Source organism: Monodelphis domestica, chromosome 1, assembly GCF_027887165.1.
Source record: "Monodelphis domestica isolate mMonDom1 chromosome 1, mMonDom1.pri, whole genome shotgun sequence".
In the NCBI taxonomy this organism is placed as follows: Eukaryota; Metazoa; Chordata; class Mammalia; order Didelphimorphia; family Didelphidae; genus Monodelphis; species Monodelphis domestica.
Window position 1 is genome coordinate 738,588,498 of NC_077227.1, and position 71,340 is coordinate 738,659,837.

The 71,340-nt window shown below is 40.3% G+C and overlaps 3 protein-coding genes across 3 annotated transcripts in view; 2 read left to right on the plus strand and 1 right to left on the minus strand.

Annotated features, from left to right (window-relative positions):
* Positions 1 to 15,743: 15,743 nt before the first annotated feature.
* LOC103099136 (C-type lectin domain family 4 member K-like) lies at positions 15,744 to 26,334 on the plus strand. The gene is made up of 6 exons (XM_007477859.3): positions 15,744 to 15,917; positions 16,395 to 16,481; positions 18,023 to 18,091; positions 18,496 to 18,647; positions 22,699 to 22,814; positions 24,203 to 26,334. Exons 1-6 carry the CDS (start codon positions 15,854 to 15,856, stop codon positions 24,357 to 24,359), a joined length of 645 nt encoding a protein of 214 aa, XP_007477921.2. The 5' UTR covers positions 15,744 to 15,853; the 3' UTR covers positions 24,360 to 26,334.
* A 4,417-nt stretch (positions 26,335 to 30,751) lies between these two features.
* On the plus strand, positions 30,752 to 47,414 carry LOC103098957 (C-type lectin domain family 4 member K-like). Its single transcript, XM_007477858.3, has 6 exons — positions 30,752 to 31,124; positions 37,556 to 37,642; positions 39,577 to 39,651; positions 40,013 to 40,164; positions 44,938 to 45,053; positions 46,176 to 47,414. The coding sequence occupies exons 1-6, from the start codon at positions 30,977 to 30,979 to the stop codon at positions 46,330 to 46,332; spliced, it is 735 nt and encodes a 244-aa protein (XP_007477920.3). The 5' UTR covers positions 30,752 to 30,976; the 3' UTR covers positions 46,333 to 47,414.
* A 16,197-nt stretch (positions 47,415 to 63,611) lies between these two features.
* The window catches only part of LOC103098783 (C-type lectin domain family 4 member K-like), a 22,974-nt gene continuing 15,245 nt past the window's right edge, over positions 63,612 to 71,340 (minus strand). The window contains exons 3-6 of the mRNA XM_007477857.3: positions 70,986 to 71,054; positions 70,471 to 70,622; positions 66,526 to 66,641; positions 63,612 to 66,096 (exon numbers count right to left, since the gene is read on the minus strand). Of these exons, the coding sequence (XP_007477919.3) occupies positions 65,919 to 66,096; positions 66,526 to 66,641; positions 70,471 to 70,622; positions 70,986 to 71,054 (515 nt within the window). The 3' untranslated portion in view covers positions 63,612 to 65,918. The remainder of the gene's footprint in view (positions 66,097 to 66,525; positions 66,642 to 70,470; positions 70,623 to 70,985; positions 71,055 to 71,340) is intronic.

The following is a 71,340-nucleotide window of genomic DNA, read 5'->3' on the forward strand; positions in this document are numbered from 1 at the left end:
TGCATCTCTTCCATTAGAATAATACTCATATTAGCTAGCATTTATATGGTGCTTTAAAGTTGCAAAACACTTTACAAACACTTCATTTTATTCTCTTAACAACCATTGGAGGAGGTGATGTTATCTCCATTTTACAGATAAGGAAACTAAGGTAGACATGTTAAATAACTTTCCCAGGATCACAGAGTTAAGAAGTGTCTGAGCTGGATTTGAACTTAGGTCTTCCTGACTCTAGGTCCGAGGCTTTACCCAGTGTGCCAGCTAGCTGAGCTCTTTGAAGATAGCTGTTTTGGACTTTCTTTATAATCCCAGCCCTTACTCAATGCCTGCTACGCAGAAAACACTTCATATGTGTTTGTTGACTAACTCAATGATACGGAGAACTGAATAAGATTCTCCAGATGTGGTCTGGACCAAGGCCAGATGTGAAGGGTTTCTAATATCCTTATTTATATTACAGCTGAATGGGACCCCCAAATCATCTAGCCACAGAACTATAGGATACTCTAAAGGAGGGACCTTAGAGTTCTCCATCTATTACCTTCTCTCTGCCCCTCTGTTTTACAGAAAAAGAAACTCAGGTCCAAGGAAAGTCAGTGACTTGTCCAGAGTCACATAATCTGCAAGTGGTAGACAAGGTTCAAAACCCAGTCTTTCTACTTTGAACTCAGAGCTCTTTCCATTCCATTCTGAGGTTTTCCTGGCTGCTGATTCTGTAGGTACCTGTCTCATTTATTCAGGTAGAATGTGAATTCTTTAAAAGTACAATCCAGTCGCAGCTTTCCCCTTTCTTGAGCGTCCGGTTCTTTAGACTATGAACTCTGGACAGGAGGTTTGCCTTTGCCTTTTTGTAAAAATCCTCACTACTTAGAGGCAAGAGACTTGAAAATGATAAGCCTTAACCCATTTTCCCTTATGAGACAGTTTTGCATCACAATGGATGGAGCATTGGACCTGGAGATGGAGAAGACCCAAGTCTGAATCCAGGCTAAGACTGTTACTAGCTGTGTGACTCTGGCATGTCCCATCCTCAATTTCCTCATTTATAAAGTGGGAATAATCATAGCAGCCACCCCCAATTGTGAAGATCAGCTGAGGTAACATAGAGGGCTTTGCAAACCTTAACATACTACATAAATGCTAATTGTTATTAGCACAGTGCCTGGCATGTATTAGGAACTTAAGACTATTTATTGACTGACTGGTATAGGACACAAGGTATATGGAAGGGGAAGAAGAAAGCATGAGGATCGTGATGGATAAAATCTCTTTTAACAGTAACTTGCCAAACCTAAGCCCCTTTCTGCCCCTCCCAGCCTCAACCAAAATTCAGGCAGTTCCATACATATGCTCAAATATGTCAACCTTGAGGAAATGTGGTATAGTGGATAGAACACTGAACTTGTCAAGTGACTGACTGAACAGTTAGCATGACTTGCTTTATGAGCCAGCTTGGAATGCATGACCTTCACTGTCTCTTACAACTCTAAATCCAGGTTCCTTATTTTCCAGATTCTTGTCTTCTTCTCTAGGCATGCCAGAAAAAAAGGACTTACCTTTTTCAACCAGGGGCAGTTCATTTCTCTGGATCACATTTTCATAGATTCCATCTATGTCCATACTGCTGTCTCTCCAGGAACAGCCTGGCTTGTGGGAACCCCTCCTATCTCTAGGTTCTAGTTGGACAGCAGCACCCTTTTCATCAGCAGAGCAATGGGAAGAGAAGTGAAAGTTTGCTTCATGACTCTTTCCTCGTTGTTTTCTTAAGAACCTTTGTGAGGCAAAAGCTAACACCCACCAAAAGAGTGTTTTTCTCTCTATCCCTCTTCTCTTCTTAAATCAATGGGCATCCTTCCTCTTTGTGTTTATGGTAACAAAGGTTCTGTGATATGAAGAAGAAGAAGAAGAAGAAGAATGATAAGAGAAGAAATGATAGATAATATGATGTCTATGATAAGAGAAGAAAGTAGGCAAGAGAGAAAGCATTTATTATTGAGTTCTTATTATGTCCCAGGCAGGCAGCTAGGTGGCTTAGTGGGTAGAATACCTGACCTGGAGTTCTAATCTAGTGTTAGAAATTTACTAGCTGTATGGCCTTGGGCAAGTCACTTAACCATTTTTGCCTCTGTTTCATCTGTAAAATGAGCTAGAGAAGGAAATGGCAAATCCACTCCAGTATTATTGCCAAGAAAACTCCAAATGGGTCACAAAGAATGGGACACAACTGAACAACAAAATGTACCAGGCATTTTGCTAAGTACTTTACAAATATTATCTCATTTGACTGTCACAATAACGTATGAGGTAAGTGCTGTTATATCCTCATTTAGAGGAAACTGGAGCAGATAGAAGTTAAGCAATTTGCTCAGGATCACAGAACTAGTAAGTGTCTGATACTGGATTTGAAATCAGGTCCTCTTGATGCTTCATCCACTGGACCACCTGGAAACCTCAGGATTTTGGTGGAATGTGCATGTTGTCCTGGTACTGGTGATTTTGTTGAATCCAAGTGTAGAACTTTATATTTACCTCTTTGCCACAAGCCAGGTCCAGCCCCACTCATGGCTTCAGGGGTTCTCAGCAGGTGAAGGAACGGTTAGGCAAAAATAAAAAAAATGGAAGATAGCTGTGCATGTGTATCAGCCAGGGGCAGGCTTGCATCTGGTGGCTGCTCTGCCATGCCCAAGTTCGGTCTTCATTTTTATACTCATTTTCTTGGCACACAGATACATCTTTCAATACACATATTTGAGTAAAGATAATTGGAAAAGTGATACATTAACTTTCAACAAATCACTTGATTAACATTCTGAGATCATCTATATTCTTGTATTGTGATATTCTTGTATTGTGATTACAGATTCCGACAGAATGAATGAAGGATAAGATAAATGATTTTGTCACAGGTGGCTTAATTTTCTCATTAACCTGTGATGATCTTGAGTTTACAAACACTTAAGGAAATTTACTTATTACTTTTAATAGAAAGAAATAATCAATCAGGAATTCTTAAAGACAATTTAATAATCATAATATTGAGCTTGAGAGATCAGAGGAGTATTGAGAACACAATACAGATTAATTATCAGGCTGATCATTGTTCAGGGTTATCAGGGAGTTTCTACCAAGTGGAGTTTCTGGTTAGTAAAATCGAGTCACTGAGGCATGATGAAGCTTGGTGTACTTGTACATTTTGTATGGGCCTTTAGGATAGATTTATATGCTGGCTTTAGGAGAATAAGTTTCTGTGCAGGGGAGTAGGGGAAATTCTGGGCTAAGTAAAAGTTATCCCATGATAGTCTTTTGGGTTTGGGGTGATGTTTTGGGGAAATAGAGTGCAAGTATATTGCTCTTATATTATTCTTTCTGAGGCTAGAGAGAGAACAAGAATCATATCAATTCCATTAGTAAGGGGTGTTGATGGGAGAAGTCATACAGAGGAAACTGAGTGGGCAATTCCATCTCGCCAAAGGACCACTGTGTGGTGTCGTGCCCTGATGACTCCCAGCACTTCTTGAGATGATTTTAGTCCCCAAATCTTGCAACATAGTTGAGGAGAAAGATCTTTGGATTTTGTGTCAATGTCTGTGGTAAAATCCCAATTATCTGTTTTTTTTCTTTATATAATTATATATGTACATGATTGATTGCACTAATTCACTATAAAATTATTGAAAGTAGACATTATCTCATTCTTTGTGTTTGTATTCTGTTAAGAGTAAAATTAGGGGTTACTGACTGAATATATTATACTAGTGGTCACCAGGGATTAATTCAATCTGAACAAAATACTCAAGTCAGTTTGGGATTTTTATGGTGGTTAAATTACAATAGAGGGAAGAAATTAAGAAGAAGAGAGAAAAGGGTATAAGTTTTTTTTCTCCGCCTAGCCTAAGCCAAGGGAAGTTCCGAGAACTCAGCCATGAGGCCTCCTCAGAAGATTAAACTAGCTTGGCTTCCAGCCACAAGGTCTACTCCGAGATGAGGGGCCTCCTAAGAGGATAGTGCTTTAGGTGGTAAAGGAAAGGAGGAAATCAGCCTAACCACTCACCCAGGTCACTCAGGGAAGACAACTCACCTAACACATGCTACAGAGCTTCTCCCAGTCACCTCACTGGTAAACCGCAATCAGCAAACTGCCAAGACGCCCAGCATGCTGCCACAAGCCACACAAGCCAGAGAGAGAGCCACATCACCACGAGAGAGCCCAGAGAGATGAAGTGATGTGAAATATATAGACTGTTCTTTACATCAATTCCTATGTCTCACATGTAGCAATGGTAGCTTAAGCTTGACTTAGGACAGCCCAGGGGATCTGCCAGTTGTTTCTTATTTGTCACTTGCTAGCACATGTCTGTCATAGGCCATCCTCCTCAACACTTAATAATTCTTAAGTAGGGGTGTATACATTCCTGATTGCTAGGATTTTAAAGACTAATCAGGGTAGAGAAAACTAAAAATTCACAATCCCCCCTGATGATGATTGATCACTAAACATAATCATCCTGAACCTCTAAATTCTTCTAACTGCAGGTGCATACAAAATTTTCCCGTCTAAGAGGAAACTACAATAGTTAGAGATAAGAGGAAAATAGAAGAGAGAAAGCAAAACCAGTGTTTTGCTTGGAGCATTGACAAAAACCAATTAGGGAGTAGTCCTTTTTTGGCATAAGAGTATACATTCAAATTAAATGTTCAATCAACTTTAAGTTCAATCAACCACACCCCAAAGTTCAATTCTGAATCTTCTTGATGTAGCATAGGTTTTTCAGGCATCTTTATACAAACAGTTCATTCTCTGGAATTTGGAGTTAACAAGCTTCTTTCCTTGAAGATCTTTCTCAAACAAAAAATGTTAAATCTTGGATTTTTTATTAAAATATAATTCTCAGCAATGAACATAGTACTTGGCACACAAAAGGTCCTCAGTATATGCTTTTTGACTGCTTGACAGTGCCCTCAGTCAAAATAGGGACATTGGCATTGACTTAGAAGGACTAGGTGGTTTGGGAGACCCATAGATTGAGTTTAAGATGCTTAGGAAATATCCAAGTGGAGCTGTCCAGCAGGAAATTGGAAATGAAGCTGGACTGCAAAGAACTGAGGAATGAATGAGAAGACTTGTTACCTCCAGGCAACAAGTGAAGATAGCCTTTTTTGGCAGTCTGGCTTAGAAAGCAAGGAGAGATATAGTGGCCTTTTGAAGAGATATTAAGACCAATGGAAGGATTTTTAAGTACAAGAGAGCTTTTTAAAAGGATTTTTTAGGATATAGAGTATTTTAAGGGATCAAAGAAGGAACCATCAAAAAGAATTTGTTAGTCAGTTATGATTTGTTAAGATTACTCTACTCCAGAATGAAAAAGGAAGTGCTCAACCAAGACAATCCCAGACACTCATGATGAAAAATGTCATCCATATCCAGGGAAAGAACTGATAGTCTCAATGCAGACCAAAACATATTACATCTTTCTTTCTTTCTTTCTTTCTTTCTTTCTTTCTTTCTTTCTTTCTTCTTTCTTTCTTTCTTTCTTTCTTTCTTTCTTTCTTTCTTTCTTTCTTTCTTTCTTTCTTTCTTTCTTTCTTTCTTTCTTTCTTTCTTTCTTTCTTTCTTTCTTTCTTTCTTTCTTTCTTTCTTTCTTTCTTTCTTTCTTTCTTTCTTTCTTTCTTTCTTTCTTTCTTTCTTTCTTTCTTTCTTTCTTTCTTTCTTTCTTTCTTTCTTTCTTTCTTTCTTTCTTTCTTTCTTTCTTTCTTTCTTTCTTTCTTTCTTTCTTTCTTTCTCTCTTTCTCTCTCTCTTTCTCTCTCTCTTTCTCTCTCTCTTTCTCTCTCTCTTTCTCTCTCTCTTTCTCTCTCTCTTTCTCTCTCTCTTTTCTCTCTCTCTTTCTCTCTCTCTTTCTCTCTCTCTCTTTCTCTCTTTCTTTCTTTCTTTCTTTCTTTCTTTCTTTCTTTCTTTCTTTCTTTCTTTCTTTCTTTCTTTCTTTCTTTCTTTCTTTCTTTCTTTCTTTCTTTCTTTCTTTCTTTCTTTCTTTCTTTCTTTCTTTCTTTCTTTCTTTCTTTCTTTCTTTCTTTCTTCTTTCTTTCTTTCTTTCTGAAAGGATTTTACCAGGCAGAATGCAGAGGAGGAAAAGTATGTAAGTGACTGAGTAGTGACTTCCTGTTGGAGGATGGGGGCTTCCTATCCCAGAAGGGTGGAGGAAAGGTGGGCGTGTCAGAGCTCACTTTGGAGTTACTCTATTTAATTGGGAAAGATCTAGAAAAGGATCTGACCATACCTGCTGTGTTTTCCAGAAGGGATCTATCTAAAAATCCTGCTCTGCGGTTTTACCTCAGGGGCCAGACCATCTGGGGTGACCTTAGCTGCTTGTCATCAATCATAATGGCTTTAGAGACAACTGTTGAAATAAATCTACAAAGATAGGTAGTTTAGTCAGGTTTGGGGAACACCTAGATAGAAATAGGGAGCTGTTAAGTTAGTCGGAAGACCAGAAGGCTCTCTCTTGTGAGAGATGTAGAGGATTGTGGGAAACTAGCTAGATCCCTTAGAATTAGGGACCCCTTGTTCTGATTCTCAGTTTGTATCCCCTCTTAAAATAAAAGAGATGCTGTTTTTATATCAATTGTCTCCAAGGCATTTGTGCAATTGGCCCAGTGAAAGAAAGTGATTCTGTTTCACTCTCACTAACTGGAGGTTAGAATACCTGGCTGAGTATTAAGGGGAATCCCTAAGTGGAAAGTACTCTATCACTCTGGGTCTGAGTTTCCCCATTATATTTCTTTTTTTTATACAGTAGGGGTCTGAGGGGTCTGAAGGATCTGAGGATAAGAGGCAATGTGGAGCTTGCTAGATTAACTAAGAAAGAAGATAGGGAGTAGAGAAAGGTGTAGTCAGAACATGAGACACGGTCTTAGAAAGTCTTGAGGGGGTAGAAGTATAAGTCTTTTTTTTTTAATTTTATAGTATTTTATTTGATCATTTCCATGCATTATTCATTAAAGACAAAGATCATTTTCTTTTCCTCCCCTCCACCCCCCGTAGCCAATGCGTGATTCCACTGGGTGTCACATGTGTTATTGATTCGAACCCATTGCCATGTTGTTAATATTTGCATTAGAGTGTTCGTTTAAAGTCTTCCTCTGTCATGTCCCCTCAACCGCTGTAGTCAGGCAGTTGCTTTTCCTCGGTGTTTTACTCCCACTGTTTGTTCTTTGCTTATGAATAGTGTTTTTTCTCCTAGATCCCTGCAGATTGTTCAGGGACATTACACCACCACCAATGGAGAAATCCATTACATTCGATTGTACCACAGTGTATCAGTCTCTGTGTACAATGTTCTCCTGGTTCTGCTCCTCTCGCTCTGCATCACTTCCTGGAGGTTGTTCCAGTCTCCATGGAATCCCTCCACTTTATTATTCCTTTGAGCACAATAGTATTCCATCACCAGCATATACCACAATTTGCTCAGCCATTCCCCAGTTGATGGGCATCCCCTCGTTTTCCAGTTTTTGGCCACCACAAAGAGCACAGCTATGAATATTCTTGTACAAGTCTTTTTGTCCATTATATCTTTGGGGTACAGACCCAGCAGTGCTATGGCTGGATCAAAGGGTAGACATTCTTTTATCACCCTTTGGGCATAGTTCCAAATTGCCCTCCAGAATGGTTGGATCAGTTCACAATTCCACCAGCAATGAACTAATGTCCCTACTTTGCCACATCCCCTCCAGCATTCATTACTTTCCATAGCTAGATCCCTTGTTAGCCAATCTGCTAGGTGTGAGGTGATACATCAGAGTTGTTTTGATTTGCATCTCTCTGATTATAAGAGATTTAGAACACTTCTTCATGTGCTTGTTAATAGTTTTGATTTCTTTATCTGAAAACTGCCTATCCATGTCCCTTGCCCATTTATCAATTGGGGAATGGCTTGATTTTTTGTACAATTGATTTAGGTCTTTATAAATTTGAGTAATTAAACCTTTGTCAGAGGTTTTTTATGAAGATTTTTCCCAATTTGTTGTTTTCCTTCTGATTTTAGTTACATTGGTTTTGTTTGTACAAAAGCCTTTTAATTTGATGTAGTCGAAATTATTTATTTTACATTTTGTGATTCTTCCTATGTCTTGCTTGGTTTTAAAGTCTTTCCCTTCCCAAAGGTCTGACATGTATACTATTCTGTGTTTACCCAATTTACTTATGGTTTCCTTCTTTATGTTTAAGTCATTCACCCATTTTGAATTTATCTTGGTGTAGGGTGTGAGGTGTTGATCAATTCCTAATCTTTCCCACACTGTCTTCCAATTTTCCCAGCAGTTTTTATCGAATAGTGGATTTTTGTCCCAAAAGCTGGGATCTTTGGGTTTATCGTATACTGTCTTGCTGAGGTCGCTTGCCCCCAGTCTATTCCACTGATCCTCCTTTCTGTCTCTTAGCCAGTACCAAATTGTTTTGATGACTGCTGCTTTGTACTATAGTTTGAGGTCTGGGACTGCAAGGCCCCCCTCATTTGTGTTTTTTTTCATTATTTCCCTGGATATCCTTGATCTTTTGTTCTTCCAAATGAACTTTGTTATGGTTTTTTCTAAATCAGTGAAGAAGTATTTTGGTAGTTCAATGGGTATGGCACTAAATAGATAAATAAGTTTGGGTAGGATGGTCATTTTTATTATATTGGCTCGTCCTATCCATGAGCAGTTAATGTTTTTCCATTTGTTCAAGTCTAGTTTTAGTTGTGTGGCGAGTGTTTTGTAGTTGTGTTCATATAGTTCCTGTGTTTGTCTTGGGAGGTAGATTCCTAGGTATTTTATTTTGTCTAAGGTGATTTTGAATGGGATTTCTCTTTCTAGTTCTTGCTGCTGAGCTGTGTTGGAGATATATAGAAAAGCTGATGATTTATGTGGGTTTATTTTGTATCCTGCAACTTTGCTAAAGTTGTTGATTATTTCAATTAGCTTTTTGGTTGAATCTCTAGGATTCTTTAAGTAGACCATCATGTCATCCGCAAAGAGTGATAACTTGGTCTCCTCCTTGCCTATTTTGATGCCTTCAATTCCTTTATCTTCTCTAATTGCTACTGCTAGTGTTTCTAGTACAATGTCAAATAATAGAGGTGATAATGGGCATCCTTGTTTCACTCCTGATCTTAATGGGAATGTGTCTAGTTTATCCCCATTGCAGATGATGTTAGCTGATTGTTTTAGATATATACTGTTTATTATTTTTAGGAATGACTCTTCTATTCCTATGCTTTCTAGTGTTTTTAATAGGAATGGGTGTTGTATTTTATCAAAGGCTTTTTTTGCGTCTATTGAGATAATCATGTGATTCTTGTTGGTTTGCTTGTTGATGTGGTCAATTATGTGGATGGTTTTCCTAATATTGAACCAGCCCTGCATCCCTGGTATAAATCCTACTTGATCATGGTGGATGACCCTTCTGATCACTTGCTGGAGTCTTTTTGCTAGTATCCTATTTAAGATTTTTGCATCTATATTCATTAGGGAGATTGGTCTATAGTTTTCTTTCTCTTTTTTTGACCTGCCTGGTTTTGGAATCAGTACCATGTTTGTGTCATAAAAGGAGTTTGGGAGAACTCCCTCTTTGCTTATTCTGTCAAATAGTTTGTATAGTATTGGAATTAGCTGTTCTTTGAATATTTGATAGAATTCACTGGTGAATCCATCAGGCCCTGGGGATTTTTTCTTAGGAAGTTCTTTGATGGCCTGTTGGATTTCATTTTCTGATATGGGATTATTTAAGAATTCTATTTCTTCTTCTGTTAGTCTAGGCAGTTTGTATTTTTGTATATATTCATCCATATCACTTAAATTGGTGTATTTATTGCCATATAATTGGGCAAAGTAATTTTTAATGATTGCCTTAATTTCCTCTTCATCAGAGGTGATGTCCCCCTTTTCATCTTTGATGCTGTTAATTTGCTTTTCTTCCTTCCTTTTTTTAATTAGATTGACCAGTACTTTGTCTATTTTGTTTGTTTTTTCAAAGTACCAGCTTTTTGTCTTATTTATTAAATCAATAGTTCTATCACTCTCGATTTTATTAATTTTTCCCTTAATTTTTAGGATTTCTAGTTTGGTTTTCTGTTGGGGGTTTTTAATTTGGTCGCTTTTGAGTTTTTTTATTTGCATTTCCAATTGATTGATTTCTGCTCTCCCTAGTTTGTTAATAAATGCACTCAGGGATATGAATTTACCTCTGATTACCGCTTTGGCTGCATCCCAAAAGGTTTGAAAGGATGTTTCGCCATTGTCATTTTCCTTGATGACATTATTAATTGTTTCTATGATTTCTTCTCTAACTAAACGATTTTGGAGTATCTTTTTGTTTAGTTTCCAATTAGTTTTTGATTTAGTTTTCCATGTACCATTACTGATCGTTATTTTTTTGCCTTGTGGTCTGAAAAGGCTGCAGTTAATATTTCTGCTTTTCTGCATTTGTGTGCCATGTTTCTGTGACCTAATGTATGGTCAATCTTTGTGAATGTGCCGTATGGTGCTGAGAAGAAGGTGTATTCCTTTTTATCCCTATTTATTTTTCTCCATATGTCTATTAATTCTAATTTTTCTAAGATTTCATTCACTTCTTTTACCTCTTTCTTATTTATTTTTTGATTTAATTTATCTAAATTTGATAATGGTTGGTTCAAGTCTCCCACTAATATGGTTTTACTGTCTATTTCTTCCTTCAATTCTCCTAGTTTCTCCATTAGAAATTTGGGTGCTATATTATTTGGTGCATACATGTTGATTAGTGATATTTCCTCATTATCTAAAGTCCCTTTTAACAAAATATAATTACCTTCCCTATCCCTTTTGATCAGGTCTATTTTTGCTTTGGCTTTATCAGATATCATGATTGCCACTCCTGCCTTCTTTCTGTCAGTTGAGGCTCAGAAGGTCTTACTCCATCCTTTAATTCTGACCTTGTGGGTGTCTACCCGCCTCATGTGTGTTTCTTGGAGACAACATATGGTAGGGTTTTGGATTCTAATCCATTCTTCTATTCGTCTACTTTTTATGGGTGAGTTCATCCCATTCACGTTCAACGTTATGACTGTCACTTGTGGACTCCCTGGCATTTTGCTATCCTTCCCTAATTCTAACCTTTCTTCTTCAGCTCTACCTTTTAGTCTAGTGATTTACTTTAAATCAGTCCCCCTTGTACTTCCCTTTCTACCTCCCTCTCTTCTTATTCCCTCCCTTATTTTCCCCTGTAGTCTTTTTAAAATTTCCCCCCACCCTCTCCCTCCCTCCCTTGTATTGCTTCCCTCCCCACCAGTCTGTTTTTTACCCTTCTACTCCCCTATAGGGCACAAATCTATTCTCTTCCCCAATGGATTGGATTGTTCTTACCTCTTTGGGTCAGTTTCAAAGTACGTAAGAGTTGAGTATTTCCTATCTCCAACCTCTTTACCCTTCCAGTGTATCGATGTTCTCCCCCCTCCCGCCATGAGCTTCTTTGTGGCATATAAATTTACCCCCATTTGTTTCTTTTCCCATTTCTTTTAGTCATAACCTCTTTTCTTTCTTAGCTTTAGTCATGTATATATATATATACACACATTCACATGTATATGCATTTATGCATGCATATATCTATATACCTATTTATGTCTTGTCCTTTCATCCTATACAGTTTGTCACTGTTCCCTCTGAGTGTAGTTCTTCTAGCTGCTTAGGTGATAGCAACAGTTTTTAAGAGTCGCCAATGACCTCTTTTCTTATAGGGATACATATCATTTTAACTTATTGAGTCTCTTAAAAATTTGTTGTTGTTGTTGTTGTTTTTCCCCTCTTTTTTAATTACCTTTTGATGATTCTCTTGAGTTCTGTGGTTGGACTTCAAATTTCTGTTTAGTTCTGGTCCTTTATTTATGAATGCTTGGAACTCTTCTGTTGTGTTAAATGACCATACTTTCCCCTGTAAGAACATAGTCAGTTTTTATGGGTATTTTATTCTTGGCTGTAGGCCTAGTTCCCTTGCTTTCCAGAATATCATATTCCATGCCTTTTGGTCCTTCAGTGTGGATGCAGACAGATCCTGTGTTATCCTCACCGTGTTTCCATGGTATCTGAATGGCTTCTTCTGGGAGCTTGTAATACCTATTTTTTCATCTGATTGTTTTTGAATTTGGCTATGACATTTCTTGGTGTTGTCAGTTGGGGATTAAATACAGGGGGGTGATCTGTGGATTCTTTCAATCTCCACTTTCCCCTCTTGTTCTAGGATCTCGGGACAGTTTTCCTGGATAATTTCCTCTAGTATTATGTCCAGGCTTTTTCTTTTGTCGTGGTCTTCTGGTAGTCCAATTATTCTTTAAATTGTCTCTTCTTGAACGATTTTCTAAATTGTCTGTTTTGTGAATGAGATGCTTCACATTTTCCTCAATTTTTTCATTCTTTTTGTTTTGTTTTATAGTGTCCTGCTGCCTTGTGAGGTCACTTGATTCTAGTTGTTTTACTCTGGTTCTTAAAGATTGGATTTCATCTCTGGCTTTTTGGTCATCTTTTTCCTTCTGGTCTGATTTTCTTTGAAGATCGTCTTTCATCCTCTTTATCTTGTCTTTCATCTCCTTTGCCTCATCTTTCATCTCCTTTGCCTCATTTTCCAGCTGGATGATTTTGGCTTTCAGGACACTATTTTCTTGTTTTAGTTCAAGTGCCTCTGTTTCCAGATGACTTATCTTAATTTTTAAGTTCTTTTCCCAATTGTCTTCAGCCTCTCTTAGTTGTGTTTTGAGTTCTTCCACAGCCTGTATCCAATTCTCTGGGATTTCTGGTTTATCGTTTGCTGATCTCTCCCCCTCTGTTCCATTTGGTGAGTAGTAGCTGTCTATTGTAGTTTCTTTCTTCTGTTTCTGTTGTTTATTGAAATTCACCCCTTCTTTCCTCCCCGTATTTGTCTGTGCTTTTGTTCCTCTCATTTTTTTTGTTTTTTGGGGACTTCTATCAGTCTCCCCTCTTGGAGCTTTAACAGAGGATCTCTTGGTGTAATCTTTGTGGGAGGGTTGTTGGGGGTTTGAGCTTTCCTGTCCTCTGGAGGCTTTTGATTGGCTTAAAGTCCAGCAGTCAATGAGGATGGATGGGGAGCCTGGGCTTCCCTGTGTTCTGGAGACTTTTGATGGGATTGAGTTCAGCTTAGTTGGGCTGGGTTTACTCTGAGTTTTAAACTTCCTGGACGGCTGGAGCAGATATGGAGGATCTCCAAAGCTCTGGCCAGGCTGCCAAGTCTATGCTCCTTCTAGGCTGCCATCTTGACTTTGCCTCTTGGTTTCTGTTTTTTCAGAAGACCCTGCTCTCTAAGGGGGGAAGGGTAGTGGCTTGCCTGGGCTCTGAGGGCTCCTTATGGGATTAAGTTCACCTGATTTGGGCCGAATGAGCCCTGATGCAATAAGCCTCCTCCTCCACAGTCTGTGTTGAATGCCTGGAGACTGGCCCGGGTTGTTTTCAAGGTAAGCCCTTCACTAGCCCTGAGGTTTTTTGTTCTTTCAGAAGCTCTGAGGGCTCCTGATGGGATTAGGTTCAGGTAGTGTGGGCCAAATGATCCCCGAGCCAAAAAAGGAAGAAAAAAAAAGCAGCAACCTCCTCTTCCACAGTCTGTGTTGAATGCCCGGAAACTGGCCCGGGTTAGTTTCAAGGTAAGCTCTTCGGAGCAACCCCTTTGCCAGCCCTGAGTTTTCTGTCCGTTCAGTATCTCTGAGGGCTCCTGATGGGATTGGGTTCAGCTGGTGCCCTAAAGCTGGGACCTCCCTTGAGACTCAGATGGAAGGACCCAGCCAGGGGGCTACTGGCTTCCCCCTTCTCTCTATGTTTCCCTGCCGTCTGTGTTGGGCACCCCGGAGACTGGCTCAGGTTGCTTTCAAGGTGAGTCCTCAGAGCCCTGAGGTTCCTGCTGCTGCCGTGGGCTCAGCACTCTGGGTTGGGGGGGATGGGTCCTGGGACCTTCTTTCTGTCTACCCCTTAGATCCGAGTGATCTAGGGTTCTGGCTTTTGGGGTGCGGTACCTTTTGATCCAGGTCCAGGAGGAGGTTTTCCCAGGTCTATCCTGTTGTTCAGCTTGAATTTTGGTTGCCTAGGAGCACTCTGTTTGCGATCGGTAAGGAAGGGTTTCCGAGGTCTGAACTTTCGCTGCTTCTATGCCGCCATCTTGACCGGAAGTCCAGAAGTATAAGTCTTAATGAGGAAAGTTTTAAAATTTATTTAATTAGATGATTTAGAATATTTTTTCATGGTTACAAAACTTATGTTCTTTCCCTCCCTCTCCCCCACCCCCTTCCTGTATCTGACACACAATTCTACTGGGTTTAACTTGTGTCATTGATGAAGATCCATTTCCATATTATTAATATTTGCACTGGGGTGATCATTTAGAGTCCACTTTCCCATTCATATCCCCATCAACCCATGTCATTGAGCAGTTGTTTTTCTTCTTAGTTTCTTTTCCCACAGTTCTTCCTCTGAATGTGGATAGCTTCTTTCTCATATGTCTCTCTGAATAGTTCTGGATCATTGCATTGTCACCAATGGAGAAGTCCATTACATTTGATTGTACCACAGTGTACAATCAGTCTCTGTGTACAGTGTTTTCCTGGTTCTGCTCCTTTCACTCTGCATCAATTCCTGGAGGCTGTTCCAGTTCACATGGAATTCCTTAATGTGGAAAAATTAATTAAGGAGGGGTGAGGGAGAAAGGGGGGAGAGCAGACAGAGACAGAGAGAGGTATGGAGAGAGGAAGACAGAGACATACAGAGACATGGTGGGGAGGAAAGAAGGGAAGGAAGGAGGAAGGAAGAGAGAAAGAATGATTGGAGGTAACAATCAGATAGCACAATTGTGAGCAAAGGTGAGATCCAGGTTGTGACCTGTGACCTGTGGCTAAGGTGCATTGGAAGTGAAGTTTGTGACATCTGAGGAGATTGAGGAAATCAAAGGGAGATGCTTAAGGGAGAATAAACATGAATGTTGAATGCTGCCAGTGTGAAACCAGGAGATGAGAAGAGGAAGATGGTGAACCAGACACTCTCTTCCAGGAGAAAGGAGGAAGAATGACCTGGCAGTGAGCAGGCAACAGCCACCAGAATCTGTGATGGTAATAGAGTGAACATGAAAGAGGATAGACTTCTAAGTACTGGCGGGGAAAAGAGAGTCAGGGAGTGGTTTTTCATGATTATCATCTTTTCAGCCATCTTGAGTCCCAACCTACTTTTTTCCATTCTTCCCTCTTCTCCATCCCCTCCCCAATCAGTTGCCAAATCTTCTCAATGCTACCTCCAGAAGAGTTTTTATAAATTTTACCTTCTTCTTTCCATTCACTTGATTTTGATCTTGGGCCTACCTCTCATCATTTCTTTCCTGGACTGGTACAGTAAGTTTCTAATTGGTCCCCCTATGTCTTGGGAGGAGGCTGAAGCTCAGGGATCTCAAGTAACTTGGCCATGGTCACACAACACAGATTATAACAAAGCCCAAATCTCCAAATCTCCTGACTCGGAGAGACCAGTGCTCTTTCCACTACTCCACAGTGCCCAACAAGCTGACATCTGGTCTCTTTTCATTTTTACCATAGTATTAGGGTGGCTTCAGAGTCACAAGAGACAAGATGGACAGTCTCTAATTCAAGGAAAGAGGAAGGGGGGTCATGATGACAACCTACTCTCTGATGCAACCCACTATTGACTCACCAGGATAAATCTCAGATGGAAGAAGTTATTTGTCTGAGGCTGTCACTTCCTCTATGTTTTCTCAAATCATGTGAAGGGCTCTGTCTCTCCCAATAAGATCTCAGAGTCCAGAAGAACTCCCACTAAACAGGCTGCTCCTGAGGAGAAGAATGGATGGACAGAGGGAGAATCAATGAAAACGTGATCCCAAGAAACATGCTGCCTAAGACTAACAAGGGTAAGGCTTGGGGAGGTTTGGAGAGCTACCTGGAGTTTCTGAGATATGTGGTAAAGAAGATACTTCCAGAAAACCAGGATCAGAGCTTTAGATCTAGAAAAGACATTACAATACACCTCTCACTTTTCAGATGAGGAAATTGAGGCTTAGAAAGGTCAAATGACTTTCCCAGAGGCACACAGTTAGTAAGTGATTGAGGTAGGATCCAGAACAAAGAGGTCCTCCAGTTTGCCCTGTATATATTTTATGTGTAAAAAATGCTTGTATGCTTATAAATTCTCTGTTGGAATGGCAGGGGTTGCTTCTTGTCTTTCTCTGTATCCCTAGCCATTAGCTCAGTGCCTCTGAAAAGTCCCTTCCAGACCTAAAGTTATGATCTTTGAGTACATCCAAGCAGTAGAAATGCTGGGTGGGCTGTTTTTGGAAGCCACAACCCCCAGGTCCCACTAATGCCTCTTTTCTCTTTTCCTCGTCCAGCCTTCAGGAATCTAAGGATCCTGCAAGTTGCCCTGACACTCTTGGTTCTTGTCCTGGCAGCTGCCCTCAAAGTGGTGATTATTCTGTGTAAGTTTTTATGCTACCACCCCATTTTACATCTCTTCTAATCAGTGTGGGAGAGAACACTACAGGAAATCTTTGGAGGAAGTAGAGTCTAGATTGACATAGCAGGGTGGGAGTTGATTGGCACTCCAGGTATGATACCAGGTGCTCTGCATGCAAAGTTAAAAAGTGAGCCTGTGTCTTCAAGGAGATGTCATTCTTTCAGGAGAAACAACACATACTCTTATGATAGTTTACCAAATATATACCAAGTCATTTTGAATTGTGTGTGGGGAAGCCCCAAGTAAAGGCTTCCTATAGAATATGGCAGTTGAATTGAACCTTCCAAGGAAGCTGAGGATTCTAAGAGGAGGGATCACATTCCAGACATGGGAGGATGACCCATGCAAAGGCACTGAGATGGGAAATACCAAGTCATGTGAGAAGAAAAATGAGGTTAGTTTAACTGAAAAGTGCCTGGGAACTGGCCAATTGTCCAAGGATCCCATATGGTTTCAGAAATCCTTGCCTGAAGAGGCAATGTAGTATAGTAGAGAGAGTCAGAAAGATCTGAGCTCAACTGCTGCCTCTAAACCAACAACCTAGGATTGGAACCCAAGTCCTCTGACTTCAGATCTTTCCATCTTTCTCCTGTACCACTCCTAAGAGAATGTAAAGCTGGTGGTTACAGACCTTGCTATGGAGGGTCTAGTTGTCAGGTGGCAATCATCATTGCCCTTTCCTTTCTTTTGCTTTGTCTTTTGGCATTTAATCAGCCACACTGTTACAACAAACATCTATTTAAAAAAATCTGGAGGTAATGTAATAAACTCTCAGGTCCCTGTAGTCTTTTCTTCTGATACTTTATGGAATTTAAATAAATAAAAAGTTAGTAGTATAGTCACAATAGCTCAGAGCCCCCACTTAGGAAAATTGTTAGCATTTAGGCAAAGGTTTGTATTTGCCCTAATTTAAATGCATGCTTATCTCTAATCCCTAGCCTCTCTTTGGCTGAGGAAAAATTTGGGTTAGCAGAAACATAGAGGTAAAGAAATGAATGGAGCATGTTCCAGAGTCTGTTAATATACAAACACTGGGAGGGGAAGTTGGGAGAGAAGCCTTTTCTGGGAACTTCCCTTCATCTTCACAAAGGTCAACACAAAGGCTTTCCGCCCAACTTTCCTCAAACACCCTACTTGATTTCTCCCTTCTCCACCCCAGAACGAACCCACTTTTTTTTTCTTTTCACACCTTGCCCCTGTGATGCCACTTCTTGATGGCTCAGTTCCTGAGCTCCCCCTTCTTCTTTCCTCTCACTCTCTCTCTTGAAAACTGTTTGTGTGTCTTCAAGAACTCAAGAACTTAAGAAATCAACTTAAGAACTTCAAGAACTTAAGAAATCATTCTTAAGATCCAAAAATAATGTTTATCCCTTTTAGGTACAGTTTTCAGGATTTCAGTCAGTTCCCAAATCTCTCTTCCAGGGCATTATCAATGCTTACTGAGTTGGGTTGACCTCTTCCTGAGACTTCTCTTTTTCTAATGCCATGATTCTGTGATTCTAGATTTTCAAGGGAAAAATGACCAACTGGAGAGTGCTAAGGTCTCAAATGAAGCTCTGAAAAGGCAAAATAGTGAGTCAAATCCCCCTCCCCAACACCCTTTGCACTGACCTTCTCTCCCAGGCCCTGATTCCTCCCCTCTTTACTGAAGCTTCAGTCTTATCTGGAAAGGTATCCAAGAGAGAGGAAGCTTGTTCCTCCTTTGCTAGCTGTCCCACTGTCCCTCTTCCTGGCTACATAAGAAAAAGGAGGGGAGCGAAAAATTCCTCATCCTTCAGCCAATAAATGCTCTTCCTGCCTGAAATATCTGGACTCCAAGTCTTCTGATAAGATCATAATAATCTAATTTTGTCTCACACTGACCAAGCTTTGGTCACTGCTCTGTAGCTAGACCTCCTGAGGGCTAGAGGTAGGGCTGACCCCTGCTTAGCTCTGGTCTCTCCCTGTCCTCATTTGTATTCCTCTTTCTTCCCAAGAAATACTCATGCAGAGAATATCAGAGTCTGCAGCGGTCTATAATGGGAGTCTCTACCATTTTTCCTGTGGCAGAATGTCCTGGAAAGATGCTGAGGAGTACTGTGTGTCAAGGGGATCTCATCTGACCTCAGTAACTTCAGAAAAAGAGCAGGTCAGTGCTGTCTTTGGGAACCCCAGAGGTGGGAGATAGAGATATCAGCAGGCAGGGTATCCATGGGCACCTCACTTTACCTCTTTTACAGTCTGCAAGGGACACAGACAGAGTTAGGGCTTATTGATGACACACCAAGAGATGAAATGCTCAGGGTAAGGAAAGTGATACTGTTCAGCTTCTCATAATGTCAGCAGACATTATGAGATAGATTATACATGTGCTATCATGCAATATATATTTCTATGTTTTTCATGTTGTAAAAGAAGATACATATCATTTATAGAAGAAAAAACTCATGAAGGAAATAAAGTTAAGAATAGTATGCTTCAATCTGTTTGTGTCTCCATCACTTCCTTCTATGATGATGGATAGCCTTTTACATCATGAGTTCCCTGGATTCCTGCATACTTGCATTACCAGTAATAGTTAAGTTATTTATAACTGATCATCATATAAAATTGCTGTTCTGACCTTTTGGTTCTTTCTGCTCACTGCACTTTCATTACTTTCTATTTTATTATCTATTCTTAACAGTTTAATATCTGATATGTTTCTTTCCTCCTTGAATTTTCACATTGCCTTTTTACTTTGGGGTTCCTCCTAGTTGTTTGGCTGTTTCTTTTGATGGACTGTCATCTATGTTTCTCAAAGTCAGCTTTAGAATTCATTATATTTTGTCCTAGTCCTTTCCTTATTCTAAACTGATAAAATATTAGTTCTTTGAAAACAGAGATTGTCAGGGACAGTTGGTGGCTCAGTGGGTTGAGAGCCAGGCCTAGAGATGGGAGGTCCTGGGTTCAAATATGGCCTCAGACACTTCCTAGCTGTGTGACCCTGGACAAGTCACTTACCCCCATTGCCTATCCAAGTCTGCTCTTCTGCCTCAGAACCAATACACAGTATTGATTCAGAGATGGAAGGTAAGGGTTTAAAAAGAAAATAGAGATCATTTGGTTTTTGTTTTTATATGCCCAGTGCCTAGATAGAGCATGGTTCCTAGTCATTCAGTCAATTAGTGTGTATTCATTAAGCACCTACTATATGCCAAACATTGGAACCTTAGTAAATATTTTGGGATTTATAGAATGCCCATTGAAGGCAGAGGTCTCCAGTGCCATGCACAATGAATCCTAAGTTTACAGACAGAAATCATCTGGTCATAGTAAGAATTTAATAAATGTCTCTTTATTGGTTACTCAAACTACAAAGTATTGGAGGTGGGATCTGAACCCAAGTCTTCTTTCTCTAAAAATGACTATCTACTCTACCATACAGGCTAAATTTTGAAATGAGTGTGAGCCCCTCCAATGATCCAGCCTCCTCCTCTCTGCCCTATCTTAGAAGTCTCAGTGCCCAGGAACTTTATATGGGAAACATGTGTCTGTGACCTCCATATTCTGGAGTTGGGGCAGTGTGTGTGGGAGGGGAGAATTTGGACCTTTGTGACCAGAGAGCCATGATATTCCAGCCCCTGATATTTGCCCCTCAGACCTGGGCTCTCTAAGGACCTGGGACAGTTCCACAGACTCTGATGCCTCTGTCCTGCCATACTATGTTAGTTTTTTTTTTTTTAAACCCTTACCTTCTGTCCTAGAATCAATACTGGGTATTGGTTCTAAGGCAGAAGAGCAGTATGGGATAGGCAATGGGGGTCAAGTGACTTGCCCAGGGTCACACAGCTGGAAATTGTCTGAGACCATATTTAAACCCAGGACCTCCCGTCCCTGGGTCTGACTCTCAATCCACTGAGCCACCCAGCTGCCCTCTGTACCATGTTAGTTTGACTTTCCTTAAGACAACCCCTCTCTGCAAACTGGTGCAAACCTACTCCTCTGCTTCTAGGAAACACAGCCAAGTTCTCTCTCTCTCTCTCTCTCTCTCTCTCTCTCTCTCTCTCTCTCTCTCTCTCTCTCTCTCTCTCTCTCTCTCTCTCTCTCTCTCTCTCTCTCTCTCTCTGTCTCTGTCTCTCTCTCTCTGTCTCTCTCTCTCTGTCTCTCTCTCTGTCTCTGTCTCTGTCTCTGTCTCTGTCTCTCTCTGTCTGTCTCTGTCTCTGTCTCTCTCTCTCTCCCCTCTTTCCTTCCCCCCTCTGTGTCTCTGTATCTCTCTCTCTCTCTCACACACACACTCCCCAAGAAAATACACATATCTATGCAGGCACACCTACACATATAAACATGTTTGGGAAAACATCTGTTTTCTGAATAAATATTGATTAAGAGATTACTATTTGCCACCCATTGTGCCTCGCACTGTGACAAGGGAATCACTTTAAAAGACTGATATATATTAATTTAAGGTCGCCAAGGAATCAGCTATGTAATTCCTAAATGAAAACTCAAGTCAGCCGTCAACCTTTTATGGAGTTTAATTACAAACAGGAGGAAGAAAGGTATTAGAGATAGAGAGAGAGAGGGAGAGAGAAAGGGGAGAGAAGGGAATAGGGCTTAAATACCCCCTCTGTTTAGGCTGGGCCAAAAGGCCCAAGCCCTTAGATAGCTGGGGCAAAGAAAGGAGATCAGTCCCTATCACTCACGTGACCAAAATGGAGAAACAGTCTCAGGGCCTCCACCTCCAGCTTCCTTCAGAGCCAACCCTCAAAGCACAACCTCTCAGAGCAAAAACCTCTCTAACCAACCACCCTCTCTCCTCAGACCCCCCTATCTTTAAGGAAATCATCCAAGTTCCCTCCCCTCAGTTCTCACATCTACCAATCACTGTCCATGTCTTCCCTGTGCCAATGGAGGCTCTAGCTTAACCCAGGACCGCCCAGAGGTCTGTGGCTTTGCACATGTCTGTTGAAGGTCATATTCTCAAATAATTAAATCTTGATCCCTTGCTGCAGCCCTTCCTAAATCCCGTTACCCTGAGCAGGGTAGAGATTGGAAGTTCCAAGACCTGGTTCTGTCATTCCAAGTATCTCTATTGTATCAATTCTAAAATCAATCATGACTCAAAGAACTTCCTGTTCTATGCTTAAGCATAGGTCAAAGCCCTTTCCATTGTTCAGCAAAAGGTTTTTGTCCTAAAGTAATCTTAAGAAGGGAGGAGGAGGAACCTCCCATGCCAATGGGGTTCACATTCCAATAGAGTTCCCACTATCAATAGGAAATTTTTCAAGTATGAAATTTCCCAATGGTGAAATTTCCAACATTTATAAGTCTAAGAAATTTTAAGGTTTACAGCACTAGGTGGGGGACCCAAGTTAAAAAGGAGGAAATCCTTCCTTTAAAAGAAAATTGAAGGGCATCTAGGTGATGTGATGGTACACCTGGGTCTGAAGACCCAGGGCCTGGGTAACCAGAGACTCTTCTTTGCTGTGTGATGCTGGCCAAGTCATTTAACACCCATTGCCTAGCCCATACTGTTCTTTTGCCTTGGAATCAATTGTTAGTATTGGTTCTAAGATAGATGGTAAGGATTAAAAAAATAAGATAAGCCTAAATTATAGTAGGATATTCTAATGAGTCACAGTGAGAGACAAGATGGCCTGGAAGCTAGGATCAAGACTCAAGGCAAATCACTTAACTTTTCAGTACTCCTAGGAAACCCTTGAACACTTTAAACTCCAAAGGAGGTGCTGACCTACATCTGTGCAGGTACTTTCCTCACCTGGGAGTTCTTTTAGAATAGTAAAATTGTAGAACCAGTTTTTGTTCTCTATTCTGTTCTCTTTTTGTCATTGCCCACTTTTTACCACAATGCCTGGCAAATGCTTAATAAACATAAGTCAATTAATTTATTAATGTGTGTGTGTATCCATTCACACACATGTACATATGTAAGATGTTTAAATATACACATATAACAAGTACATCTACATTCTTTCAGAGTGAGACTGGCTACATTTCTCCTCTGGGTTCTAGGGGTATTCTTCAGGGGTTGGGAAATTTCTTCTCCAATGAAATTAGATCGATGCCCCATTCTGATAGGTGCTTTAGGGATACCTATGCACACCAATGAAATAATTACAAACATACCCATAAGCTGCACATCCATACCCAAATTTAAACATATACCTTCTTAAAAGCACTCACTCCTCTCTCCATAGGAATTTATTTATAAAAAGGGTAATGGTACCATATTCTGGATTGGACTAGATAAACAGAAGAGCTCCAACTGGATGTGGACGGATGGGACCCCTTTTGATGAGTCTCCAAACAAGATGTGAGTGAGTCTAGCTTACCCTCCCTCTTCTGGGTTTGGCTTTGGCAAACAGCCCTTGGAGACTCTGGGACCTCTCCCCAGAGGAATCCCACGCTAATGGCCAAATCAGAATAAGGCAGCACATGAATACCCAGAACTGGGCATTTTTCTGTCTTCTGTGAGCACATATACTGTGTGTGTCTGCATGTGTATGTGTATGGGGTCTTCCAATGGTCTATGGTCTCACAAAGCACAGAGATGAGGATAAAGCCTGGACTCTGGGCTTAATGGGACACTTCAGAGGCTCTGAGGGGCTTTGGGGGTGGAGGTGGAACATGGAACTATTTAAGTTATATCTAGAATGGTTTAGAGCAGTGATGTCAAACTCAATAGTAATGTAATGTTCAAGCAACATTTTGACTTTGAGAATTACACAATAACACTATCTATATTTTATTGTATTGTGTTTTGAATTTATTTTGTTAAACATTTAGCAATTACATTTTAATCTGGTTCTAATCATACTCTGGAGAGTTGCCACTGCATGCTGCCCCTAAGCTCTGTGTTTGACACATCTGTTTTAGAGCAATAGAGATGAGCCACCCATCCCTTTGGACCAGAATGGGGCAGCACTAGAAGGAAGGCCCCCTTAAGTTTATTAAGCTGGGTTCAAACACAGGGGAAGGAATTTCCTATTGTAGCATCTGAATATGAACAAAAAAAGAGTAAACTGAGGCAGATCTCCAAGCAAGATAAGGGGATGTGCCACCTGTCAATTATTAGGGACATGCTACCTGTCAATAAATGGGTCAGTGGCTTGCCTCCATTCATATCAAAGACCCTGAGCAGATGGACAACTCCCTTTTTATAGCTTTTGAGGAGTACAGGATAAAAAAACAGAATCAGGTAGATAACATCATGGGATTAAGGGTTACTGGTTATAGATCTGAGGCACAGGGAACAACCTGATTGATTGGAAGTTAGGAAATAGGGACTAGCAACAACACCCTCCTTCCCTCATGAGACTAAGAAGAGCTCATTCCAGAGGCAAGATGGTGGCTCAGACTTTCGGACAACAAACCAGATGTCCTTGAAGGAAAGCTTGGTGGAGTAAAGATGTACGATGTAAAGTATGACTTCCTTTCTTTCTCACCAACACAATTTCCTGAAGCAAGAATAGATCAGTGTTAGCCGGAGAGCTGGATTTCTAAGCTTAACCCATCATAGTCCAGCGAGACAAAGAACCAGAACTCAAGCAATTCAGGACAAAAATAACAACAGGACAAAATCAATTAATTGTAAATAGGATCAATAAATAAATGCTGTGGGACCAGTCTTAATCTTCTCCCTGTTCATCCTTGGCATACACTTGGCAATGAAGTACTTTTGGATTTTCTCCTTCCCTCCAGGTTTTGGTCACCAGGGGAGCCAAATAATGAAAACAATATTGAGCAATGTGTCAATTTCCGGACGGTTGGTCTCAAATTTTGGAACGATGAAGCCTGCTACAAGCATTTCAAATTCATTTGTAAGAGAGACTGTGGTTCATCTGGACTGTGCAAGTAGCACAACTTCTGCTGGCCACCATTTTTGAAGCAAAGAGAATAAACAAGCACATCCAAAAGCTTTTATTAAGTACTTTCAACATGCCAGGCAGGACAGCCAGGTGGGGCCTTTTTGCATAGAGTGCTGGACCCAGAGTCAAGCAGATTCAGCTTCTGGGGTTCAAAAATTACTAGCTATGCAACTCTGGGCAAGTCACTTAACCCTGTTTGCCTCAGTTTTCTCCTCTGTAAAATGAGCTGGCAAAGGCAAAGCACTCTAGTATCTCTGCCAAGAAAACCTAAATGGGATTGCAAAGAGTTGGACATGACTGAGACAACTGGACATCATCATAACACGTTAGACACTATACAAACATCCTTTTACCTACCATCTTCCATTGTTCTTTCCTGCTTAAATTTTCCCCAGATGAACCTAGAAAATCTGTAGAGACCTGATCAGCTGAGCCAAATCCTGTCAGGCAGTCAGGCAGCCATAGACCATCCTCTCCATAACATCATACACATACTGGGTCCACCTATTTAGTCAATCATGGCCTGTGGCATTCCTCATACCCTGGAACAAAAAGCCTGGTCTGAGCTGCTTCTCAAACATGATGTTCCATCTCCTGAGTTTGAGTACTTTCAGTGGCTCCCCCTCCCCATGCCCTTTTCCCTCCTCTTTTTCACCTCCTGGTTTCTCTGGCTTCCTTCAAGTCTCAGTCGAAGCCTGACCCTCTGCAAGAAGTCTCCCCCATCCAAATTGTGGTACCTGTGTGTGTGTGTGTGTGTGTGTGTGTGTGCTTGCCTTAGCTTTATTTCTCTGTGAACCTGTTGTCACCCAAATTGAATATAAGCTCCTTCAGATAAGGTCCTCTTTCCTCTCCTCTCCACAAATGGGATGGGGAAAGGGGGAGCCCCTAGAGATTCTATATAAAGGTAGGCAATCATACATATACATACACACATATATTGCTTATACACAGTCCTGGGACAAGCCACTAAGGATAAGAGGTCACTAAGGACAAGTTAATACCTTAATATTGTTCTTTTATACTTAATATCCTGTGCCCAGTTGCCCAAGTGGGGAAAATTCTGCTTTTTGTCATTTAATAAAATAATTCTAATGCAAGTTCATTTTCATTTTTGGTTTCATATTCCCCAGGACCTAGCACTATGCTAGGCACAAAGTAGGGAATTCTCAAAAGTCCACCAAATGAATGAATTGTAACTCCTCAGTTGTTCCTTAAGAGGCAACTATGATTCAACAGTTAAGAGCACTGGGCTTGGAGTCAGGAAGACCTGAGTTCAAATTTGGCCTTAGATACTTCCTAGCTGTGTGACCTTGGGCAAGTCACTTAATCTTTGTCTGACAAAAGAATCCACTGGATCTTCTGGAGAAAGAAATGGCAAAGCACCCTTGCCAAGAAAACCCCAAGGATAGCTAGTCCATGGAGTAATGAAGTCATTGAATATGAATGAACAGCAACTACAATTCTTTATGGATCCTTTGTTAATTGACCCCAAGCAATCTTAGTTCTTGTCTTGACTCTATTATCAGTGGGAACATGCCAATCTTTTGGTAGTACTTCCTCTCAGATCCTCATCTGAACCCCAGCAAAAGCTTGAGAACAATTTCCCTGAAGACACTAGAAATACTAACTCGGGTAGTCTCAATGACTATCCCTTGTCCCACATCCAGAGCCCCCATTCTGGAAAAGCAGGGACATTTTGGCCTTATTACATAGCCAGGGGCTTTGTCCTTGCCCTAGTCAGGTCTTGGGCTCATATAAAACATTCAATCGTGGAGTGTGTTATTCCCCATCCACTGGGGATCACCCACTCATTCTTGGCTCTCTCTCTCTTCTCTTAGCTTCTGTGATAAAATGTGTCTTCTCAGACTATGAACCAGGGTTGTTTATGGTTTTGAGCCCAACTGGAGCTAAGAGGAAGTAAAATTTCTTCCGGGGTTTTAAAAAATAAAGCAATGTTTCACCTTTTTCCTCTGTTCTGAGAATGTGTTTGAACTAAAAAGGCTGAAAGGAAAGAGAAAGAAAGCTGGAACCTCGTACCTACATTCAGCATCATTGAACAAGTCATAAATTTCTCAATTCCAAACTGTCACTTGGGCTGGAATGTGAATGATAGGAATCCTAAGGGTGAACACTTGTGGCCTCTTGGGTCTAATTTTAGGGGTAGTTGGACTTTTGGAATAATCTTCCTTCTAAAAATTATGTTGGTAACATTTTTGCTTTTAATAATGACCAGAAGATCATACAGTTAGATCTGGAAGGGATTTTAATGATCATCCTCTCCACTCCTCAATTTTATAGATGTGGAAACTGAGGTCCAAAGAATTAGAGTGATTTTTTAAAAAAAGGTTATATAGCTGACAAGTATCAGAAGTAAGATCCAAACCTTAGTGTGCTAGACTCCAAGCCTTGGGCTCTACATATTGTTTTGCTCAATAATTCCCAGGTTCGTGACTTCATTTTTGCAGACCCTTCTTCCATCAATGTCCTTGATATCCCTTCATGACTTAGAATGCTTTTCAAACAATGACGTAGACTAGGGGACATTTGGGTGGCTCATGGGCAGTCCTGGATTCAAATTTTGCCCCAGACACTTCCTAGATGTGTGACTCTGGGTAAGTCATGTAACCCCCATTGCCTAGTCTTTCTTCTGCCCATAGTATTGATTCTAAGAGAGATGGTAAGAGTTTTTTTTTTAACAGCTTAGGTAAAAAAAATTCATTACTCTGGAAATGCAGTAATGACTTTCTCTAGGTCCAGTTAGTCTTGTCTTGGTCAACAGAACCCTAATAAAAAGACATTTCAGTGGAGTGTTGGATGGAAACATGCAATGAAGAGCTGTTGGTAGTTCTTCAATGCCAACATGGTCTTTCGTGAAGTACCCCAGGGATCAGTGCTTGACTCTGTTCTAAATACTTATACCAGTGACTTAAAGGCATAGACAGCAACCTCACCAAAATGACAAGTAACACAAAGGTGGGGTGGGGATGAAGATGACAAAATAGAATTCTGAAAGGATCTAGGCAGAGTAGAGAACTAGACTAAATTTAAGAAGGTAGAATTCATGGAGATAAATGTAAAGTTTTCCATTTGGGTATAAAACATCAACTTTACAAGAATAAGATTAGGGAGTTACAGCTGGATAACCATTTTCCTGAAAATTACGTGGCTTTTAAAGTATCCGACAAGTTTAGTATGAGTCAGAAGTGTAATGTGGTGGCCAAAAAATGCAATGGCATCTTGGACCACATTAAGGCAGGGCAGAACTTCCAGGAATAGGGAGGGGATAATCCCACTGTCCTCTGCCCTGGTCAGCTCTTGTCTAGAGAATTGTGCTTGGTTCTGGGTGCCAAGACTTGAGAAGAACATTGTTAAGTAGAAGATTTGCCAGGAAAGATGAGCAGGATGGTGAAGGGCCTGGAGTCCCTGCTGTATGAGGATCAGCCAAAAGACACGCTATGGTTGGCTTGAGAAGAACATTGTTAAGTAGAAGATTTGCCAGGAAAGATGAGCAGGATGGTGAAGGGCCTGGAGTCCCTGCTGTATGAGGATCAGCCAAAAGACACGCTATGGTTGGCTTGAGAAGAACATTGTTAAGTAGAAGATTTGCCAGGAAAGATGAGCAGGATGGTGAAGGGCCTGGAGTCCCTGTTGTATGAGGATCAGCCAAAAGACATGCTATGGTTGGCTTGGACAAGCCTCCAGGGAGACATGTTAGCTATCTTCATGCATGGGGAGGGTGGTCACTTGAAGGAAGAATTACATGTTCTTTCTCTGACTCTGGAGGGCTGAACCAGGAGCAATGAGGGGAAAGTGCAAAGAAGGAAATTCAGACTTGGTGTCAGGAATAGCTTGTTTGGCTCAGGGTTTGTGTAATGAGGGATGGGGTGGCACTGTCTTGTCCAGCTTCCTCATTTATTGAAGAGGGAAGTAATGCACCAACATGGGAAATAACTCAGTCAGTGTCACACAGAAGAATCATGACCAAGTTGGAACTAGTTCTAGAGTGTCTTGATTCCTGGACTAGGACTCTTTCTACCCAGCCACTCCCATTGGAGTGGCAGGATAGTGTAGAAAGAGTACCTGGGCTTGAAATCAAGAAACCTGGGTGAATTCCCAGTTGTGGCACTTCCTAGCTATGAGATCCAAAAAAGGAACCTTCTTCAATTCTTGCCTCTGATGGAGTCATACATGTTTGACAAGGAACTTGGCCAGAGCTTTGGACTAAATGGCCCCAGAGGTTCCTTACAGCTCTAAGTCTATGATCTTGTGGTGTTTGTCATGGTCTCTTCCAAACCCTTTCTTCTCTCCTTAAGCTCCTCTGATCACTTCTCATTAGCTTCCCTCAGTAGAGCATTCCCCTGGCTACCTTATGGAGAAGGTATCCAAATGCTTTGTATCCAAATGCTTAGGATCATGCTTGGGATGGAGTAAGTAATGGGGTCTTGGGTGGTATTAAGAAAGGACAGCGCTTCCAGGAATGGGGAGGAGATGAGATAATCCCACCATCTTCTGCCCTGGTCAGCTCTCATCTAGAGACTTGTGCTTGGTTCTGGGCGCCAAGACCTGAGAAGAACATTGTCAAGTAGAAGATTGGCCAAGGAAGATGACCAGGATTACTGATTGATTGATTTATTGACTGCTAGAGAATTCACCCTGGATCAGCTCTTTCTGAGCTCTCAGCACTTGCAAGCTCTACATCTGCACTCATCCTTTCCTCCTTTGCCCAAGTCTTGAGGGAGACTGAGTCTTTCTCCTCATCAAGGCAAATCTTTCTACTTATTCAGTTCTTGATCTTATTCTCTCCAGTCTGGAAGGAGGCAAAGAATCAGTTCAAGAAGGTGAGGCACAAAGAGATATGGAATGAGAGGAGGTAATGGTCAAGTAGAACCATAGTGGAGTTTCTCATTAAGGAAGAAGAATATTTGGAAGCAATGTGAAATCTAGGCGGTGGCCCAGGTCTGATACAGAATGGAAGAGAAGCTTATGATTTGAGGGGACTGAGGAAATGAGAGGTTAAGTGTTTGAGTAAGCATTAATCTTATTGATGAAGGGTCCTGGGGCAGAGAAGGAATTAGGGAGGAGAGGAACATGCTGAACCAGGTGCTGACTCCAGATGGGGAAAAAAGTAGCAGTTAAGATTTAGCTCAAAAACCAGGGGGTACCAAGGTGGCTCAGTGGATAGAGAGCCAGGCCTGGAGATGGGAAGTCCTGGGTTCAAATTTGGCCCCAGACACTTCTTAGTTGTGGGACCATAGTCCAGTCATTACCTCTTTTTTGACTTGGAATGAAAACACAGCATTGATTCTAAGAGGCAAGGTAAGGGATTAAAGAAAGCCCAGTAGTCATTCAGTTGTACTGAGCTCTCTGAGTCATTATAATAATGTCAAAGGGCAAAAGATAAAGCTTTATATTGGAGATGTGGGATTTGGGAAACAACACCTCTAGAAAGCAGTACAAGATGGTGTGACTACATATCAGTCCAGGCGAAAAAGATCTGGGGGGTTAAGTGGACTGCAAATTAAAAAAATAGTCCAAAGAATAACTTGACAATAAAAAATATCAGTGAAATTTCAAGTTTCCTGAACAGAAGAGTTATGTGGAGAACAAAGGATGGCAGCTAGACCATTAAAAATCAGTGTGGCCATCTGCTTATTTTTGAATGATTAATAATACTTATAGCTCACTTGCCCGAGAGCCAGGCAAGGATCTATGTTACTTTTTAACCTTCTTCCAGGTTCTCTGATACCCTAAAGGTTTTTTTTTTTGGGGGGGGATCTCTTCTCTGCCATTGGATAAAGCCCCTGCCACAAATTCCCTCGATTTGAGGAGTCTCCTGTACCCTAGTCCCATTTTACCACTTAAAGGAATATTCATAGTGAAGATATAGCAAGAACAAACATACAGATATTTCTTTCAGCATGGGGAGGTGTACCCATCTTTTACCACCTCTGTCTCTGAGGCAGAGAGGGGGATTAGGTTCATGGCTCAAGTCAGTTCCTATATACCATGGTCCCACCTAGTGCCAAGTCCAAAGACTCCCTTGGCTTGTGCCTCTGGCTTCTCAGGGCTTCCTTCTTGTCTTGGAAGCAATATCTGGCCCGATACCCAGGGCTCAAAAGTTGCCTTGGCTTGGGCTCTTGGGTCTGAGGACTCCCATCATTTGAGAAGCACAAATAAATCTATTCAAACCACACATCCAATTTTTAAGTTGTATTTCACTTTATTTTTTTCCATTTGAATTAATTTATTTAGTCAATTTAGAACATTATTCCTTGGTTACAATAATCACATTAATTCCCTCCCTCCCCTCCACCTGCCCTTTCCGAGACGTGCAATTCCACTGGGTTTTACTTCTGTCCTTGACTAGAACCTCACACGCCCATTTCTTTGACACCTAAAGGAAGAAAGGAGGATGAGAGGAAGGAGGGGAGAGGAGGGGAAAGGAGTTACATCAGAGGGAAAGAAGAGCTCTTGAATCAGGGAAAGAGGAAGAAGAACAGGAAGGATTGCCCACTCCAATACTCCCTCTCATGGTTCTTGGAAGAACAATGGGGGAGGAAGTCATGGAGTCGAACATCTGTATCGTCACTTCCTCATTGCTCTGGGGATGCAAAGGGCATTGTTCTCTCAACTAGGACCCAGAGCTGAGAAGGGATCCCCACTGGCTGGGCTGCTCTTGAGGAGAAGCAGGATGGACCGAGGGAGAGTCTCTGAAAATGTGCTGGAGAAAAATAAGACGCTTGAGGCTGAAAAGAGTAAGGTGCCGGGAGTCCCTGAGATGGGTGGAGAAGAGGGCAAAGCTCCAGAGAACTGGGATTCTCATTCCAGGACTGATGGCCCTTACAGGTCATAAAGTCCAGCGCCCCCATTTTACAGATGAGTGAATGGAGTCCTGGAAAGATTAGCCAGGTTAATGGGACCAGAGCCACACAGCTCATGAGTGATCCAGGTGGCTTTCCAGCTCAGTTAATCCCATGAGCCCTGTCCATGGATGAATTCTCTTGTGGTGGCTCAAGGCTATCTGAGGTCTGGGGGTGGGGGCAAAGTGTGAAACTTAAGAGAAGGGGGGCTGAATTTTGGACATTTCTCTCCCCACTGCACCCAAGGGATACTTTGTGTCTTGAAACAGAGGCTTGAAGCAAAAGAAAGATGAGCTCTAGGCTACATCTTTTTTTCTGAAACTCTCACCTTCCATCTTGGAATCAGTACTATGTTTTGGTTTCAAGGCAGAAGAGTGGCAAGGGTTGGCAATAGGGTTAAGTGACTTGCCCAGGGTCACACAGCAGGAAGTGTCTCATGCCATACTTGAACCCAGGACCTCCCATCTCTAAACTTGGCTCTCTATTCACTGAGTCTCCTAGCTGACCCCCAGCCCAGCCTATATCTTGAAGCCAATTTCATTCTAATTGACAAGAGAAGAAAGATGGAATCTGTAGCCTATGAAGCTTCAGGGTGTAAAGGAAGGAGAGTCTGGAAATGAGTATAAGGAGATTTAGGTTTGTTTCTTGGCTCTTCCACTTCCAAGCTGTGTGACACTGAGTTAGTCACTTACTTTTATGGAGTAGATAATGGATTTGAAGCTCTCTAAGGTCCTTTTTTACCATAACTTCCAATGTTCTGTGATGAGAAGATTTGGTAGTTCTTTCTGGATATAACATGAACAGGGTAGTCGGAGGCCCTGGTTTGGCTTTTGTTAGACCACATGACAATGACAAGTAGTATTTAGATAGTGCTTTATGATTTTCAGATTCAGTAACAACTCTGGGAGGGAGGTGCTTCCGTTATTTATATTTTACAGATGAGGAAATTGAAGCAGAAAGTTGATAAGTGATTTGACTTGCCCATGATCACAGAGTAAGTACCTGAGTCTGGATTTGAACTCATGTCTTCTTGATTGTGAACTCGGGGTTCTAGCCTCTGCTTCATCTAGTCCCCTCATAACACTTGGAGTACTGTGCTCAGTTCTGGGCTTCAAGTTTCAGGATGAGTTGGATTGTTCAGAGGAAGGGCCTTGAGTTTATGACCTAGGAGCTTCAGTTGAAAAAATTGGGCATGTTCATCCTGATAAAGAGAAGACTTGGGGAGAGAATAGAGGCCAATGGCCATGTGTAAGAGCTTGAAGGGATGTCACATGGAGGGCAGGCTAGTCTTGTTCTCTTCAGACCCAGAAGACAGAATTGGGCGCAATGCTAGCTTTCTGTCTGTTATACCATGCTATCCTCTGAGGGTGGGCATAGGAGGGGAGGAAAAGCTCATTAAATAAATGATCACAGATAGGAAGGGGTCCCACTGAAAACTAATTCCACCTGGGGCTTATTTGTGCCCTGTGCCAAGAGTCATAATATAGGAGAGGAAGCAGGGAAGATGGACACGAGAACCCTGAGGTGGAAGCTGAAAGCTGTGGTGGGGTGGAAGGAGGAGGATGACTCCAATGCTCATCAGTCATGCCATTCAAGATGTCACAACATCCCTGAACTGACCAGTCCTTCCTCTGAGCATCGGAACCTGCCCTCTTCATGCCTAGGATATACACTGGGCTGCCTGCCTGCCCTCTCCTCATCTATCATAAACACTCGCTGCCCTCTTCTTGCTCTCAAGATTCTTTTCAAATCTATATACAGAACTATAGACCAGAAGTCCAAATTCCCTTCTCCTGTAGCATCGTTTTAGCCAGCTATTCATGTCTCCAATTTTCCTTCCTCTTCCGAATCTTCTAATTTTTATTTTGTAGAGATGAAAACGCCAACTATGCTCCTCAAGGATTTGAGTTCTCTCTTTCTTTAACCTAGATACTCAGTACTATTTTCTAGGTTCCTTCTGGTGGTATCATTCATTTGACCCCACATGAAACTCTTTAAGTAGATAGTAACTGTGATATTTGACAAATCTCCAAGAGCTTTATGTTGACTTGTCTTGGAAAGGATAGATACTTCTCCATTATGTGAGTTTAAAAAAAACTTTTTTTGACTTTTAAAAAATTAAAGACCTTTAAACAGAGAAAAAACAACCCCTTACCTAAAAATAGCCAGCCCAGTACTTCTCAAAATGGAGACACTAACCACTTGTACCCCTCTCTCTTCCTTTTGACCATTACAACCAACTGGATTGGTTACTCATCTACTTGTGACTTTTCATTGTGATAACTCCTTTGGTCCAGGCCCCTATCTTTGCCAGAAGAACCTTTTTTATACCTGTTACTTAGTTCCCAAAGTCCTAGACTCTCTCTGCTTCTCTTCCTCCCCTAGGTCCTATTTCTTCACCCTCCTGCCTCAGGATGGAAATGATTCCTCTCTGCTCCCTCATCTCTTTTTCTTCTAGGTTTTCTCCTTGAAACATTCTTCACATTCTTTCAGGGAACATGCCATTCCCCCTGATAACCAGAAAAATGGAAACCTATTCCCCTAGTCTGGAGACCCATTGGTACAGTGTTCTTTGATGGATACTATATGGTCCTGGCAGAAATTTGAGCATAGAACATTTTTGGTAGGTCAGAATGAAACCATCCTTTCCTTTCCTATGTGTGTGAAACAAAAACCATGGTCCTCTGTCTTCTCCTTTGGTTGCCTTGGTGATTAACTAGCACATTGATTACTTATCACTTCTGTTTTGTGCATCCACATAATCTGCTCAAACTTTAATGGGCTATTAGGACATTTTTGCCACGGTCTAATGCAGACAAAAGAAAAGGAAGACATTCAATAAGTGAACACCCAATTCATTCAATCTATCCACTCTTTTCTCTCTGAAGTTTGTCTCTAGATATCCCTTTGCACTTCACTGAATACTAAGCTCTCCATTATAATGGTGGGGCCAGGGAAAGACTTGAAGAGGAAGGAGATTAAATTTATTTAACAGACCTAGACACCAAACACAAGCTACATGCTGATATGCCCCCATGACACGAACAAAGATGATCAAAGACAAAAGGCAGAAATCCAAAAATTTAGAATAATCATCATATTTCACCTTCTTCTTTCAGGTTCTTTATTCCTAATAGGTTGGGGTGAGGAATGAGGTTTAATTTAAAGCAGACATAAACATGGAAGGAAGGAAGAAGGAAAGAAAGAAGAGAGGGAGGGAGGAAGGTAGAAAGGAAAGAAGGAAGGGAGATGGGGAGTGATAAAGGAAGGGAAGTAGGGAGAAAAGAATGGAATGAGGAAGAAAGGAAGAAAGGAAAAAAGAGAGGGAATGAAGAAGGGAGGGAGAAGGGAAGGAAGGAAGGAAAGAAAGAAGGAAGGAATGGAGAAAACAAACATTTATTAAGCACCTTCCATATGCCAGACACTATATTATGAAATATTTACAAATATTTCACTTGTTCCTCTCAACAATCCTGTGAAGCTAGTGCTGTTATTAGTATTTCCATTTTGTAGATGAGGTTTTTCTCAATCCTTATCTCCATCTTAGCATCAATACTTTGCATTGCTTCCAAGGCAGAAGAGTGACAACTGGGATTAAGTGATTTGCTAGTGGTCAAACAGCTGGGAAGTATCTGGGGCTAGATATGGATCCAGGACCTCCTGTTTCCGGGTCTGGCTTTCAATCCACTGAGCCATGTACGTACCCCCAATATATGAGATTTGAAGCTGGGTCATTTGACTCCCAAGCTGCCTTCTCCCTTCTCTTCCCTCATCCCCTTGGGCTTCCATGTCAGCCAATCTCCTCCTAGGACCCAGGCAATAAATATTTGCTGTTTCCTTGGCAAATTGATGGACCAGTCAAAGTAGGAACCCAGATGGACCTCCTGTGGGGAGAGACTTGAACCATGTTCTATCTGGACACCAAATTCAATGCCATTCAGTACCATGATGAAGAGATGTCTTGGGACTCTGTGATGCACAGTGACCTGTATTTATGTTTTATCCCTTTATTAGCCTGTGCACAGCCTGAGGAAAGGAGTGATGGCTTCTTTAAACTTGGGCTCTTCTCTAGTATACAAGAAAGCCTTAATAATGTTTACTGAGTGACTAAATGACTGCCTGGAAAGTCCCCTGGACCATGCTGGGCACTGTCAGACACACAAAGGAGATGATATCACAAGGAGCTCACAGTCTAGTAAGGGGAAATGACAGAAATACAGGCTGCTTGCTATCATGCACAATACATAGGATAGAAGCATTCAAGAGGGGGGAAACAGTGTTATGTGGATTCTGAAGGGGAAATGGTTCTTGCCAACCAGACAAATCTGAGAAGGCTTCCTGGAGGAGGTCAGGTTTGAAATGCCCTTTAAAGGCCTTCAGTTGGAAACGGTGAGCAGGCAGGCAATTTTAGGCATGAGGAGAAGCATGAGCAAAGGAAGGAAGAGGCTGGAGATGACACTATTGGTCTGGCTGGATTGTGGAGCTGGGGGCCCAGAGAAGTTCAATGTAGCTGAGTATATAGAGATTATGGAGGGAGATCACATCAGATAAAGAGCAGTGAGGTGCTGCAGTGGATAGAGTGCTGGCCTGAAGTGAGGAAGACCTGAGTTCCAATCCAGCCTTAGACACATACAAGCTGTATGACCCTGGGCAGATCATTTCATCCCATTGCCCTCAGTTCTTCATCTGTAAAATGAGCTGGAGTAAGAAATGGCAAACTGCTCCAGTATCTTTGCTAGGAAAACCCCAAATATGGTTGGGAAGAATTGGCAATGGTGGAAATGACCAAACAATGACAATAGGAGATTAGGCTGGAAAGGGAGGGTCGTGCTTTCAGTGCTGGATGAACCTTCCCCAGGCACCAAGTTTTCTAAGCAAAGGAAGGGCATGAGCAGGGCATGGTGAGTTTTTTGTGCTGCCTTACTTGTAAATGGAATATAAGAATAAATGAGACAAAATACCTTTGGGTGCTTTATGCCTCAGTTTCCCTATTTATCAAATGGGGATAATAAAAGCATCTACCTCCCAGGGCTTTTTTTTCAAATGTAAAATTATTTTATTTGGTCAATTTCAAACATTATTCATTGAATACAAAAATCATTTTCTTTTCCTCCCACCTCTCCCGCCATCCCTCCCATAGCTGATGATAGCCGATGCCCAATTCTACTGGGTATCACATGTGTCCTTGTTCCGAACCCATTTCCATGTTGTTGGTATTTGCGCTAGGATGTTCATTTAGTCTCTCCTCAATCATGTCCCCTCAACCCCTGTAGTCAAGCAGTTGTTTTTCTTTGGTGTTTTTACTCCCACAGTTTGTCCTCTGCTTGTGGATAGTGTTTTTTATATGCCTGCAGATTGTTCAGGATCACTGCATTGCCACTAATGGAGAAGACCATTACCTTCGATTGTACCACAGTGTGTCTGTCTCTGTGTACAATGTTCTCCTGGTTCTGCTCCTCTTGCTCTGCATCACTTCCTGGAGGTTGTTCCAGTCTCCATGGAATTCCTCCACTTTATTGTTCCTTTTAGCACAATAGAATTCCATCACCAACATAAGCCACAATTTATTCAGCCATTCTCCAATTGATGGGCATCCCCTCGTTTTCCAATTTTTGGCCACCACAAAGAGCGCAGCTATGAATATTCTTGTACAAGTCTTTTTCCTTATTACCTCTTTGGGGTACAGACCCAGCAGTGCTATGGCTGGATCAAAGGGCAGATGGTCTTTTATCGCCCTTTGTGCATAGTTCCAAATTGCCCTCCAGAATGGCTGGATCACTTCACAACTCCACCAGCAATGAATTAATGTCCCTACTTTGCCACATCCCCTCCAGCATTCATTACTTTCCTTTGCTGTCATGTTGGCCAATCTGCTAGGTTTGAGGTGGTACCTCAGAGTTGTTTTGATTTGCATTTCTCTGATTATCAGAGATTTAGAGCACTTTTTCATGTGCTTATTAATAGTTTTGATTTCTTTATCTGAAAATTGCCTATTTGTGTCCCTAGCCCATTTATCAACTGGAGAATAGCTTGGTTTTTGTACAATTGATTTAGCTCTTTGTAAATTTGAGTAATTAGACCTTTGTCAGAGGTTTTTGTTATGAAGATTGTTTCCCAATTTGTTGCTTCCTTTCTGATTTTAGTTACATTGATTATGTTTGTACAAAACCTTTTTAATTTGATGTAGTCAAAATTATCTATTTTACATTTTGTGACTCTAAGTCTTGCTTGGTTTCATAATAATCTTTCCCTTCCCAAAGGCCTGACATGTATATTATTCTGTGTTCATATAATTTACTTATTATTTCCTTCTTCCCCTTGTCCAGTCTACAGGATCCTCAGGGTCATCCACATTGTCCTGGTTCTCTTGGCTCTCATCCTGGCTGCAGTCCTGACAGTGATGGTTCTTCTGCGTAAGTTCCCCCTTTCTCTGGTGGAGAGAAAACACCAGCCATTCCTGGGAGGGAGAAGAAGCTAGAATCTCTAGGCTGACTCCTGTCATGGCTTTGGGAGTGGAAGGGGTGGCTGGGATGAAGCCATAGTGTTGGCCCCTCTTTAGTTTCCTTGGAGAGGAAAGGAGAATCTGAAGAATCAACCCATTGGTTATTCCTACCGTGCTGGGCAGTGGGCTAAACTCTGTGGATGCAAACATACAAAGAGGAATCAGGCCCCCTTCTCAGGGCTGACAGTCTAGAGGCCCCAAGGAACCCAACCAAATTTTCCTTTTCTTATCTGTAAAAGGGGAAGACTATTGTCATGGAGTGCGGTAAAATAAAGTCTTAGAAATCATCAAATATTAGCAGTGAATCTAAGGGTTCTGGAAATCTTCAAAGGTTCATTTCCGTGATCTGACTGAGCAGCTAGCTTACTGGTCCAGTGGAGAGGATGCTGGACTTTGGGTTCAAATCCTAGTTTGGACCCTCATTGGCTGTGTGACCCTGGCAGTGTCACTTAGCTATTTTCAGGCTCCATTTTCTCATCTGTAAAATGAGAATAATAGCATCTTCCTCACCAGGTTATTGTGAGAATCAAATGGTATCAAAAGCTTGATGTAATGCTATTTGTTATGTCTACTCCTTTCATTTTGCAAGTTAGGAAACTGAGCCCCTGGAAGGTTGGGAACGTGGGAAGTTCTCAAGGTCACACAGATGGAAAATGCATTATCAGATCCACCAGCGTCCAATCTGGAAGATCTGAGTTTACATTCAGCCTCAGATACTTCTTGGCTGTGTGACTCTGGGCAAGTCATTTAATTTCTCTTCCTCAGTTTCCTCAACTGTACAATGGGAATAATTACAGCAGCTACTTACCAAGGTTGTCTTGAAGACCAAATGGGATTGTAAAGCACTTAGCATGATGCCTGGCACATAGTCAACGGTACATGAACTTTAGTTATTATTATTGTTGTGGTTGTGTCCACTCTTACCCACACTGATTACACACTGCCGTGCTGCTATTGGTCATGGGCTTTCTTGTTCCTTTTTTTGGGTCCAGATCTACCCTTTTATCCTTGTAGAGAGATCTCCATGAGGAAACTACCAAACTTAACCACTAACAATTCTAGCATTTCAGCTGAAGACGCTGCCCTAGCTAGCCTCTGAGTTGATTCACTTCCAGACCTGTGGTCCTAAACACAGAAATAAAACCAAGTGACTTCACCAGGGTCACAGAGCTGCTATGGGTCAGACGCGGGGCTTTAATCCACATCTGTTCATTCACTTTGGTAGACCACAGAAAGGCGCTGCTGACCTAACAGGTGTCCACTTACCTCCTGGGCCACAGCCCGCTAATCCAGATTTCTGGGGATCCTTTTGGCGTGGTGCCAGTGGCCTCACCCATGCTCCATGTGGACATATCTCCAAACAAAGGGGCCATGCGTTAGTCCATTGGGAGGTGAGGAAACTGGTCAGTGACTCTCCTGGCCAACGCCACCCCTCACCTCCTCAGCCTCCTGAGACTGACAGGAGGAGCGATCACTCCCCAGAAATGTCTTTGTGTTACTCTTTGTAATTTTTGTACTTAATTAGCATTAGGATTCAGAGATAGAGGCCATCTCGTCCAACCACCTCACTTTACAGATGAGGGATGGTTATGTGACTTACCACGTCTATTCGTGAAACACTGTGAAAAGTACTTGAGATACAACCTCAAAGCGCCCACGTCCTATTAGAGAGTAAAACAGTACCTAGATGATGTTGGTAGTGGGGTAGAGAAGAGAAAGGGCAGTCTTTGGAGTTTTTCCCCCAGGTCACAGGGCAGAGGATGGGCCTAATCAAGGCTTGCTGAATCAACCCTCTGCCTTATTGACCCTGGGGTTTCTCTCCTTCTCACCCCCATAACCCTGTAGTCCCAGATCTTCAAGAGCAAAATGGCCAACTGAAGGAGATGCAAGCCTCCAATGAAGCACTGAGAGAAAAAAACAGTAAGTCAGACTCTCCATTGCTCTTTTGGTACCAATCCCCCAATTCCCAGCCCAGACCCTCCATCACTCGAGCTTCAGCATCATGTGGGATGCAGGTGGCTGCTTCCTCCTTTTTTGGCTTCTTCACTGTCCCTCATCTCGGCAACTTCAGAAAGAGGATGAGAGGGGAAAATCCTTCTTTCCTAACTCCCTGAGTGCTTCCTCGGAGCTTCTGATCAGATAATGCTAGGCAGACCATGTCCCACTGACCGAGTTTTGGTCACTGTCCCATCTGCAGGGTTTTTGAGGACTAGGAGGGCAAGGACCAATCTAGATAAACTCGGATCACTTCCTCTCCTCTTTCCTGATTCTCCTTCTCAAGGAATTCTCATCAAGAAAGTTCCAGAGTCGTGGATAGTCCACAATGGAAGTCTCTACTACTTTTCCTGTGTGGCTAAGTCCTGGGAAGATGCTGAGCGGTCCTGTGTGTCACTTGGCTCCCACTTGACTTCGGTGACTTCCGTGTCTGAGCAGGTCAGTGTTGCCCTTGAGGTCTGAGAGGTGGGAGGCAGAGACATCAGTAAGGTGGGTGTCCCTGCCGCTTCCCTTCTCTCCTGGTCTGGCCTTAGTCTTCAAGGGACAGAAAGAGAATTTGCCATGGATACAGGTTTTACAGAACACACGGTGAGGCGAAGCATCCAGGACTAGAGGGATGATACAGTCCCACTGTGGAGTATTGAGTACAATTCTGAATTTAGGAAGAAAGAGTAACAATCTAGAGAGGATCCCCCTGAGCCTGAGCCATGTCAAATGAATAGAAGCAAGTAAGATTGTCCGTCTTGGAGGAAGGAAGACTTTGAGGGCTATGATACCTGACCACGAAGGTTTGGCTTGACCCATCTGTTATGTTACAAAAAGAGGAAGATAGAGGTGAAACGTCCTGACAGGGTCCCATCCTGGAATGGGCTGCCTCAGGAGGAAGGTCTCACTTGAAATATGTGAATAGAGGCTCCCAGGCGTGTTGTAGAGGGGATATATTTTCAGATATGAATTGGACTCCATGGTCTCTGAAGTCCCTTCCCACTTGGACACTGTGATCATTGTGGGTCTGTGACTTCAGAGGCTGTTTAGTTTAATTGACTCATTTTGCAGAAGTGGAAACTGAGGTTCAAGTAAATTTAATGACTTACCCAAAGGTATGGCTGTGAATTTTTTATTTCTTTGGGGATTTCTTTAGGTGTTTCGCTCCAATTTCTGGACAGAGAGTCCTCCAGGATATATTTCATCTGGTTCCTCTCTAGTAATACTTGGGAGCTTATTTGCCTATTCTGGGACTGACTTGGTTGAGGTACCCTTTTCTACTGCCTGTGGGCTCCTGGTGACTTTTTTTGGGCAGTTCCAGAGACCAAAAAAAGAGATTATTCATTCTAGTTTTTAATTTGGTTTTGTGATCATTATTCAGTTTGATGAGACTCTCAAGGTTTTTTCCCCCTAGAGTAGGTATGTGTAATCTAGGCAATCTTCTTGTTTTCAGGCAGTAATCTTATTTAGAATACTTAGAGTAGTCCTTTTCCTCTATATTTTCTTTGTTTTTTAAAGATTACCAAAAAAATCCCTCTCATATTCTCTGTGTTATCTAGTTACCTTTACAATCCTTAATAATTTTAGGGTTCAGGGGAGTACAAACTTTGTTTCCTTTTGTTAGAAAGTAAACACTTCACCCATAGAGTTCCTTCCAATTGTACAAATGCATTTTTAATGTTTATCTTGACTCTTATATATTTGAATTTCAAAGTTTCTACTCAGTTTTGAGATTTTTATCAGAAAATTTTAGAAGTATGTTATTTCACTGAAGGCTCATTTTCCCATTGCTCTCTCAACAGGGACAGTTAGTGTAAATATCCCAAGAAATCCCCAAAGAAGTCAGAAAATCACAGCCATCACAATTGAGCAAGCCATTAAACTTCCTTGGACCCTAGTTTCCATATCTATAAAATTAGTCCATTAGTAGTATCCCTGTTGGACAATATTCTTTTTTTTTTAATTTTATAGTATTTTATTTGATCATTTCCATGCATTATTCATTAAAGACAAAGATCATTTTCTTTTCCTCCCTCCCACCCCCCATAGCCGACACGTGATTGTTGGACAATATTCTTATATTCTGTGTGAATTATTCTTGGTTGTAAGTTTATATATTTTTGTGTTTTATAATATCAAATTCCAAGTTTTCCTTTTTTTAAGGTGGTGGCTGTCAAATCTTGTGTATTATTTATTGGTTTCTCATTGTTTGAACTTTTTCTTTCTAGATATTTGCAATGGTGTGTGTGTGTGTGTGTGTGTGTGTGTGTGTGTGTGTGTGTGTGTGTAATCCAGATTTTGATTATTAGATTATTATGTTCCTGTGTTTCTGTTAGTTTTAATTTTGGATTTCTTTCAGGAGGTGGCCACTGTATTCTTTCTACTTTCACTTTGTCTTCTGATTCTAAGAGACCTGGGTAGTTCTCATGAATGATTTCTTGAAATATGCTATCCAGGCTCTTTTTTTGCTCAGGATTTTTAGGTAATACCATTAATTTTTTTCCTCCTAGACATTTCCCAGTTTTTAAAAAAATATGAGATGCTTTATATTTTTATTTTTCCATATTTTGCCCTTGTCTTTAATATTTCTTCTTGTCATAGGAAGTTATTGACTTTTGTTTGGTCCATTCAAATTTTTAGAGTCTGCTACTTGGGTAAGGTTTTGCACTTCTTAGCTGAGCTGTTAATTCTGTTCCTGTCTTTCCTTTTAGAATACTTATTTATTTTCTATTTCTTTCTTCTTACAGCTGCCATTTAATTTATTTAATCATTTAGAAACTCTTGCTTCATTTCATCTGAGAATTCCAGTTGACTATGTGGCCAAGCTGTATTTTTCCTTGACACTTTGTTTTTAGATATGATGTGGTTATTTTCTTCTTCTGAGTTTATAATGTGGATGTTCCTGGCTTTATAATTGTGCTTAATCATTAATATATACATATGTATATATATATATATGTATATATATACACTTATTCTCCTATCTTTACTTCCTATATTGGGATCTTGTGTCACTTTCTGACTCTGAGAAGTTCTGGAAGGAATGTTGGGACTTTAGTCTTGATCTGTATTACCTAGGATAGAGGATATTTTTTTTTCCCAATATTATATGCTTTGTGCTTCAAGAATCTCAGAGATATTTGAAAACTGGCATTGTGTCCTAAATGATCTAAACTAAGGCACAGGCTGATTGCCATCCTCCAAATCTGAGTTTTCAGGCTCCAGAATCCAGGTTAGGTCTGAGTGACACAATGATAGCCTTTACCCTGATTGGAACTCCAATACATAGATGATGGTCCCAGGCCAAATCAGCTAGCTGGAAAGCTAGCTTTGGAGTGAAAGAACAGAAATCTCAGCTCTGATCCATATTCCTTTCCCTGGTTAATTAGTTACAGGGACCATTCCTAGACTTTAGATTAAATTCTAGGTCTTGCTCATGGGTCCTTATGACATGGCTGCCAACTCACCTCTTTTGTTGCTTCCTGATCCGCTACACGACTTCAAGTCCCAGCTTTTATCTGTCTTTGTTCTCAAGTAACTTGGAGCTTAGACCCAATTAGAGGAAATAAGATGTGTGTGATTAAATACTGTTATACACATGTAAATATGGATACACAAAAATAGTGCTTTGTGTCAGATAAGGGTATGGTCTTGAAAAAAAGAAAGAATTGAGTCCAAGTTCTGCCTCTGATAGACCTTGAACAAGTCACTTAACCTAGTAGTGCCCTCAGGATAATCTCTACAAATACTCAGAATGGGTACCAATTTGCATTGGTGGAAGGAGTTCTTTGCCTGAAAGTAATCTACAGGAGTGAAAAGAGATGAATGGAATATCCATCCATTTGTCCTTCATCCATCCATCCATGATATACACAAGTATGAACCTATGTGGTAACTTATGGTGTTGGAGAAAGAGAGTTGCCTGGATCACTCCAAGATGAAGTGGCTCAATATGAGGTCACAGAACAAGAATAAGTGTGTGTGTATCCTTATATTTGTACATAAATATGTGCACCTTAGATGGAGAGACATGCGCATGCAGGCGTATCCGCTGAGGTCTTCATGACTCTGAGACCAGTTCTTCATCTACTACCCAATAGATAGATATACAAGAAATGCAAGAGAACTTTTTGGTGACTGGGGAGGCATTCACCTCTGAGAGAGCAGTGTATTAGAGGATTATTTTAAAAGGAAGATGATAATTTCAAGATCAGATCTGCCAATCTCCTCCCTCTTTTCTTCCTTCCTCCCTCCTCTCTTCCCCCTTTCTTGATTCTTCTGTTGGTAGCACTGAAGTCAGCTCAAAGTGAGTATCTTGGCATATCAAACAAAGCTCTCTCTCTCTCTCTCTCTCTCTCTCTCTCTTTTCTAAGTTTAAGTAAGGGGGTGTATTTAGGAGACGGGGAAAGGTAATGAAGATGAGGGGAGAGAGAGTTTGGAGTTTCCCTAATCCTAAAATAATTCCTAAATTGGAGGATGGTGGAATAGAGTTCAGATTTGGGAAAATGGCCAACGGGTTTGAAGATTCAGTCAGTTGAGTATTGTAGGGAGAAACCAGAGAGCAGGACTTTTCTGTCCTCCTGCCTTTCTGTCCCAAGGACAAGAGACCAAGTTTCTCAGCTTGTCTGTTCCTTTTTATGGTCCTTCCTGGTTGTCATTCCAATTAGAATGTCCTCCTTGATGGACAGTTCAGCAGTCCTGGCTTCTCCAGCTCCGCTGCAGATTTTTCCCATTTTCTCTCCTCCACAATGTGACATTAGCAAACGCTCTTGGGGAAGATGGCGTTAGAGCTGATCCTTGAAAGAGACGAGACGTTGGTGGCAGTGATGGGGACGTCCATGCCAGGCACAGGGAAAGATCTGTACCAAGAGAGATGGAGAGCCCATGGAGATGGGGATGGAGAGTTGTGTGTGTGGAATAATAGGAAGACCAGCTTGGCAGAGCCATGAAGGGAAGGAATGGATTCCAGGGTGGGGAGAACAGAGACGGGCCAGACTGTAAAGGGCTTTTAATGCCAGAGAGAGGACCCTGTTGGACACTACCAGTAATAGAGGGAACGACTGAACTTTAATGATCAAGGGAGCGATGTGGCCAGGCCTGGGCTCTAGGAATCCCTGCACACACTAATGGAAAACTTCCTAACACGCATACAAAAGTGCACCTTGATGCCCAAAGATGCATCATGTCTCCTTAAAAGCTTCTTATCACTCTCTTCTCACTTCATAGGAATTTATTTATAAAAAAGCTAATGGTGCCGGCTATTGGATGGGACTGAATAAGCTAAAGAGCTCAGACTGGAGATGGACTGACGGGACCCCTTATAATGAGAAACATACCAACAAGTAAGTCCAGCTTCCTCTCTTTCTTCTGGGACTTCCTTTCCCCCCTCATATCCCCATGGAGACATCCAGAGCTTTCCCCAGGGAAAACCAAGGTGGAGAGTGAAGTGAGATGAAAAAAGTACATCCTCCATTTATTCCTTGGGATTCTTCTCCACCCTCCTTGGGTATATGTTCTGGGCAGTACCTGCATGTGCATATCTGTGTGATGTTTGACGTTACTATGTGTGGTTGTATAGTATATTGTGTGATATATTTTATTGTGGTGTGTATATATGTAGTGTTCACATGTACATATGTATGTATGTGTATTGTAGAGGTATGTGTATTCATATGTTATATGCACACATGTATGTTCACATGTACATGTGACATGTGTGATGCATGACACAGACAGAAATAGATGTCAGTGTACATATTATACATGTATATAATTTTTATATACATATCATATGTGTGTATGTGTGTGATATGTGTGTAGTCTGTGTAGCCCTAGGACGCCAAGAGGTGAGGAGAAGGCATGGATCCCAGTTTGGGTGAGATACTTCAGACTGAGGTTTGGAGAATGTGGAGCCATCTGCGCTCTCCCTGGAAGGGTGGAAGTTGAGGGTTTCCAGAGCAGAGGTTCTTAACCTGAGCTCCAGGAGCTCTTGGAATTAAAAAGTATTTTGGCCCCATTATTTGGATCTATTTGGTTTCCTTTGTAATTCTACGTATTTTATTTCAGACACTAAAAAATATTATCCCAAGAAGGAATCCATGGACTTGTCTGGCTGCTAAAAGAGTTTAGGACACAAAAAAGCATGAACAAGCAGAGCCTTTGAGACCTCCTGACTCTCTGGCTTCCCAGGCCCAGGCAGGAACATCATGATTTAGTGTCTTTTTAGTGAGCCAGTTTGGAGCAGAATCTAGGCTGGACTTCTTTGCACCTCGTAGTCTCCAGGGCTAGGCACAAACATGGAGGAGGGAGTTTGCTATTAAAATTTGGTGGGTAACTGGAAGTAGAAGGGTTAATAGTTCTCATTTCAATGATTCTTCTCTCTCTCTCTCTCTCTCTCTCTCTCTCTCTCTCTCTCTCTCCCTATTTCTATCTCTTGTTCCTTTTCCCTCTCTCCCTTTCTCCAGTTTTTGGGCACCAAATGAACCAAACAATTTAGGAGACAATGAACGTTGTGTCCAGTTTTTAAAGAACAGCATCCGCTCATGGAATGATAACAGTTGCTTCTATCCCGCCATGTATATTTGTAAATGGGACTGCAAGGCCTCTGCATTATGTCCTTGAATCTGAAGAGAGTCTCTGACTTCTGAGGACTCTCCTACCTGAAGAATGGACACAGATGGCAAACTTTCTTCCATTTACCATCCGCACCTACACACCGGGCTCCATTTTTTATTTCTCACTTAAAGCCGATCTGTCGAGGCCTGATCAGCTGGACCAAGGGATGCTCCCAACCCATCAGGCAGCCGCAGACCCTCCTTTCCATGTCATCATGGCCAGAATGATGGCCTCAGCATGCCATCTGCACCTGTGCCTCCATGACCTTCATACATATCTACACGTATCTTCTTGTTCTTCCCAGGCTTCCAGCACTTGAGCCGGAAAGGAAATTGGGGAGACCCTCTGACCTGGAACTCATAAGCTGGCCCTGCTCCCTGCATTGATGACTAGTTCTAGAGATTACAAGGTTCTAATTCATGTCATCCCTGCAATACGTAGCCTTCAGAGTCGCTCTGGATCCCCTTTCCTGGTCAATCAGGGATTGACTTCAGCCAGCCACAGTGCTTATCACTGAGGAATCAAAGCCAGAAGGGAAACAGACTTGTTATAGCTTGCAGGTTGGGGCTGTCAGGATGCTTCTGGGTAAAGATGATCATTGAACCTCTGAGAGTTTACTGAGCTAGCAGGCAAGAGGAGATAACACCGGACCGGGAGGCAGGAAAGTGGAGTTTGGTCCCATCAGTGTGGTAAGCTTGGCCTGAGAAAACTGGGGTTCAGATCAAGTTCACCAAATGACTGTATTGTCATTTTTGGAGTCGCTTGGCTTCTCTGCCATATTTAAAGAGCAGTGCTAGGAATCCTACCCAGTGACATCCTTCGGCACGAGAATTCGGCAGAGCATCTGTTAATATAGTTTGGAATCTGTACAGAGGCTGATTTGATAGTTCTTGGTTTGTCTCTTCTCAGACACTTGTTAGCTGGAGGAATCTGGGCAAAGGTCTCTGTCAGCCTTAGTTTACATATCTGTAAAATGGGGACAACCACACCTGTAGCAGTATCTGTCACCTGGGCAGCTTTTTAAATCCTTTTTAGCACTGTGTGAATGTCAGTCTTTATTCCTATGAATAAACAGTTTGGAAAGACCGGTTCCAGGTTCCTTTATTTCTCTCTTCCTTTTGCCTTCCCACAACGTGGATCTCTTCCACAACTTCTACAAGGAGTCAAGGGCTGAAGAGACTTTAGAGGCCATCTTTCCCAAAGCCCTCATTTTAGGGAATGAATATCAGTGAAACTTGGTGAACTGTCCAAAGCCAAGCTCATGTGATATAACTGGAGGCAATCATTAAAGGTCATGAGGAAGGCTGTGCTACAGCAAAAGTCCAAATAAAATCAGATAGCTTGGTTTTGGAGAGAACCTGGGAATCAAGGGGCAACTTTAAAGTGGTAAAGACGATTTAGGGGGCTCAATAGAAGGGTTGAGAGTTCAAGTTTACTCAACTTAAATATCTTTCCCTTAATGTGCTGGTCAAGGGGATGTCCAGTGGAGGGTCATGCTCTCATCATGAGGGTCATCTCTTGTGAAGTGGAGATGCCATGTATTACTATCCTCCCCTTTAAAAAAACTCTTTCCTTCCATCTTAGAATCAATACTCTGTTAATCAATACTATGTATTGGTTCTAAGGTAGAAGAGCAGTAAGAGCTAGACAATAGAGGTTAAGTGACTTGTCCAGTGTCACACAACCAGGAAGTGTCTGAGGGAAGATCCTAACCCAGGACCTGGCTCCCTATTCACTTCACCACCTAGCTACTCTCTATTATCCATTTTTACATATGGAGAAACTGAGGCCTAGAACTAGGAAGTGATATCATAGAATTCTAGAATTTGAGAATGAGAAAGGACCTAAATGGTCTTCTAGTCCAAGAGAATTTTATCTAGCCCATGCTTGAGGTCACACAGTTGGGATGTCTTGAAACCAGGGTTCAAACCCACGGCTGTTTATTTCAGGCCCAGACATTTTTTCCACATTGTCCAAATGTGGAAGTTAAGAGAGTTGGGCTTGACCTCAGTTCTGCTGACAACTCTCCATGAGGTTTCAGCTAAGTTATTTCCTTCCTCTCTCTGGACATTAGTTCCTCTTTTTTATTTTTTATTTGAGTTTTAAAAATAAGTCATTTGCTGTTAATCTCTCTCTGTCTCTGTCTGTCTCTGTCTGTCTGTCTGTCTGTCTGTCTGTCTCTCTATCTCCTTTTACCTTTCCTTGTTCACATGTGCTTTGTTTTCCAGGACCACATCTCCCAATTCATTCTCACATTATTCTCCCTACTCTCCTAATTCCCTATATAGTGAATTAGGTTTCTATAACTGAATGTGGGTGTTAATCCCACTTTGAGCTGGTTTCAATGAGAGTAAGGTTCAATCATAGTCACCACTCCATTTTCTCCTTCACTATGTTTGCCACTTATATGCCTCTTAATAGAGGAAGTTTACCTCCTTCTGTCTCTCTTTTTCCCTTCTCCCCATATCTTCCTTTTTATAACCCCCCCTTTTATATCAGCCCACTTTACTTAGCTTTCTTTCTTCTTTTTGTGTATGCTCTTTTTCATTACTCTAATAGTGATAAAGGTCTTAAGTATCTTGGGTACTTTAAGTATCTTGCATACTTTAAGTACTTTACCATTCTCAGGTATCATACCTTTCTTAAGCGGTTCAATGATCAGCTTCCCAGATATGAATATACTCAGTTCAATCTTATCAAGAACTCTCAAGTTTTCACTATCTTTTTATGCTTCCTTGAGTGTTGAACTTGCTCATCAAATTTCCTTTTTAGCTCTGTTTTTTTTTTTTGGACAAGAAAGTCTGAAATGACTCAGTTTCATTAAATGTCTATTTTTTTTCCTTTGGAGGATTCTGCTCAGATTTGCTAGGCATATAAATCTAAATAAAAATTTCCTTTCACGATGTCATATTCCATGCCTTCTGGAACTGTAACCATGTCTCTTGCTCTATTATAGCTTGAAGTGAGAGTGCTCTTCTCTGACTTAGCACTGTGATGGGCAGTAGAGTTCCAAACATCTCCCCAAACTCCACCTTCAATGTCCCGTGTTGGCATGGGGTCCCTTGTAATCTCTTTTTGACCAGTTGTCTGACCCCTTTACAATCTCTAGACTGAGTGTTCCCAAAGCTACTGCTGATATCACACCCACCTCATGAACTCATTGCTAGTTCCCTCAATGTCACAGATCTTTCCTTCTGACCTCCCAAGTTGTCTTGGACTGGAAAAGAATGTCTCACCCAGATCTTTTGTGGACTCTCCACCTCATAATTCCATTTGAGGAAGTATTTTAGAGGTGTCTAGAGGAGAATGCTGGGAGAGTTCATATGAGTTGCTGCCTCTACTCTGCCATATTGGTTTTGCACCCCCTTCCCAACAGTAAAACACTGAAGTATTTCTTGGTCTGTAAAATGAAGTAGTCAGACTAGATGGTGTCTAAGATCCCTTCCAGTTGTAAATAAATGAGCTGCTGCAGCTGATTATTAAAAGAAACATCAATGTTGTTCCTTTTATTGTTGTTATTAGGTAGAATAAGAATATTCCTAAAGTACAACCCTGATGGCACTCCCAGGGGAAATAACGAAAATTGACTTCCAAACTTCATGGCATGGACCTTTCAGCCTAAGTGGAAATTTGAGGTTGGGAAATTTCTGACTTATTCAGTGATGCCTTGTGGGAGGAGTAAGGTTCCTGTTTTTTGTCTCTTATTTCATAAATCAAACTCATTTTTAGATGAGAGGAAAAAGTGAAATGCTGATATATTTTGAAAACCCTAGAAGAAATTTCACTTTTAGTTCCTGAAGCCACACCAAAGAGGATAACATCTGGGGATTTAGAAACCAAGAGAAGTGCCAGTTTATTCTTTTCTTTCCATTCCCCTAGAACGTCACTTGCAAAAGATTACACAGTTTGTTAATTGAAGAATCTGAACTTGAACACACTTGAACTGTTTCCATGACATCATGCTGCTTTCTAATTGATTTAATTTAATAAAGGGAATTCAAAGTCCTAGATAAAAACAAGGAATTAGGGCTAGGAGTGAAATTGATGATGGTGGGAGGGGGGGGGGGGGAAGAAAAAGGTAAAGCTTCCTAAAATATGGTCAAGAAAGCATCCTAGAGGTAGAAACAAAAAAGACATTGGAGAATGGCAGTGTATTTCATGCACATTTTCTATCCCAAACCACATCAATGCTTCTTCAGTCTGCTTCATCAGTGTCATTGTGGAACCAGAAATGGTTAGAAAGTTGGATAGGAGCTCAGTGACCGGTTAGCCTAAGCTATACTTGAAAAAGAATCCTCACTATAATATATTCCACAAGTGATTGTCTGAGTTCTCCTTGAAAACTTCCAGTGAAGGGAAACTTTATTTTCTTAAAAAAATTTTTTTAATGACTTAGCAACCACCCCCCCAACAAATATTATTTAAACAAAGGCATAAAAAATCACATGCAAAACCACAAATTTCACATTGTTTACACTTTGTTTAAAATAAGCAAATTATATATGCAAGTTAATATAAATATCCTCTGCTTATGAGTTCCCTTTGGATTTGTTTTACTTTGAAACTTTTTTCTTTTGCTTTTGTGGCTATGTTTTAGTATAATCATGGTATGCATTATTCTTATTCTCTTTTCTTCTCTTTTCATTTCTTCATATATTTCTCTTATTTTCTTTATACTTCCAATATTTTCATTTCTAATAATATAATATAATTTATTACATTCAAATATGACGATCCATTTAGCCATTTCTCCAAGTCATTGCATTTGTGGTTTTTTCCAATTATTTTGTCATTACAAACAAAGCTTCCATGAACATTTTCATACATTCACAGCTTTTTATACTCTTAGTCATGCCCTTAGGGCCTGATCCTAGTAATGGGATTCCTAGGTCAATGAGCATGAACAGTTTTATAGTTCTTAATGGATAGTTCCATTTTGTTTTTAAAAAACAATTCACAGTTTCTCTAATGATATAATAGGTCTGTTTCTCCATGTTCCTATAACCATTTAATTTTATTAACTTAACCCATCTGGTTTTCAGTTAACAGATATTACCACAGCCATATTTAACTAAATTGGTCCTTAGGCAGCAGACACAATCTGTTGTAAGGACCATACTCTTTCCAAAACCAAATCTTTCCAGATTGCTCATAACCAGTGGAACTTGTGCTCCAACCCGTCTGGGATGCAGAATTATATCCATATTATGAGTGTTAAAGTAAGACTTTTGCAGAATATTTATGCTCTCTAAACCAGTGTTGTCCCACCAGAAACTGTGTTTGATTGAGTGTATGCATAGGTTTGGATCTATTACTAATCTCATACCGGTATTTGAGGACTCTCCATATATCCATCTTATTTCACCCATCTAAAGTTTTATACATCTCTTTAACTCCTTTCTTATTTATTTTTTGGTTAGATTTATCTATTTCTGGGAGGAGAAAATTAAAGCTCCCCTCCCACTATTATTAATTTGTTCTCTTTTTCCATCTGTATCTCATTTAGTTTTTCCTTAAAAATATGGATGTTATAACTCTTGGTGCATACAGGTCCAATGTTGGTAATACTTCATTATCCATAGTACCCCCAACATAATATAGGAATTTTGTTCATCCCTTCTAATTATAGCCACTTCAGAGATCATGACTATTACCCCTGCCTTCTTTGAATCAGCTGAAGCATAATATATTCTGCTCTAATTTTTCATCCACACTCTATGTGCCTCTCATTTTCAGAGCATTTCTTTTAATCAACACATTGCCAAGTCCTACTTTTGATCCTTTTTGCTATTATCTTCCCATCTATGAATTCATCCCATTTACACTCACTGTCTTAGTTATTAGCTGTGCATTTCCATCTACTCCATTACTCCTCATTGTTCCTCTCTTCCTTTCTTTCTGTTGTATCCTTCCTCAGATGTCCAATTTCCTTTGACCACCCCTTCCTCCAAATCCTCCATTAGTGTCTCTCTTATGGCTTTCCTAGTTCCAAATTGGCCCAAATTTCCAAAGGTTCTTCCTGTGTCCCTTCCCCCAACTTTTTAATTCTTATTCTATCTACCTTTCAAAAAATTCCTTCCTTATCCCCATAGCCATGCTCTCCAATTTCTTGATATGAGTTCAGTTCTAAAACCCCTCTTTTATCTTGTCCTAAGAGTCCCTCCTTTATCCCTACACTTTATCCCCCACACACCTGTTGATATGTACTTCCCTCTAGGTATCTCTCTTTCCACTCTCTTTTCCCCCCCTTTTTCTTTCTTTCTCTTAACCAACCCTTCCTTCTTTTATTCCCTCAGTCCCTCAAGGGGACTCCTGGTCTCTCCCTTAAAGTCATCCCCTTTCCTTATGGTTCTCTGTAAATTAAGAAAAATTGCTCTTCTAATTGCATATGTTGTTCTCTCTTTGTTTCAGGTCTGATGAGAGTAGGGTTATAGTATATCAACCCTCTACTCCCTCTTCTCTCTCTATGGCAGTTCCTATACTCATTCCTCCATTCCACCCTTCCTCCCCCTGTTCTACTTCCCTACTATTTCAGCTCATTCTATTACATTCACCTTGACCTTGCGTCTTCCATCCATATACACCCCATTCAAAATACTCAGACAATGATGCTATTCCCAGGTGCTAAATATGATATTTTCCCATACAGGATTCAAACAATTTGACCTTTTCAGTTGCTTATGATAAGTCTTTTATTACCTTTAGTGTTTCTTATAGATCAGATTTTCTGCTGAATTTAGAGTTTTTCCTCAGGAATAGTTTAAACCCCCTTTAGATCATTAAATATTCTTTTAAAAACATTTATGGTTATTCTAATCTTTGATGGATATGTTATTCTTTGTTGTAAGTCCAGTTCTTTTGCTCTATGAAAGGTTGGTTTCCATACCTTGCATTCTTCTAATGTTGTGGTTGCTAAGTCTTCTGATAGTCCATGATATTTAATTTTTTCCTTGTTGCTTGTAGTATTTTCTCCTTAACCCCTGAGAGCTATAGAAATTAGCAATCATGTTTTTGTGCATTTTTACCTTAGGTCTCTTTGAGATGGTAATCTGTGGATTCTTTCAATTAGTATTTTCCTCTGATTCTAGAATTTCTGGATAGTTTTCTTGTTGATTTATTGGAATATGGAGTCTAAACTTTTTTTTATTGTAACTTTCCAGGAGTTTGACTATTCTTATTTTCTGTTTGATCTATTTTCCAGGTCCTTTATTTTTGTGAAAAGATATTTCATGTTCTTTTCTATTGTTTCATTCTTTTGTTTTTGCTTTATTATTAATTGTTGTCTTAGGAACTTCTTAACTTCTCTTTGTCTAATTCTATTTCTTAATAAACTATTTTCTTTTGTGAGTTTCTGAATCTTTTTTTCTATTTGAGTGGTCTTTCATAATTTTCTTGGTTTTTGTGCATCAATCTTATTACTTTTTCTAATTTTTCTAATTTTTCTTCAACCTTTCTCATTTGTTTTTTGAGGAGTTTTAAAAAGCTTTTTTAAAAGTTCTTTTTGTGCGTGTGGCTTTATATTGTAGTTATTTGCTGTTTTTTGAAATAGATGTTTTTACTTCATTGTCCTCTGAATTTAGTAGTTGGGTTCCTTCTCCTTTGTTTGCTCATTTTTATTTATTTTTAATTTTAGTAGCTAGGCCAATAGGCTTAATTACTTACTTTTTGCTGGAGTTCCAGAGTACTGGGGAACGTATCTCAGGGTTTTTTTGTATTTGCTTTTTCCCGAGTTTCTATTTAGTTATTCTAGTTTTAATAGTTTAGAGTTGGATATATTCCTGTCCCCCACTCCAACATCAGTCTGTAACTGGCCTCAGGTGCTCCTTTCTACTACTGCAAAGACAAGCAACCAGTCTGTTTCCACCTATGGCAGCAAACAGGGACTCCACTCTCCTGAGAGTGACCACAGATGATGGGGGCCCCAGTCCCTTGGCAACTGCACTCACCATTGCATGCTCCTTCCTCATTCCTCTTCTCCTAATACTGCATCCTAGCCTGAGGAAGAGCAGGTGCCTTGTTTGCATTCCTTGCAATTCCAAAGTTCCTCATTTGTTAACAGCAAGTTTTGAGTTCCTCTTTTAGGGCCTTTGTCTACTCCTTCAGTGCCCAGTTATAGGCCAGCAATTGTCTCTGGACCTGAGACCACAGCAGACACAACTGCTCCCAGGGCCCTCTACCTGTGGATTCCAGTGTTATCTTTGGGGCTGTAAGCTTTCAGGTTTAGCAAACAAGGTGAGATTGCTAATCCTGCTACCTCCTCCCTGCCACCACTCCACACTTGTGAATTCCACTTGGTTTGCTCTCCAGGGTCTACACAGTGGTGATACTTAGGCCAGGGAACTCTGAAACCTTCCTCCCTCGTTGGACCTGGATGTTTAGTTTCATTCTTGACTATTTTCTGCTTTTTCTGCTTTTAGTATCAATTCTGTGGAATTAATTTTGGTTGTATGTGGTTGGGTATTATGAGGGTGAAGAAGCTTCTTTCTCTATTTCACCATCATCTTCAGAAAACTTTATTTTCTGAGCTCTTACAAAGCCAGTCTTGGTCATGAGTTAAGTATTTATAATTAGGTATCATTTACATCGTTTGCCCATTTGACTTAAGGACTATCAAAGGAACACCAGTCAGATAATATTAGAACTTCTCTCCTCTCCCTTCCCCTTTCCTCCTTTCCTTTTCTCTCATCTCCTCTCTCCTTTGTCCTTTTCTTTCATAATCTTCTGTCTTTATTGTTGTGAAGGTAGGATTCTACCCATTTAAAAGTAATTACCTTTGTTATGTAAGAACAATTCATCATTGAATCAATAAATTAGAACTGAATGTGAACCAGTCTGAATTTCTTTTTGAATTAATAAAATCAATCATTTTGTAAAAGACTTATTCATCCTCTAAGGAAGTTATATAAAAGGAAGGAGCTATCTCTAAATCAGAGGTTGATTTTGAGAGTTAAGAAATAGAGAAATTGACAAAATTGTGGCATTCTAATTCATTTCAGAGTTGAAAGGAAGGATGGAACTGTGGGAAAAGGGAGATATGGCTCCCTAGGTTTCATAGAGCAGAAGAACTATGCTAGGGAAGTCCCAAGTAAAGATTGGTCCTTTGCCTAATTTTCCTTTCCAGGACATGTCTATCTGCAGTCCTATATAACTTGTTTTGTTGTTACACAAATATTTCTAGCAAATCAAATTTTGTTTCAACCCTGAAAAAAGTAAGACTTTATTAGAGAGACTTCAGGGTAAGCACGGTGGCAGTCTAGACACAGGACACTTCCTCTCCGCAGCATCCACTGACATAGACTACCTCAAAAGACCATAAAAACCATTTTCAGAAAAATGGAGGAACTCTACATTAGGGTGCAACATTGAAGATATGTGGGCTTTGGGCATTTCCACACTATAAGAGGGTGAAAAAGCTTCCACCCAAACGTGAGCCAATCTACCCTCTCCCACCCCACCTACAGAGCCAGCACACATCAGAATCAGCGAGTGATCGAGGGGCACCTCTAGGTCCTTGGGAACTGACTAAGATTGCCAAAGACCTACCTCTGAGAGCAACTACACTTGAAACCCCGGTGGGTGGGGGAGGTCAGACCGTGGGTGCTCCTGGGAAGGTAGCACAGAGAAGAGCTGCAAATGGCTTCGGAGATTTGAGATCTTGCCTCAGGTGAAATCCTTGCCCCTTAACTCCATATACAGTGAACCTGCCCAGTTCACTCAGATTTTTGACTAAAAAGGGAAGGTAAAACCTCCATAATGATTGCTAATTGTGCACAGGAGCCCCAAACTCCCTCCAAGAAAAGCAAAAAAAGGCAGTGACCCTCAAAAATTTTTATGGAGGAAAAACCCAGGCTATAGAGGAAATAGAGGAGGAAATTCAAACAAAGATAAAACCTTCTAAAAAAATGGAGACTGTCCACAAGCTCTGGAAGAATTTAAATTGGAGATTATTAAAAGATGGAAATCTTCTGGCAAGAGAAGTGGGAAATAGTTCAAAGAGAAAATAACAGTCTAAAGGACAAGGACTCCCAATTGGAGAAACATCTGGAAGCCACGAAAGCAGGATAGACCAAACCAAAAAGGAAATCCAGTCTTTAAAGACCAGAATTAGGCAACTGGAAGTCAATGATCTTGCAAAACAACAAGAATTAATAAAGCAAAGTCAAAATACTGACAAAATAGAATAAAACCTAAAATATCCCACTGACAAGGTGACAGAGCAGAAAAACAGAGGAAGGAGAGACAATCTGAGAATCATTGAAAAGCCTGAAAAGCCAGAAATGAACACAAATCTTGACATCATACTAAGAGAAATCATCTAAGAAAACTGCTCTGATTTTCTTGAACAAGGGGGAAAAATAGACATTGAAAGAGTTCATAGAACATCCTCTACACTAAATCCCCAAAAGATAATTCCCAGGAATGTAATTGCCAAATTCTAGAGCTTTCAAGATAAGGAGAAAATTCTACAAGAAGCCCAAAAGGGACAATTCAGATACCAAGGAGCACCAATCAGGATCACACAAGACCTGGCAGCTTCTACACTAAAGGACCGCAAGGCCTGGAACACGATATGCAGAAAGGCAAGAGAACTGGGTCTTCAACCAAGAATCACCTATCCATCAAAACTGACTATATACTTCCAGAGGAAAGTATGGGCATTCAACAAAATAGAAGATTTCCAAGTATTTGTAAAGAAAAGACCAGAACTAAGTGGAAAGTTTGATATCCAAACATAAAGATCAAGAGAAACATGAAAAAGTAAATATGAGAGAGGGAAAAGGAGAAAAAAATTTTTTTATTCAAACTCTCTCCTTTAAGGGCTACAATTAGATCAAATTATATATATATATATATATATATATATATATATACATACATACATACATACATATATATATATACATATATATTAATATATGGGGAAATACTATTTGTAACCTTCAAAAACTGTATTCATTATTATACTAATTAGAAGAATCACTCACAGGAAGAGATTGGGCCATTAAGGGCTATAAGATGGTATACAAAAAAAAAGAAAAAGGGAGGGGGGGATTGATTATGGTACCAAGAGATACTTGAAGAAATAAAATAAATAGAATAATATTTTCCACACAAAGATACACATGGGAAGGGGAGGGGAAGAACACTCTTATAAGAAGGAGAGGAAGAGAGTGCTAATAGGTAAATACTTAAAGCTTAACTTTCATTGAAATCAACTTTAAGAGGGAAGAGCATCTAAATCTATTGGGATCTTGAATTCTATCTTATCCTACAGGGTAAGGGAGAAGGGAAAACTCAGGGGGGTAAGGGGAAGGGAATACAAAAAGGGAGGGAAGGAGAGGGGTGAGGAAACTTAACAGAACCTAAAAAAACCAAGAAGGGAACAAAAAGGGAGGGACCAGAAAGGGAAGCATATCAAGAGAGGGGATTAGGGGAATTGATTAAAAGTAAACCACTGGTTTAAGAGGATATAGCAAAAGAATAAAGGACAGAACTAGGAGAGGATATCAAAATGCTAGGGAACTCACAAGTGACAATCATAACTTAGAACATGAATGGGATGAACTCACCCATAAAACATAGACGAAGAGGAGAGTGGATTAGAATCCAAAATCCTACCATATGTTGTCTACAAGAAACACACTAGACGTGGGTAGATACTAACAAGGTCAGAATTAAAAGTTGGAGTAAAACCTATTGGGCCTCAACTGATAGAAAGAAGGCAGGAGTTGCAATCATGATATCTGACAAAGTCAAAGTAAAAATAGACCTGATTAAAAGGGATAGGGAAGGTAAATACATCCTGATAAAAGGGAGTATAGACAATGAGGAAATATCACTAATCAACATGGATGCACCAAATGGCATAGCACCCAAATTTCTAATGGAGAAACTAGTAGAACTGAAGGAGGAAATAGATAGTAAAACTATACTAGTGGGAGACCTGAATCTACTACTATCAAATTTAGATAAATCAAAAAATAAATAAGAAAGAGGTAAAAGAGGTGAATGAAATTTTAGAAAAATCAGTTAATAGATATATGGAGACAAATAAATAGGGACAAAAAGGAAAACACCTTCTTTTCAGCAGCACATGGTACATTCACAAAGATTGACCATATACTAGGTCATAAAAACATGGCATACAGATGCAGAAAAGCAGAAATAATAAATGCAAATTTTTCAGATCATAAGGCAATAAAAATAATGATCAGTAAGGGTACATGGAGAGCCAAATCAAAAATTAATTGGAAATTAAATAATATGATTCTCCAAAATTGGTTAGAGAACAAACCATAGAAACAATTAATAATTTCATTGAAGAAAATGACAATGATGAGACAACCTTTCACACTCTATGGGATGCAGTCAAAGCAGTATTCAGGGGAGAATTTATATCCTTGAGTTCATATATTAACAATTTAGGGAGGGTAGAGGTTAATGAACTGGACATGCAAATCAGAAAACTTGAAAGTGAACAAATTACCACCCCCCCAGAAGAAAACCAAATTAGAGTTCCTAAAAATTAGGGGAGAAATTAATAAAATTGAAAGTGATAGAACTATTGAACTAATAAATAAGACTAGAAGCTGGTATTTTGAAAAAAAACAAACAAAATAGACAAAGCACTGATCAATCAAATAAAAAAGGAAAGAAAACCAAATTAACAGTATCATAGATAAAAAGGGAGATCTCACCTCCAATGAAGAGGAAATTAAGGCAATAATTAAAAACTATTTTGCCCAATTATATGAATAAATATGCCAATCTAGGTGATATGGATGAATATTTACAAAAATCTAAATTGCCTAGATTAACAGAAGAAGAAGAAACAAAATTCTTAAATAATCCCATATCAGAAAAAGAAATCAAACAGGTCATCAAAGAACTCCCTAATAAAAAAATCCCCAGGGCCTTATGAATTCAAAAGTGAATTCTATCAAACATTCAAAGAACAGCTAATCCAAATACCATACAAACTATTTGACATAATAAGCAAAGAGGGAGTTCTACCAAATTCCTTTTATGACACAAATATGGTACTGATTCCAAAGCCAGGCAGGTCAAAAACAAAGAAAGAAAACTATAGACCAATCTCCTTAATGAACATAGATGCAAAAATCTTAAATAGGATACTAGCAAAAAGACTCCAGCAAGTGATCAGGAGGGTTATTCACTATGATCAGATGAGATTTATACCAGGAATGCAAGGATGGTTCAATATCAGGAAAGCCATCCACATAATTGACCATATTAACAAGCAAACCAACAAAAATCACATGATTATTTCAATAGACGCAGAAAAAGCCTTTGATAAAATACAACACTCATTCCTATTGAAAACATTAGAAAGTATAGGAATAGAAGGGTCTTTCCTAAAAATGATAAACAGTATCTATCTAACACCATCAGCCAACATCATCTGCAATGGGGATAAACTAGATTCATTCCCAATAAGATTAGGAGTGAAACAAGGATGCCTATTATCACCTCTATTATTTAACATTGTACTAGAAGCATTAGCAGTAGCAATTAGAGAAGAAAAAGAACTTGAAGGTATTAAAATAGGCAATGAGGAGACTAAGCTATCACTCTTTGTGGATGATATGATGATCTACTTAAAGAATTCTAGAGAATCAACTAAAAAGCTAGTGGAAATAATCAACAACTTCGGCAAAGTTGCAGGATACAAAATAAACCCACATAAGTCATCAGCATTTCTATATATCTCCAACACAGCTCAGCAGCAGGAATTAGAAAGAGAAATTCCATTAAAAATCACCTTAGACAATATAAAATACTTAGGAATCTATCTGCAGAAACAAACACAGGAACTATATGAACAGAACTATAAAACACTTTCCACACAACTAAAACTAGATCTGAGCAATTGGAAAAACATTAACTCCTCATGGATAGGATGAGCTAACATAATAAAAATAACCATTCCACCCAAACTTATCTATTTATTTAGTGCCATACCCATCAAATTTCCAAATTTTTTTTACTTAATTAGAAAAAACATAACAAAGTTCTTTTGGAAGAACAAAAGATCAAGGATATCCAGGGAAATAATGAATAAAAATGTAAAGGAAGGTGTCCTTGCAGTACCAGATCTCAAACTATATTATAAAGCAGTGGTCATCAAAAAAATTGGTACTGGCTAAGAGACAGAAAGGAGGATCAGTGGAATAGAGTTGGGGTAAGTGACCTCAACAAGACAGTCTATGGCAAGCCCACAGATCCCAGTTTTGGGGACAAAAATTCACTATTTGATTAAAATTGCTGGGAAAATTGGAGGACAGTAAGGAAAAGATTAGGTTTTGTAAGCGTTAAAATTATGGTTGAGACTGAATTTAATAATTATATTTGGTTGTCAAGGATTTTATTTAGAAAATTTTATTTAGAAAATCCTAATGAAACACCCAAACTTAGCTGGAAATTTTATGAGGATTTAATTGATATAGTGGAGGAGATTTAAGAATGAGGAAGAAGGAAGGGGCTAGTACCAGGCAGGAAGATTAGGAGATCTAGAAAGTAAGGTTTTGAGTGTGAAGGAGGAAAGAATCAGCTTGACCTCCAAAGGGGCTCAGATAAGATGCCTGAACCTGAATCAGCTCAAGAGCAAAACTCACCACCCAACGCTCCAAGATGTTGAAATGCCTAGCATGTTCTCAGCCAGAGTCACCTCTCCAGGGAAAGAGGAGGAGAGAGGAAGTGCCTTAGACAGTTTTACATCATTTTCCTGCATCCCATCTGTACCAATGATGGCTTAACTTCACTTAGGTGTCTGTCCTTTTTTCTGCACATGTCTGTTGAAGGCCATCTCCTCAGATAATTAAATCTTGAGTTTGATGCAGACCTTCCAAATCTTGTTAAACTAAGAAGGGAGGAGAAATGTAAAATTACCAACACCTGATTCTGTTATTCCAAGTATCTCCATTATTACTGATCAGGAAATAGCTTAATCAGATCGTCTAAAGAATGGTCTGATTAGGGTGGAATCGTTTTGAAATTCACAGTTTGGCTCAACATCTCATACTGTACACCAAGATAAACTCAGAACAGGTGAATGACTTGAACATAAAGAAGGAAACTGTAAGTAAATTATGTGAACACAAAATAGTATACATGTCAGATCTTTGGGAAGGGAAACATTTTAAGACCAAGCAAGACTTAGAAAGAGTCACAAAATGTAAAATAAATAATTTTGACTACATCAAATTAAAAAGGTTTTGTACAAACAAAACCAATGTAATAAAAATTAGAAAGGAAATAACAAACTAGGAGACAATCTTCATAACAAAAACTTCTGACAAAGGTCTAATTACTCAAATTTACAAAGAGCTAAATCAATTGTACAAAAAATCAAGCCATTCTCCAATTGATAAATGGGCAAGGGACATGAATAGGCAATTTTCAGATAAAGAAATCAAAACTATTAATAAGCACATGAAAAAGTGCTCTAAATATCTGATAATCAGAGAGATGCAATTCAAAACAATCACTTCACACCTAGCAGATTGTCTAACATGACAGCAAAGGAAAGAAATGAATGCTGGAGGGGATGTGGCAAAGTCAGGACATTAATTCATTGCTGGTAGAGTTGTGAATTGATCCAGCCATTCTGGAGGGCAATTTGGAATTATGCCCAAAGGGCAATGAAAGACTGTCTGCCCTTTGATCCAGACATAGCACTGCTGGGTTTGTACTCCAAAGAGATAATAAGGAAAAATACATGTACAAGAATATTCATAGTTGTGCTCTTTGTGGTGGCAAAAAAGTGGAAAATGAGGGGATGTCCTTCAATTAGCGAATGGCTGAACAAATCGTGGTATCTGATGGTGATGGAATATTATTGTGCCCAAAAGGATAATGAACTGGAGGGATTCCATGTGAACTAGAACGACCTCTGGAATTGATGCAGAGTGAGAGGAGCAGAACCAGGACAACATTATACACAGAAATTGATATACTGTGGTACAATTGAATGTAATAGACTTCTCCATTAGTGGCAGTGCAGTGATGCTGAACAACCCAGAGGGATCTATGAGAAAGAACACTATTCACATTCAGAGGAAACACTGTGGGAGTAGAAACATAGAAGAAAAACAACTGCTTGAATACATGGGTGGAGGGGATATGGTTGGGAATGTTGACTCTAAGTGAACATCCTAGTGCAAATACCAACAACATGGAAATGGGTTCTGATCAAGGACACAAGTAATATCCAATGAAATTGTGCATCGGCTATGGGAGGGAAGGGAGGAATAGAAAATGATGTTTGTAACCAAGGAATAATGTTTGAAATTGACCAAATAAAAATAATGTTGAAAAAAAAAAGACTTTATTAGAGACAGGCAGCTAGATGGTACAGTGGATAGAGCACTGGGCTTGAAATAATGAAGATTTATTTTAATGAGTTCGAATCTATCCTCAACCATTTACTAGATGTGTGACCTTGGGCAAATTATTTAACCCTATCTGCCTCAGTTTCTCATCTGTAAGACGAGTTGGAGAAAGAAATGAAAAACTATTCTAGCATCTTTTCCAAGAAAACTCCAAAATAGTGCCATGAAGAGTCAGGTATGACTGAACTGATTCAACAACAATTATGAGAGACAGATAAAGATGTAAAGTTAAACAAAAAACACAACCTCTGACTTTTTAAGGAATTTTTCCCAACAGGGGGCTCAGAACCATTGTGAATGAACTAATAATTTGTATCAAAAAATAAATTCCCTAATGGGCCATTGTGTAAATCTATATCTATATCTACTTATAGATATATATGTGTTTATGTGTGTCTATATGTGTGCACTACCCTTAGACTGAAATGAGCTAACAAGTGTAACAAGATGCTACATTTCTCTTTGCTTGATTATTATTTTATTTTTGTGTGTTTTTTTCTATCTCACTTGATCAGAAGTACTTAGTCCTCATTCCCAGCTGGATTAGGGTGATTGATTTTGATTCTCTTTTCCCAGAATCACATTATAGAAAATAGTATTCTTTATAGAAATCAACTGAATTCTCCAAGGATCTGAGTCAAATCTATTCTCCCATCTTGATAGGATCTTTTCCATTCCCACCCAAACTTTCCCTGGAACTAGTGCCTTCATGGAAAAAATGTCTGACCTTCCTTATACCTTAGGAAGTCATTATTAATCCTAAACAGGTAAAGATGTAGGGAAGGGTGCAGAACTTGACTATCTGCCAACATTTCCAAGGATACAGAAAATCCTAGTTCCCTTTTTGAGAATAAAAACACTATTTAACCTCAGTAAGATGTCAAGGATACATTTTAATTACCAAGAAAAAAACCAACAACCAAAAGCGAGAAAGAAACAACCACTTCTTGAGTGCCTACTGTGTACTACATACCATTGCCTAGCCCTTACCACTCTTCTGCTTTGGGTTTTAAAATTAATAATCAATAACTAAGTATTATATTTTATAAGGTTTTATTAATAATAACTAAAGCAAAAGAACTGCCTGAACTCAGCCTGGTCACAGATCAAAGAGAGGAATAAGTAGGAATTACAGCCACTTAAATACAATTAAGCAAAATGAAAGGACACAGGAAAAGGGAACAGAAGTCTAGGTAATACAGAAAAGAGTTTTGGGTAATGTAGGTTTTTTGTTTTTTTTGAGGTTTAAGAATTTCTAACAATATATTCCACCTGGTGATCATTTGGGAGACTCGTCTCCCCAATTGATCATTTAACATAATCAACTTTTAAATTACAATAATTTGGGGATAAAAGGGAAAAAGAACAAAACTAATGATTACCAGGGTGACAAAAAGCCAATTTGGGGGCAGTCCCCTTTGGCATAAGAGTATCCATCCAAAACAAAAGCATTTCAACCCCCCATAGTTCAATTCACATCCCAGAGTTCACTCTGGATCTTCTGGTGCAACATGTGGTCTCTGCAGGCATCCATCTTTATGGCGCATTCTGGATTCTGGGAGGTAGCAAGTTTCTTATCCTAAAATTACTCAAATTCAAATCAAAGTTCACAACAATAACTTGGCCCCCTTGAGGTGAATAATAACAAACATGGGGATCACTCAGGGATGCATGGCTGAGTTATGAGGTATATGAATTAATTTGCCAAAAAATAATAAAAAACACCAAATAAATCCAAATAAAAGGGAAAATAACTTGTGGATGAAATACAAAATGTAAAAATCTTATGTCTAGAAAATTTAAGTAAAGAAAAAATAAATCTATAACAATTAAGCAATTATGCCCTTACCCAATCAGTAGCCAGGGAAAAAATGGAGAATTGTTTATATCTGAATTTTTTTATTCAGCTACAAAAAGTAGTTATTTTATTCATGTAACATCATAGAACATCAATTTTTTTAAAAAAAAAATCAGGTTACTAAATTGTTTTTAGTCATCTTTTGTCATTGGTGACTTGTCCCAAGACCAGGGGTGTATAGGTAAATGTTTAACAACTGGACTATAAAAAATGTTCTTATTGCACACATTTTAATTTCATCTGAGTATCAATACTTTCTTAAGCCTAGAGAGCCAACAAAACAATGCATAAGTCCTGATGTGGAGTTATTGCAGATTTCTAAGATAAATGATCACACTGAAAATTTAACAATCAGCTCAGCACATTCCTACCCAGGATAATTTCTAGCCAAAATGAATTAAAAATATGTAAATGAAGTACAGCTAGGAGCTTAGTGGTCAGAGTTCTAGGTCTAGAGTCAGGAAGACTCATCTTTCTGAGTTCAAATCTAACCTCAGACATTTACTAGCTGTGTGACCCTGGGCAAGTCATTTAACCCTATTTGCCTAAAAAAAGGAAATGAAATCTTAGCAAAGGCTCATATTTGTATAGCACATAATGGTTTACAAAGTGTTTATACATATATTACGTAGATATGAATAATCTAATTTGTCATCTGTTTGTGTATGCGTCTCATGGCACCAACCTTCCTCTCCCAAACAGCCACATATCCTCACGTCTCCTTATTCAGCATAGACTCCTGGTTGTTTAACATACATTTTAACCTGACAGGGTGCCTTTTTCTTTCTGGACCTCCAGTATAAAACCAAAGGAACTAAACCCTGTCCAGGGCGAGATCCTAGCCTGGGCTTGACAAAGTAGTTATTTCAGGGCTAAGGTGAACTGGGATGCTGTGATCCTGGGATACTGATCCACAGGCAGGAATCTGAGAATCAGTTCCCCTTGGGGAAGTGAGGCAGCTGGGAAGTCCTGCGCCAGTCTCCTCTCCTCAGAAATTTCCCTAGCATAGGAGGAAGAGGAAAGGAGCCTGAGTCTGAATGGCATTGCATATGTGAGGGACACCTGGAGAAATCGGGGGGATCCAAGACTGGGCAATTGCTCTAGCTCTGATGAGTAGGAGAGGAGGGAGGGTCTGTGGCTGCCTTATGGAGTGGGGACATCACTTGGCACAAGTGATCAAACCATTGGCATTGCCTTCTAGCTTTCTTTGGAAGAACTTGAAATTGGAAAGGAAAATGGAGCTCATTGACTCCGCCATGTGCCTGGTAGCCCAATGGCAGTTTGCCGTCTGCCCTGTTGTTTCTGCTATGGAGTCAACATCCTCAGGAGCCAAGCATTTCTCTTCCTTCGCACATTTTAGATGACTGACAGTTCCACTTACAGATGAACTTGAAAGGAAACATGCAAAGGTAATTATTCCAAGATTGTCGTGTTTTTGCCCAGAAATGCGCACAGTCCTTGTCTTCTTTTTCATTGCTTGGCTTCCCATTGGCCCAGAACCTGGAAAGATATTAAGGAATCATGGAAACGAAGCATCGTCATCCTTTGCATTCGAGCTAGTCACCAAGGACCAGCAAAGATCTCCTTCTAGAAACCTGATTCTGCCCTGGAGTGAAGCATCTTAGGGGGGGCCTGAGCTCAAAGTCTGCCACTGTCTGGTGTCTTTCTAGTGCTCAGCCCACAGCCAAAACCTGGGAAAAGTGGGGGAGACAGGAGGTGGGCTTCCAGGGACACAGTCTCTAATCCCTTTTGAAGCCAGCCCAGATGATGGCACCATTCCCCTCTCGCCCATAAAGAAGAGGTGCCCCTCCAGGACAAAGAACGTTTGTACTTCCTTCTTCTAACTAGGTGGTCCCTTGGGAAAATCTCCAAGAGTCTCTTTAGGGGTGGACAGGGAAAAGGGAAGGGCGGGAGCAAAGCTGGACTCACTCTTTGATCTTGGCTTCCTCATATGGGGTCCCATCGACCCATTGCCAGCCTGCAGCATTTTGTTTTTTCAGACCAATCCAGTAGTAAGTACCATTGGCTATTCGATAAAGGAAATCCTGTGGAGTGAGAAGAATATTTGTAAAGGGGAACTTGGGTGTTGTTTCTGATTGTGCCAGGGGGCCCTCTTGTATGGATTATGTTTAAGAGTACTCCATTTGTGTGTGTGCATGTGTGTGTGTGTGTGTGTGTGTGTGTGTGTGTGTGTGTTAGGTCTCATCTGGTCACTCTTCTGACTTTTACAATCCAGTGGCTTCCTGTACCCTCGAGGACCAAATACAAATTCTTCTACCCAAAACTCTTCCCAGCCTGTTTCTGACCCATCTTTTCAGAATTACTATTTATTACTTCCTACCTACTAGTCTTAGAGCCAGGAAGACTTGAATTCAAATCCAGTTTCAGTGACTTACTAGCTATGTGATCTTGGGCAAGTCATGTCACCTGGTCACCTGTGTCTGCCTCAGTTTCCTAAACTATAAAATAGGGATAATATGAGCACCAGGATTATGAGGAGTTCTAAAACTCATAGCAGGCACTATGGAAATGCTCACTGTTGTTATTTGTGGACTTTAAAGTCTAGTTGAGCTGGTCTTTCTATCGTTCCCTATCAATGACCCATTTCCCATCTTTGTACGGGCTGTTCCTTATGCACCGCGCCACCTCTGTCTCATTTCCTTCTTCTCCATTAGGCTTCTCCTCCTCTGCCAGATGTTTGGGTTCTCCTATCTCACCCTACCCTGAGAATGACCCTGTATTGATTTTATAAATATTCCCATTTATTTTGCCTAAGCAGAAAGAGCTAGTGAGGAAAATCTGAGTTCAAATTTGTCCTCAAACATTGATTAGCTTTGACCTTAGGCAAGTCATTTAACCTCTGTTTGCCTCAAGTCCCTCAACTGTAAAATGGGGATACTAATTGCACCTGCTATGGAGAATCAAGAATGAGATAATATTTATAAAGGACTCAGCACAGTGCCTGACATACAGGAAGTACTCTCTCTATATGCTGCTATTATTATATTAATCTAGACATTTTTGTTATCAATAAAAAGAAAAACAAGGGAAGATTAAGGCAGAGGTAGGAATTGATGGAAGAGGATTTATCTTTTTTTTTTTTGATTTTAAATATATTTTATTTGATCATTTCCAAGCATTATTCGTTAAAGACATAGATCATTTTCTTTTCCTCCCCCCCCCACCCCCCATAGCTGACACGTAAGTCCACTGGGCATTAGATGTTTTCTTGATTTGAACCCATTGCTTTGTTGATAGTATTTGCATTAGAGTGTTCATTTAGAGTCTCTCCTCTGTCATGTCCCCTCAACCTCTGTATTCAGGCAGTTGCTTTTTCTCGGTGTTTCCACTCCCATAGTTTATCCTTTGCTTATGAATAGTGTTTTTTTCTCCTGGATCCCTGCAAGTTGTTCAGGGACATTACACCGCCACTAATGGAGAAGTCCATTACGTTCGATTATACCACAGTGTATTAGTCTCTGTGTACAATGTTCTCCTGGTTCTGCTCCTCTCGCTCTGCATCACTTCCTGGAGGTTGTTCCAGTCTCCATGGAAATCCTCCACTTTATTATTCCTTTTAGCACAATAGTACTCCATCACCAACATATACCACAGTTTGTTCAGCCATTCCCCAATTGATGGGCATCCCCTCGTTTTCCAGTTTTGGGCCACCACAAAGAGCGCAGCTATGAATATTTTTGTACAAGTCTTTGTGTCCATTATCTCTTTGGGGTACAGACCCAGCAGTGCTATGGCTGGGTCAAAGGGTAGATATTCTTTTGTCGCCCTTTGGGCATAGTTCCAAATTGCCCTCCAGAATGGTTGGATCAGTTCACAGCTCCACCAGCAATGAATTAATGTCCCTATTTTGCCACATCCCCTCCAGCATTCATTACTTTCCTTTGCTGTTATGTTAGCCAATCTGCTAGGTGTGAGGTGATACCTCAGAGTTGTTTTGATTTGCATCTCTCTGATTATAAGAGATGTAGAGCACTTCTTCATGTGCTTGTTAATAGTTTTGATTTCTTTATCTGAGAACTGCCTATCCATTTCCCTTGCCCATTTATCAATTGGAGAATGGCTTGATTTTTTGTACAATTGATTTAGCTCATTATAAATATGAGTAATTAAACCTTTGTCAGAGGTTTCTATGAAGATTTTTTCCCAATTTGTTGTTTCCCTTCTGATTTTAGTTATATTGGTTTTGTTTGTACAAAAGCTTTTTAGTTTGATGTAGTCAAAATTATTTATTTTACATTTTGTGATTCTTTCTATATCTTGCTTGGTTTTAAAGCCTTTCCCCTCCCAAAGGTCTGACATGTATACTATTCTGTGTTTACCCAATTTACTTATGGTTTCCTTCTTTATGTTTAAGTCACTCACCAATTTTGAATTTATCTTGGTGTAGGGTGTGAGGTGTTGATCTATTCCTAGTCTCTCCCACACTGTCTTCCAATTTTCCCAGCAGTTTTTATCGAATAGTGGATTTTTGTCCCAAAAGCTGGGATCTTTGGGTTTATCGTATACTGTCTTGCTGAGGTCGCTTTCCCCCAGTCTATTCCACTGATCTTCCTTTCTGTCTCTTAGCCAGTACCAAATTGTTTTGATGACTGCTGCTTTGTAATATAGTTTTAGGTCAGGGACTGCAAGGCCCCCATCATATGTGTTTTTTTCATTATTTCCCTGGATATCCTTGATCTTTTGTTCTTCCAAATGAACTTTGTTATGGTTTTTTCTAAATCAGTGAAGAAGTATTTTGGTAGTTCAATGGGTATGGCACTAAATAGATAAATAAGTTTGGGTAGGATGGTCATTTTTATTATATTGGCTCGTCCTATCCATGAGCAGTTAATGTTTTTCCATTTGTTCAAGTCTAGTTTTAGTTGTGTGGCGAGTGTTTTGTAGTTGTGTTCATATAGTTCCTGTGTTTGTCTTGGGAGGTAGATTCCTAGGTATTTTATTTTGTCTAAGGTGATTTTGAATGGGATTTCTCTTTCTAGTTCTTGCTGCTGAGCTGTGTTGGAGATATATAGAAAAGCTGATGATTTATGTGGGTTTATTTTGTATCCTGCAACTTTGCTAAAGTTGTTGATTATTTCAATTAGCTTTTTGGTTGAATCTCTAGGATTCTTTAAGTAGACCATCATGTCATCCGCAAAAGAGTGATAACTTGGTCTCCTCCTTGCCCTATTTTGATGCCGAGGATTTATCTTATAGACCTCAGTTATAGGAACTATTTATTGGGATATTTGGTCATCATGTGTTGAAATCTTAATGATAGATATTTGCAAAAAGATGATCATGAAAATAATTGCATCTCAGGTACCAGCATTGGTTGCCGAGGATGGAATAGAAAAGAAATCCTATGAAGAACCTGATGACACCCTCCTACCAAAACCAATGTATGCTCCTACACTTTGGTGCCTTCAATTGTTTTGAACCCTAATCTTCTGTCTTAGTGTCAATTCTTAGACAGAAGAGTAGTAATGACTCTGCAAACAGGGGTCAAGTGACTCATCCAGGGACACAGAGCTAGGAAGTTTCTGAGGTCAGATTTGAATCCAGGTCTGATGCTCTGTTCACTGTTCTACTCATCTGCCCATATCAATGCCCTTCTTTAATTGATATGCCCATAATGGACCCAATCCTCCCTATATGGACAGAGGATGACGTAGGACTGTTATCACTTCCCTAGACCTGGATGATTTGCCTCTTTATGGGTTATCAATAAACTCTGTAATTTGGTTAGCTAGGTATGCAATTCTCTCTGGGTCCCTTGCAGATTGGCACAGAGGTAAGATGAACTGCCCGTGGACCCCGAGCTTACTGACGTCTCTACCTCCCACTTGTAGGGCCCCCAAGGACGGCACTGACCTGCTCTTCCGCTGAGGTCACTGAGGTTAGGTGGGACTCCCTTGACACACAGTACTGCTCAGAGTCTTTCCAGGACATTTCACCGCAGGAAAAGTAGTAGAGATTCCCACCATGGATAATGGTAGCCTCTGAGATTCTCTGACTGAGGATTTCTTGGGAGAAAGAGGAACACGAATGAGGGCACAGGGAGAACCGAGCTGTCTCAGCAGCTCTAGGTGCAGAGCAGGGACCAAAACTTGGTCAGTACAAGGAGAGTTAGACTAGTATGATCTGGTCAGTAATCTCTTGGGACCAAGCATGTCAGGCAGGAAGAGCATCTGCTGGCTGAGGGACGAGGAATTGTACACTCCCCTTCTTTTTCTGAAGTAGGCAGAAAGAGGGACAGCGAGGAAGCTAGCAAAGGAACAGGCTGCCTATATCTCAGACACCTCTCCAAGGGAAGACTGAAGTCTATTGATCAAGGGAGGGGTCAGGGAGGGATGGGGGGGGAATGGGGGGACAGGGAGATGGCTTACCATTTTGAAGTTTCAGAGCTTTGTTGGAGATCTTGGCCCTCTCCAGTTGGTCATTTCCCCCTTGAAGATCTAGAATGGCAGAGTCATGGCATTAGAGAGAAGTCTCAGGGTCAACCCAACTCAGTAAGCATCGATAATGCCTTGGAAGAGAGATTTGGAAACTGACTGCTATCCTGGAACTTGTATCCAAAAGGAATAAACACTTTATTTGGGTCCCAAGAATGATTTAAAACCATCTAGATCTTCGACAAGAATGGGGAACTGAGTCAGACCTCTGGGTTCTTGAAGAGACAGTTTTCAAGAGACAGAATGGGAGGAAGGAAGAAGGAGGAACTCAGGAACTGAGCTTTCAAGA

What these genes read in the sequence shown, in the direction of transcription:
- LOC103098957 (XM_007477858.3), top strand. Translation starts at nt 30,977, where the DNA reads ATGCAAAGGGCATTGTTCTCTCAACTAGGACCCAGAGCTGAGAAGGGA. An exon ending in TGACTTCCGTGTCTGAGCAG is followed by an intron (nt 40,165 to 44,937) that starts GTCAGTGTTGCC and finishes CTCACTTCATAG; the next exon opens with GAATTTATTTATAAAAAAGC. An exon ending in AATGAGAAACATACCAACAA is followed by an intron (nt 45,054 to 46,175) that starts GTAAGTCCAGCT and finishes CCCTTTCTCCAG; the next exon opens with TTTTTGGGCACCAAATGAAC.
- LOC103099136 (XM_007477859.3), top strand. Translation starts at nt 15,854, where the DNA reads ATGGACAGAGGGAGAATCAATGAAAACGTGATCCCAAGAAACATGCTG. An exon ending in AGCTCTGAAAAGGCAAAATA is followed by an intron (nt 18,092 to 18,495) that starts GTGAGTCAAATC and finishes TTTCTTCCCAAG; the next exon opens with AAATACTCATGCAGAGAATA. An exon ending in TAACTTCAGAAAAAGAGCAG is followed by an intron (nt 18,648 to 22,698) that starts GTCAGTGCTGTC and finishes CTCTCTCCATAG; the next exon opens with GAATTTATTTATAAAAAGGG.